The 71,938-nt window shown below is 43.9% G+C and overlaps 2 protein-coding genes and 1 non-coding gene across 3 annotated transcripts in view; all 3 read left to right on the top strand.

Moving 5' to 3' along the window:
- The window catches only part of Npvf (neuropeptide VF precursor), a 3,774-nt gene extending 1,463 nt beyond the window's left edge, over positions 1-2,311 (top strand). The window contains exons 2-3 of the mRNA XM_006982191.4: positions 129-505; positions 2,069-2,311. Coding sequence (XP_006982253.1) covers positions 129-505; positions 2,069-2,120 — 429 coding nt within the window. The 3' untranslated portion in view covers positions 2,121-2,311. The remainder of the gene's footprint in view (positions 1-128; positions 506-2,068) is intronic.
- Positions 2,312-21,656: 19,345 nt separating this feature from the next.
- On the top strand, positions 21,657-60,056 carry Spmip4 (sperm microtubule inner protein 4). The gene is made up of 11 exons (XM_006982190.4): positions 21,657-21,692; positions 22,131-22,495; positions 23,304-23,461; positions 29,888-30,064; positions 36,647-36,718; positions 38,794-38,823; positions 42,100-42,281; positions 42,562-42,650; positions 55,189-55,363; positions 55,664-55,755; positions 58,825-60,056. Exons 3-11 carry the CDS (start codon positions 23,328-23,330, stop codon positions 59,638-59,640), a joined length of 1,767 nt encoding a protein of 588 aa, XP_006982252.2. The 5' UTR covers positions 21,657-21,692; positions 22,131-22,495; positions 23,304-23,327; the 3' UTR covers positions 59,641-60,056.
- Positions 44,464-44,571, top strand: LOC121828389 (U6 spliceosomal RNA). Its single transcript, XR_006070873.1, has one exon. It is a non-coding gene; the product is annotated as a U6 spliceosomal RNA (small nuclear RNA).
- Positions 60,057-71,938: the final 11,882 nt, after the last annotated feature.

The raw sequence follows: 71,938 nt of genomic DNA, 5'->3' as shown, positions 1-71,938 counted from the left end.
TAGGAACACAAACTTTGTTTATAGCTAGAGCAAGTCTGCAGATTAAAGTCTGGATTTAAGTTAATTTAAGATTTAATCTATGGCTTGTAATAATAATAAATTATTTTAATTGCCATTTCTAATTATAGCCTAGAGGAATCCCAGAAGGGGAAAAGGAAAGAAGTGTCAGTTTTCAAGAACTAAAAGATTGGGGGGCAAAGAATGTTATTAAGATGAGTCCAGCCCCTGCCAACAAAGTACCCCACTCAGCAGCCAACCTGCCCCTGAGATTTGGGAGGACCACAGAAGAAAGAAGTCCCAGAGCATGGGCCAACATGGAGGCAGGGACCCTGAGCCATGTCCCCAGCCTGCCCCAAAGGTTTGGGAGAACAACAGCCAGAAGCATCCCCAAGACCCTGAGTCGTTTGCTACAGAGATCCTTGCACTCACTGGGCGCCAGTGAGCTGCTCTACGCCATGACTTGCCAGCATCAAGAAATCCAGAGTCATGGAGGAAAGCAACCATGGTAAGTGTAGGAAAGCTGGTCAGCTGCATAGTCAGAGATGTATGTGTATCCCATGCTGTCAAAAGGGACTGCTAAGAAAGCTAGCTTCTCAGAAGGACAAGGACAACATCCCAAGTAAATAAACACCTGTACATCCTGAGCTCTTCAAGGACCAGTGTCATAATGCCAAGCCACATGTGACCATCAGGCTGACAATTCTGTAAGCCACACACTAGGTCCATGCAATGACAAGCTTGCAGATTTAAGTTAGGACCTATTGTTCAATGTTCCATCTCTCAAAAATAAAAGTCCCACGTGAGAGAATTGTTTCCCAATCCAGAAGACACCACCATCTCAATCAGATGGCAAACGCAGGAATTTTTTTCCCCCAGTAACATTCTTTGGGATGGTGTGGGAGATGGAATGCCGGCCTTATGCATGCTAGGCAGGGGCTCTGCCACGGAGCTACCACCATTCTTGTCCAACTTTTAACCAAACTTTTCTTCGTTTTCTGCATCTTGTTTTATACATGAATCCTCCTACCACCATTCCTTGTATTAATTAACAAACATTTGTTATCCACCACACATAAATCAGAGTGTCAGGTACTATATAAGATTAGAAAGTGTTATTTCTAATAGAGACTATATTTTTTAAAAAGTCTTTTTGATATGAAGTAAAATTCAAGACTTTCATTAAGGACTGAAGGGAGTGGGGTGGCAGACTCCATCACCTAATCCGGGGAGCTGGCTCAGAATACACCTCGTTTACTGTTTCCAAGAAACTGACCACCTTCTGACTTGTGTGTTTAGGCTCATCTGCCTTTCACAGACTTTCATTTCTAGAAATCCCATTTTATCTACTGCCATATTCCTAGGGCCTAGACCTGTGACTGCCCCCTACTAAGTCCTGGGTATTCGAGAGAATGAGTGAATGTTATAAGAGAGACACTATGGAGGGTGCATCTGTGGGTGGGAATCCAGAGGGCGGCTGGACTCTGAACACGCAGAGACTGTGGGAGGAGAGGAGTCATTTCCAGACTGAAGGCTGAGGATGAGCAAAGGCACTGAAGCAAGGCAAGCCATGGAGAGCTGAGAGTCCTTTGGCAGGCCCAGGACCAAGTGAAGAGGTTGGAACAAGGGCGAAGGGCAAACAAGATGCAGACATGGGGCCCAGACATGGGTGGGGACCTCAGTCATCCGGAGATGGAGAACTGCTGTCATTTTTGCTGAGGCCCTGGGTTATAAAACGAGATAGACTTGGGCAACCAAGTCAATGGTAAGTGCCCACCACAAATTCAAAATCCACCAGCATCTCCTTCATTTCAACTACAGCCCAATACAGCTAAAGTATAACTAAGCAATCACAGGATGATTTTTTTTTTTGAGACATCATCTCACTGTGTATGACCGGCCTGGAATTGACTGTAGACCAAGATGGGCTTAAACACACAGAGCTCCTCCTGTCTCTGCCTCCCGAGTGCTGAGACTAGCGTGGCTCCACACCCAGCATGGGTTGTGTCCTTATGTGCTTTGCCTGCTAGTGTGCTGATAGATGAGAATACTCTGTCCTGTTCCATTAAAGGAGACAAGCACTCACGGAAGCGGATGATGCAGAAGGGAAACAAGAAGAATAGGAAACCTGGATCCCGTCCTTCAAGATGCTGAGAAGCTGCGACCTGTTGTCTAAGCAGATCTGTGGTGTTGACAAGGAAGAGCACCAGTTTTTCCTGTCACTACAGGTTATGTTGACGGTTATTAAAAGTCAAGAATACTTGTAAAATTGAAGTAACTTTTATCAGAATAAAACACTATTGTAAATAAACAAGCCTCTGTCTAATGAGAGGGAGGGAGGAGAAGAGAGAGGGAGGGAAGGAGGAAGGAAGAGAGGGAGGAAGGCAGGGAGGGAGGGAGGAAAGCAGGGAGGGGAAGAGAGTGAGGGAGAGAAAGAGAAAGACTGAAGCTACATGACTACACATTGTAAAATCATGAACACGCCCCTTCCTCCCCAGGACTCCTCCTCCCCAGACCCCTTCCTCCCATCCCCCCTCCTCCCCAGACCCCTTCCTCCCCAGGACCTTCCTCCCATCCCCCCTCCTCCCCAGGACCCTCCTCCCATGCCCCCTCCTCCCCAGCTCCCCCATCCAGCATTGAGCACTTCCTGCTTCCATCTCTCTAGGTCTGTGGGAGTGGCTGAGCCCAGCCCAGCACTTATTCTCCACCTCGACCTCCACCTCCAGCTCAGTCATCCAGCTGTTGAGAAAATGGGTTTGGAGCTGGGGGTTGGGGGGGTCTTTTCTATATCTATCTGAAGAACCTCCCGCCACCAAGGGTGCAGAGATGCAGTCAGCCTTGGCTCCCAGCCAGCTCCTGTTTTCCCAGGAAGCTAAGAGGACTGGCTAGGACACACCTGGGCAGAGCCCCTGCCCAGCTCCTTGGGTCTGTTTCTGCATCCGCCTCCTTCCAGCATAATACTCTCAGGTCTGCAGAGCCCCATCAGACCGTCTGGTGCCCTCTGAGGTCAGCCCTGGGCTGCATTTCCAGCGATGCCGATGAGAGGAGGTTGGGTCTTCCTTCGCTGCTCTCACACATGGAGAAAATTGTATTGTTAAGAAAAAAAAGGAAAAAAAATCACAAAAAGTCTGTATAAAGACATATCTCTGTACTACATGGGGATTCTCGCATGTTACAAAGAAATTTCCTAATTAGACACACACACACCAAAAAAAAAAAAAAAACATGTGCACAATTACACTTGTTAAAAAAATTAAATAGAGCTGGGCGGTGGTGGCGCATGCCTTTAATCTCAGCACTGGGGAAGCAGAGCCAGATGGATCTCTGTGAGTTCGAGGCCAGCCTGGTCTACAGAGTGAGATCCAGGAAAGGTGCAAAACTACACAGAGAAACCCTGTCTCGAAAAACCAAAAAAATAAAAAAATAAAAATAATAAAAGTAAATAAATAAAAGGGCCCCCTGACAGGCAATATGGTGAAAGCTGATGATTGACAAGTAAGTGGACCGAGGTAACAAGTCACTTGTGAAGATGTTTTAAAATGATTTCTCTTCTCTGTGTCACTGTTAGTGAATCTGTGACAGACTGGAATTTAAAGCCAGACACCTATCTGTGTAATTTCACAAGACGGAGGAAACCCTGAGATCCCAGCAGGGTAAAAGAGAGACCACGAGAGTTGACGCACTTAATGTCCTTGTTCCTATATTCAGAAACTCCCCTCTGATGCATCCCTTTACTCATCTAAAACGTGAAGCCTTTGATTCGATGGAAAACCATCTGGCCACTCCTCAGCTAACAACTTAGAAACACAGTGGAACCAAACCCAGATGCACAGGGATCCAACCTTAGTCCTAAGACTATGAAGCCCTTCATCAGCTGTAACAGGCTTCCTGAACAGCCTCAGCTCCACGGGGGACCCACAGGAAGTGATTTTCTTCTTCCCCCATCAGCCTCAGCTGGGCCTTGAGACTCTCCCTCTCCTGCTGGGTAGAGATCCATTAACGACACCCTGGGCAGACGCCATAACTTCCTCGGTCACTTCTTGATATTAAAAAACTCTGTCAAGTCTGGGTGCACTCGCCAACCTCATATCCAAGGCAAACTGTTCCCTCTCTCATCACTGGCTGACCTGTGGGCCAGGAAGATGCTCAGGGAGAATGGTCCACCTTCCCTCAGCACCAGTGTGGCGGGAGGGGAAATGGTGATCTACGCCCCCTTCTCCAGAGTGTCCGGGTGGAGAGAGCGTGAAGGGAACTCAGGCTATGAGATGCTTGTACAGTCTGTGAAGCTGCCGCCTCTCCGGTGAACTATCCAAGCAGCTGGACCAGGCTTTCCCACTGCCTAAGTCGTTGACCTGGGGGCCTAGATGCTGCTGCCTTTCTTCCTTCTAACTCTCATTTGTTCTCCCCGGACCCTCCTGTTGCCAGAAAGAAAGGCTCTGTCACCTTTCCAGTAAAAACGTGGCGCAAAGACAAGACCGGATACACCAGTCAAGAGAGAACAGGAAAGGCCACTGTGGAGCTTATGTGTCCCAGAGAGCTACCCAGAAGTCACTCTCTCTCTCTCTCTCTCTCTCTCTCTCTCTCTCTCTCTCTCTCTCTCTCTCTCTCTCTCTCTCTCTTACACACACACACACACCAGAACCCCAGGAACCTGAGGCTGAAGAGATCAAAGGTCACCGTTCTCCTGTCTGCTACACAGCACCACGTGAAATCTGAGAGCCAGGTGATCCGAGACCTTTACCTTTTAATCCATTGGGCCAGCAGTTCCCTCCAGATGTGTTCTCTTTACCTCCTCTTTCCTGCGTTTAACTTCTGCTCTCGCATGTGTCTCAGGACGACTTTACTTGTTTGCATATCACACCTCTCAGGGCAGGTCTTAGGGGCAGGTCTCCTCGAATTCATTGAATTCTTCCCAACAGCCATGCTCTCCTGTGCCCGCACCGCTATGGCGCCATCTTCCTTGAGGCCTCACCAGTGCTGAGCAGATTACAGCATTGTGCTCCTGAACCTCCAAAACTGTGGGTTAAATCATCTCTTTTTAAAATAAGGCACCATGGGGTTGGGGATTTTTAGCTCAGTGGTAGAGCGCTTGCCTAGCAAGGGCAAGGCCCTGGGTTCGGTCCTCAGATCCGATAAATAAATACATACATACATACATACATACATACATAAAATAAGGCACCTAGTTTGAAGTATTTTGTTACAACAATAGGAAATGAGACCCGCCCCTTCCAAAGGTCATGACCCCTGTTATCTTCTACAACAATCCAAAACCAGTGCCAAATATCCAGCCCATAAACAAGCCACGGCACTTGGCTTCCAGGCAAAGGGAGCTACAGCAGGGACCCTCCAGGTGCCTCATCTGCTGGCCTTTGTTGCTCACCCCAGAGTGGCTTCACAGACCTGTGACCTGTGCAGTCTCACAGGGCCCCAGGCTTGATGCTAAAGTTTGGAAATGATTTGAACGTGACCCTCAAGGGTTCATGTGTTGGAGGCTTGGTCCCCATTGTGAGTGTGTGGAGATGTAAGGGGGAGGGTCATAGGTCACTGAAGTACCACATTCAAAGGGCATTCATGGAACTCCTGGATGAGTTTTCGTGACTTTAGGTCACACAGACCCAAGACTTCCTATTGCCTCTTTGGCTTTCTGTCTCATAATTCGATCACTCCTGCACTGACAGGTTCCCACCATTGTATGTCCTTATGATTTTATATGAAATGTGCCCCCAAAACTCACGTTTGAGCAGTGACTGGATCATGGGGGTACTAATGTCATCAGTGAATTAATCCATTGTGCTGGATAGTTTTGTGTCAACTTGACACAAGCTAGAGTTACCTGAGAGGAGGAAACCTCAGTTAAGAAAATGCCTCCATAAGATCTGTCTGTAAGGCATTTTCTTAACTAGTGATTGTTGTGGAACGAGCCAGTCCATGGTGGGTATTGCCATGCCTGGGATGCTGTCACCACCTGGATTCTACAAGAAAGCAGGCTGAGCAAGCCTTGAGGAGCAAGCCAGTAAGCAGCACCCCTCCATGGCCTCTGCATTAGCCTCCAGGTTCCTGCCCTGTTTGAGTTCCTGTTCCGATTTCCTTTGATGATGAACAGTGATATGGAGGCATAAGCCAAATAAACCTTTTCCTCCTCAACTCGCTTTTTGGTCATGATGTTTCCTCACAGCAATAGTAACCCTAACTAAGACATCCGTTAATGGGTTCATAGCCTGGGGGCCATTAGGAAGTGAGGCCCAGTTTATCACGGTGCTGCGTCTTTGAAGGTGTGTCTCACTTCCAGCCCCTTCCTCCCACTGTGTTTCCCAGCCCCCAGGTGGTGGGACCGAAATGAACGGAGCCAGCTCTGAACCAGCTAAACCCTCTGAATCCATGAGCCAAAATAAAGTCTCTCCTCCCTTTACACTATTACTCCCAGCTAATTCTGTCACAGAGACCGAAGGCTGACTAACGCATATGTTATCCACCATGTGGTCCTCACCAGAGCCGAGCTTACAATAGTTAACCTCCAGAACTGTGGCCACTTCTACTTATGAAGTAGCCAGCCTCGGAGATTCATTACGGCAACAGGAAACGGCTTAATACAGAAACTTGGTGCTGAGGAACAGAGTCATTCCTATAACTGTACCTGAAAATATGGAGGCAGACTTAGAATCAAAACCAAGTGAAGGACTCTGCTGAAAAAAAAAACGTAACAAACCCAAATGTTCTCCTTTCTGTCTCTGAGTGAGGAAGGGATCCAGACTCGGTATAAACTAACTTCCAACCATGTCTTACAGTTGGTTATCTATGCTGGGAATTTTTGCAACTATTAGATTTTGGTGTTTCAGCAAAGGCTTTGCTTCTGACCTCCTGCAGCACAGAAGGATTTCTCCTTGGAAGAACCACTGAGAGTTGCTGGGAGGGTATTTGCTCTGAAGCCTTAGCCAGGCCGAGATTTTCCCGGAGAGTTTGGAGTTCTGGGGAAGACTCATAGAGATCTTTTTATTTTAGGCATGAGTGTTTTGGTTGTGTGATGTGTGTGTGCCATGCACATCCCTGGTGCCCAATGGAGGTCAGAGGAACCCAGACCTTCTGCAAGAACAACTGCTCGTAGCCACTGCACCATCTCTCCAGCCCTGTCAGGAGAGATTTTGATACCAAAAAGAATCGTGGAAACAGATTTCTTCTAGAATAATTTTAAGTGAGCATCCAATTCAATTTATAGATGATTGATGTTTGGGAAGACAATTCCTAAATAATCATAAACTCTCAAGTGATTCATCCTGGATTTCCTCAAAACATTGGCTTTTTATAGCAGAAAAAACATAGAAAGGTCTCTTCTCTCTCTCTCTCTCTCTCTCTCTCTCTCTCTCTCTCTCTCTCTCTCTCTCTCTCTCTCTCACACACACACACACACACACACACACACACACACACACACACCTCTCCCAGCACTTCCCTTCCCCAGGGAACCTACCTGGATTGGTGCCACCCTACGTCCCAGCCAGCCTGGGAAGGGGCAGAGTCTTCAGGGAAATCTGGAATTAGACTGGTCTGATATAGCAACGATCTTCATGGAAGTGATTTCTGCGTGGTCTCAACACCACATTCCATACATCATGCTATGACAATGACCTTGGAAAATACAGAAAAAAAAAAGGAAAAGGTATCCTGACTCTGGGGCAATTTCTCATGAGAGAAACGAAAGGCCAGTGCTCACCTAACTGTGACCAAGGAAATGGAATAGACCAGAAGATGAGTGTACTAGCTTCTGTGTCCTGTGCTCTTTTTTTCCTTCTTAAAGATCTGCTTGGGACATCCCATAGTACCCCTCCTTTAGAAGTCAGAAAGTTATCACACTGCATAATGAGTGAACCAAGCTGTGTGCTCTTTTCTGAACACCTGGCTTCTGTACCTGTGTCTACATAAATTCCTTCTCAGGAAAGCCTGTTTCCCACCAATCAAAATTCCTGGAGACGGGTCAAATTTGGATGCAGGGGCATGCAACAGAAAACCTAAATAATACTGTTGTGACCAAGAAAGACTTATTTCTTCTCACATAAAAATGTTTGGGAAAAAAAGGGAGTTCTGAGGCGGTGTGAGAACTCCAATCAACAGGGAACCCAATCCCGGCCATCTTTCCCCACACTGGGCCTCAGAAAGCTACTATGCTGCTTTCTGAGGAGCACAAACAGAGCCAAGGCAAAGGAATTCTCTATTTCAGAGAAACTTTTCTTCAAGCACTACCCAGTGATTTCCTCTTTTGTGCAAACTACAATTCTCACCTGCAAATAGGAAACAATGAGGTCCTTCCACTCCGGGATGGGGCCCCAACCATTATTACTGTAAAACCAAAAGGCCAGAGTGTGGCTAGTGGATGGGCAACCTCTACAAGCTCACTTCCTTGCTGTATAAAACACGTATCACATTCTAATTGTCTCATTCACTAGACAGCAGTGAGCCGTTGAGTTTGGGCTGGGGACTATTTGAGCATCACGGGCTGTTGGGCATACCTATGGTTTCTATCTATAGTGTCACCTATTAGGTGCCAATGGGACCACTCTACAACTGTGACAACCCAAAATGTCTCTAGACACTGCCAAATGTTCCCTGGAGGTCCGAATAATCCTTATTAGGAACCACTTAATTAAATTGTTCCTTCCTAAAACTTGTGACTATTTACTGTGATAGTGATTAGTCTGTTCTAACACTGAGTGCTGTTCCGTTAACACTGACTTCTATACATGAAAACGGGCCTTAGAGAGAATTGTCTGATGAAACAGGAGGCAACAAATTGCTTCGACTGCTATCGACCTGCCTTAAAGGTCACACTCTTTCCTCCATGCACTGCCCTGTCCACCAGCATGCCACAGCATGCCCTCCAGCTCGCTAACATATTAAGCATGCAGAAAACATCTGCTGAATTAAGTTCAATGAGAAAAAAATACAGGAGCCCAGGGCTAAATCCTCAGTCATTTGTTGGTTTGGGTTTTTTTTAATTCATTTATTATGTACAGTGTTCCACCTGCATGTATGTGTCTGCAGGCCAAAAGAGGGCACCAGATCTCATTATAGATGGTTGTGAGCCATCATGTGGTTGCTGAGAACTGAACTCAGGACCTCTGGAAGCTCAGCCAGTGTTCTTAACTGCTGAGCCATCTCTCCAGCCCCATCCTTGGTGTTTTAAACCACCACACACAGATGTGGAAGGGAGGAAGAGGTGGGAGAGAGGAAGGAAAAGAAGGAGCGGAGGAGGAGGAGGGAGGAAGGGAGAGGATGGACTACAGATTCTGGGAAAGCACTGCTTTATCTCTTCCCTGAGGCATCTAACTGTAGAGCAGAGAAGGAGTACCCTCCTCATCAAGAACAAGAGGCAAGGGGTGCAGCATCACAGAAGCAAGAGGGTACCACTGTCATCTTAGGCCATCAAGGAATAAATAATACTTTTTTCCTCTCCAGCAGACCAAGTGTTTGGGGGTGCATGTCTATCTGTACTCACTCACTCACATGTGTGCATGTACAGGTATGCATGCATGCGTACATGCACATATACATGTAAAGGCCTCAGGTGCTGTTTTTTGTTTGTTTTTTTTTTCTTTTCTCTTTTCTTTCTTAAGAAACTCATCCAGTAGGTTAAGCCCCAGGGATCCACCTGTTTCTCCATCCTCGGCACCAAGATGACAAGTGGGCCACCATAAAACTCAAGTCCTGCAAGGCAAGCACTTTACCAACTAAAGCTATCTCCTCAGCTCCCAAAGAGCTCTTGTTGATGAAGTCCAACTTCCCAGAGAGGTACAGGAAATCTCAGTGATGACTGATGGGTGGAACTGGGGAGCGGTGACTGACAGGTGGAACTGGGAAGCGGCGACTGACAGGTGGGATTGGGGAGCAGAGACTGACAGGTGGAATCGGGGAGCAGAAACTGACTGACAGGTGGAATCAGGGGGTAGAGACTGACTGACAGGTGGGATTGGGGAGCAATGGCCAGAGGCGCATTCTTCTTACAGAGGTCTCATGCTCCTCAGGTGATTTGCAGTCTGTTACAGATCTTATTCAGGAAATAGAATGAGACATTAAAGCAATTCAAATAAACCAGCCGTGTGCCCTGACCCACCAGCAGGAAGGGAAGTAGACGCCCCCACACTGTCCCGTAGACAGCCGGCTGTAGCTCTATGCTCAGTAGGATTCAGTTAGGAAATATTACCCAGAAAGCATCAGTCCCTCTTCACTATTCCCAGTCCATGTAAACTTCCCATTTATTAATGGACTCGGTATCTGAAATGTTTATCAGATGATGCATATGTCGTTCACTGTTGTCTTTAAATTGGGGGCATTTTGCTTGCCTTTTGAAATAAATCCATCTAACATAATATTTATCATTTTAAATCACCTCCCATAAGTTTACAACTCAACAGATTAAGTACATTTCACTAATCTTTTTCTGGAGTCTGATTCTATTCTTTATATGCATGCTGATATAATGTAAGCATATGCAAAAAAAAAACCACAAAACCAACAAAAATCCCATGCAAACAACAAAGCTGATGGTTTTCGAGAGGCCTGGACTCTATTGCCTCCCACCATCCAGAAATGTTAAAACTGTTTGCCGAGACATTTTTCTTCTATACTGTCTTTAAGCATGTCTCAAAGGAGGCTGTGCTGCCAATCATTGTCTTCTCCCCCTTCATTCACCCATGGCTCTGGACATACTGGGCTGACCTGGGTCCCAGGTTCATTGATGGCCTGGAAATACCCGGGAGAGGCCAGCTTTCTGTGAGCAGTCGGATATGAGGAGACATTTCAGAATGGTTATGAAAAGGAGGCATCTGATTAGTTTAATTCTCTTAAGAAATGAAAAGCCGTGATTGCCCCTGTGCTATTTTGCAACACTGTCCCTTGAACTTGAGAAGTCACTCACATTCTTCCCAATAGCTCATTACGTTACTTCCCATCTGTTTTGTATTAAAGTCAATTAAAAGGAACAACTTAGCACTTGATGTCTCAGAATCTACATTAGCAACTAGCACAAAATATGTCCAAAGATAACTAATGAAAAGGTTCTTATAGAACGCATCATGGCATTTTCCTCTCACAACACAAGATTAATGGGATGCATGTAACCCTAAATGAAGCTAAGGAAATAACAAGAATTATTACCCATATCCTCATCCTCAATCTAGAAACTAAAATACGAAAGGAGCCAAACAGTAAAATCACTATTAGAATCAGGAATGGAAGTAAATTATAAGTAGATTGATGTCAAATTAACATTCTCTTTGTGGAAATAGAAAAATATTATTTTAATCCTGAAGGAAAAATACCACAAAATTGATTTTACTTCTTGCCCAGATTTCTAGGCACTGGTATATTGTGGTTAATAAAGCAGAATTTATTGTTCCTCTTTTGTAAAATATGCAATAAAAGTAATTAGCTATGGCAAAGCATCACATAATTTTCACACTTTCAAAAATAATTGTGTCTTTTCCCTTTGTAATTTAAAACGTAAAGTGGAGCCAACATTGCAAAATTACTTTTAACCACTGGGGGGCAGAAAATGTTTCACATCTGTATGTTACCAACTTTAAATTCTGACGTTAAAAGGACAGGCTCCACTACAACAAGAGGTCATTAGGTCTTTCTGTGTGCTGTATAGCACACTGCACACATAATGCTCAGCTGACAGCCTTAAGGGTTTGAAAACTTTAAACTATAGATGGTCCCTCCACTCCACAGCTCACAGGAGGTGAAAGTAAACACCCCTTTGAGTCTAGCATATCCTCCAGAAAAGCCAGGGTGCTTGAAGCCAGCTAGCTCTCCCCTGAGCACAAGCAAGGTTTTTTCTACGTTAAAATAGCTGCAGTGTGCTAGACTATGGTAGCCTTTGATCCCAGCACTCATGAGGCGGAGGCAGGTGGATCTCTTTGAGTTCGAGGCCAGCCTGGTCTACAGAGTAAATTCGAGGACAGTCAGGGCTGCAAAGAGAAACCCTGTCTCAAACAAACAAATAAACAAGAAAAAAAAATCTGCAATACAAGGCGAAGATGGTATTTATCCTAGAACTGGATTGTCCCTGAATTCAGAGCTATAAATGCTCAGTGGTTGATACTGGAGTCATTGTTATGTGAACTTTCTTTACCACAAGCTAACAATAACTCTAATGTGGTAAACGCGTTCTTAGTTTCTTCTTAATGTATCTTGGTGACCTAATTAACATTTGTTTCCCTCCCAATGAAGCCATTTGCATTTTAGTAACGAACCCATTACTTTGATTACCAAGCACAACCTCTTCACTTTCTCTCTCTCTCCTTAACTAAAACGTGTCATGCACGCACTAAATAAAGATATATTTTTCAAAAGAAGAGAAAGATATTATTTTGTATCAGGCTTTTTTGGGGGGGGCCACCAACCAGCTCCCAAGTCATGACATGGAGACTTCTTATTAGTTATGAATGCTCAGCCTAGCTTAGGCTCATTTCTGACTGGTTCTTTTAACTTAAATTAACCTGTTTCTCTTTATCTACCTTTTGCCTCGGGGCTTTTTACTTTTCTTCCCTTCTGTATAACTTACTTTCACTGCTTCTCCTGTCTGCCCGGCTGGAGGCTGCCCGACTGGAGGCTGCCCGGCTGGAGGCTGCCCAACTGGAGGCTGCCCGACTGGAGGCTTCCTGGCTGGAGGCTGCCTGGCTGGAGGCTGCCCGACTTCTTGCTCTGGGTGGTGTCCCTCTCTTTCTCCCTTGTTCTCTTTGTCTTCTCCTCCTTGAGCTTAGATTTCTTCTCCTATTTATTCTCTCTGCCTGCCACCCCGGCCTATCCTTTCTCTGCCTGGCTATTGGCCGTTCCGTTCTTTATTAGACCAATCAGGGGCCTTAGGCAGGCAAGGTGAAACAAATGCAACACATGATTAAACACACATCCTTACATCATTAAACAAATGCAGCATGAACAAAAGTAACACACCTTTACACAGTTAAAGTACTGTTCTGCAGCATGAATAAATGTAACACGTCTTTGCCTAGTTAAAGTAATATTCCACAACACTATTTGAATACTGATATCTAACTACTGATATCTAGTTTTCTAAGCACAGTTTCATAGGCACTATAGTCTCCTGGGGCAACCATAACACCTGTCACCAGAAACTGATGCTTTGAACAACAACAACAACAAAAAATGTACTTTCCACAGTTGGAGCAATAGGGAGTCTGAGATGAGGATGCCGGTTCTGCTGAGTTCTGGAAGGACTCTCGCTGGCTTGCAGAGAACCCACTTCTCTTCTTCCTGTATGTTCACACGTCCTTTCCTGAGTGCATGCGCATTGTGAGACAGCCCTTGCTCTCTCGCTCCCAACTCTCGATCTTGCTCTTTTCTGTAGGATTAGAACCCCCATCCATTTAACCCAACTTCTTCCCAAGACCCTGTCTCCAGGTATTAGCTGCACTGGGGGTCAGAACTTCACCATATGAAGTTGGAGAGAGATGAGCATTATTCAGTCCACAATTCGCACCTATTATCCAAAGACAATTACCAGTATCTCTGTTCACTCTATTAAGCATACCCTGTAAGTTGAAAAATTAGCATTCCATGATCTGACCACACCCACTTTTTGTTTCTATTCTCCAGCAGTGTCTACTTCCAACTTGTTTAGGACACCTTATGTTAGGCTCCAAACAGCTCAAAACAAACAAACAAAAATGATTGTACTACTTATATCACTTAAAAATTCCTTTAGAAACTAAGAAACCAAAATGAAAAAGATCATTGACTAGAGGAGAAAGGGTTGGAAAGTAAGATACCCAATGACTTAACTTTTCTGAAAAAGAATTTTCTCACTTCTAACTTTTCATGGAATGTTCTACCCATCCAACTGCTCACCAGAGTACAGAGATGGGGAAACCTGCATCATGATTGACACCAGGCCCTTAGGTCTCCCTTCAAGGCAGGGTTTGTTGGCCAAGCTGACAGTCCTGGCACAGACTGCCCATACCACACCTAGCTCCATGGCCTCTCTACAACTAACACAGGATCAAGGCAGGAGTATGAAGGTCATCTCCACCCAACCTGGGATTGCTCTGACAGACTATGCCTGCTCCCCAGATCCAGTGTTAAACCTGCTTTCTATCTGGTCCTCAACACAGAGAGACTTGAACATCTGCCCAATCCTTCACCCTTCCTTTCTCCACAGGTGCTGATTTTGCTGTTGCTTGAGGTAGCATCTCCCATAGCTCCCATAGCTGGCTTTGAACTCTGATCCTCTCTCTACCTCCTTAGTGTTGACATTACAAGAATGAGCCACTTGTGAGTACTTACCTTATTCTCTCCTCTGTTGTTGTGAGATAAGCAACTGGAGGGAAAGGGGGCTTATTTTGATTCACAGTTTGTGGCATTTTGAATGAGAATGGTCCATACAGGTTCATAGACTCCACCCCCACCCCCCGACACACACACACACACACACACACACACACACACACACACACACACACACTGGTAGAACTGTTTGGGAAGGATTAAGAGGTGTGGTCTTCTTGGAAGACATATATAAACTCTCAGGTTTCAAAAGTCCATGCCATTCTCAGTCAGTGCATTCTCTCTCTCTCTCTCTCTCTCTCTCTCTCTCTCTCTCTCTCTCTCTTTCTCTCTCATTCCTTGCAGCTTGTAGAGCAGATATAAGCTCTCAGCACTGTTCCAGTGTCACACCTTCCTGCCTGCCTGCCGTCCCTGCCATGATGGTCACAGACTCTCACCCTCTGGAACTGAAATTCCCTTCTAAACCCTTTCTCCTTTAAGTTGCCTTGGCCATGGTATTTCTTCAAAACAACAGAAAAATAACTAAGACACAGATCAAGGATACGGTCGTTTTGGCAGAGGAATCAAGGCAGCAAGAGCTAAAGCAGCTGGTTGCATTGCATTCACAGTCGGAAGCAGGGAGGGGATGCACGCTACTTCTTACTTCCCTTCCTCCGCTATACAGCCAGGACCCCAACCAGGGAACAATGGGGCCACCATGGTTTGCAGGCCCCACATACCCACTGTGTCCCCTTGATGCCCCAGTAACCATCAATTGACCACATACTTTGGATCTGTCTCTGGTTCCCTATTTCATTCCACCGGTACGTGTCTATTACAACTCCGTGACACAATGCTAAGTCAAGGAGTGTGATGGTCACAGCTCTTTTGTTCTCAGAATTACTTTAGCTTTTAGGAGTCTTTAGGATTCCATATTTAATTTTGAGATTGATTTTTTTATTTGTATAAAATCTGATTAAAAAGTGGGGAGAGAGGCACTGCAGAGAGACTCAGTAGGTAAGAGTGCTTGCTGGTGCCGGCGGTGGTGGTGCACGCCTTTAATCCCAGCACTTGGGAGGCAGAGCCAGGTGGGTCTCTGTGAGTTCGAGGCCAGCCTGGTCTACAGAGTGAGATCAAGGACAGGCACCAAAACTATATGGAGAAACCCTGTCTTGAAAAAACAAAACAAAACAAAAAAAATGCTTGCTGATCAAGTTCTGATCCCAGCACCCAAGCAGGAAGTTGGTGTCACCACATATTATGCCTGTAAGATGCCGTGGGTGGGTAGGGACAGCCTAGCTCCCAGTCCATCCAGACACTCTGTCTCAAAGGACTAAGGTGGAGAGTGATAGAGGAGGAACCTGATGTCCTCCTCTTCCCTCTGGGAGCACTCACACTCAGGCGCAAGAAACCCATACACACATGTACATACCACACACACACATACAACACACACATATGCATATGCCACATATACCACACACGTGTGCATATACCATACACACATATACCACACTCACAAATACATATATACTACACATACATACACATGTACATACATCACATGCATACATCTGACACACACAAACACACACAAGCGAGCAAATATGTGAATGGGCATGACTTCAAAGATGCCACAAAAAATAGCCAATGGCAATATAAAAAGGTACCCAACGACATTAATTATCCAGTAGATACACATCAAAACAACTCGGAGATACCACCTCACTGCTGTTGGGATGGCTTTCACCCAAAAGTGAAAGAGAACACAGGCCGGCACAGGTGTGGGAAAAGTGAACATGTGTACGCTACGGGGGGATGTAGAACGCTGTAGCCAGTCTGTTAAACAGGATGGAGATTTCTGAAGAAGCACAGCTGCCCTGTGACCCAGCAATCCATCTCTGGGCATTATTCAAAGTAAATAAAATCACCATCCCTTAAGGATATCTATATTCCTATGTTCACTGCATGTATTCTATATATACGATATATATATTGAATTGTATATATCACAGTTGATTAACTTATATTATCGATATAAATATATGCATGGCGCCGGGCGGCGGCGGCGGCGGCGGCGGCGGCGGCGGCGGCGGCGGCGGCGCACGCCTTTAATCCCAGCACTCAGGAGGCAGAGCCAGGCGGATCTCTGTGAGTTCGAGGCCAGCCTGGGCTACCAAGTGAGTTCCAGGAAAGGTGCAAAGCTACACAGAGAAACCCTATCTCGAAGAAAAACAAACAAACAAACAAACAAAAAAGAATGACTTTAAATATATGCATGGCTTGTGTTATATGTGTGAATGTGGGATATATATATTGTATTGTGCATGTGCATATATATACATATATATTTATATACTCATTCCTAAAAAAAATCATTCCTAAAAAATTATTCATTCCTAAAAAGAGAGAGAGAGATCTTCTTACAAACTAAAATATGGATAAGCATCAAAGATACTGTGGTAAATAAAACCAGCCAGACACAGAAAAAAATATTGCATGATCTCTTACATACGGAATCTAAATTGGGTTCTTTCTGTTCTTTAAATATTATCCAGTCAGCTGGGCATAGTGGCACCCCTTTAATCCCAGCACTCAGAAGGCAAAGGCAGGTGTACCTCTGTGAGTCTGAGGCCAGTCTGCTCTACATGGAGAGCTCCAGGACAGCCAAGACTGCAAAGAGAGACCATGTCTCAAAACTAAATGAACAAATAAACAGAAGCTAGCCAGTCTGTTATATTCAGATACAATAACAGAAAACGGACTAAGACAACTACTTAATTATTGACAACTACTCAATTATTAAGTCATTCAAAGGGGCCCGTGAGGCCACACTACTCCCCGAGAGACTGCTGGCAGTGGGTGGTTGCTGGGAGAGGGGGTGCCACTTTCTTCAGTGGTCTGGGCACTGACAGTTGCCCATGCTCCAGTAAATGACTTCCGGGTCACGATCATGCAGACAGCTCTAATTAAACTCAGTGGGTCACACACAGAAAGAGGATGTGAAAGCAGGAGGAAGGCTTGGTGGGGAGAAGCATGGAGTGGATGAGAGAAAGGGATGGAGGTGAGGATAACAAAAATTCAGAGAACAGCAAACGGAGGGAAAGTCATCTAACCCGATGCCAGGGAGATTTTCAAAGCAGAATGTGCGTGCACACTAGTTGCCTTCCTGGTGAGTAGATACACACCCTGAGACCAGCGAGGGATAAACTTCCATGTTTTTAAATGTAAATTTTTAAAAAGCACTGACAGGGACTTTCCATCTTGTAGGCAAGGCGTAAGATCCAGTTTTTCTTCATTTAAGCAATATTCTTCCCTGCCAAGAAGTTCCCTCAAAAACTTAATTCATTTCTCAAATGCCACTTTGTTAAAGGTCTCTATAAGATTTAAAAGAAAGGTTATAGACTATAATTCAATCTTTAAATTATTATATATGTCCTGCAAATTCTTTAAGTGAAAATAAATGGTCTCATCATGATCTGGAATTTTTGCCAACCCAGATACGATATTCTAGGCATATTTCTTTTCATTCCTAAATTTTACTTTCCATGTGTGAAGAACTGCCAGGATAGGGAAATTAGCAAGGCTCAAACTGCCCGACGTAGAAAGGTGATGTGAGAGTGTTAAGGACATACATCCATGAGCATGTCACCTGTGTTGTGTAGGACACACACACACACACATTACCTGTTGGCTGAAGCACATGAGTTCAACCCTGGGGATCAAGTGTGCTGGTCAAACACATAGACTGAATCCTGAGATTGTCTGTGAGAGCTTTGCAGAGGAGAGGCATTTCCAAAGAACGGCTGTTTTGAAAAGATAAGTCTGTGTTGCTCTCCTCTATATTTTAGCTGAAAAACTCAATGGTAAAAATAATTACATTTCTCTACCCTTTACACTCACTTGAATTAAAATAAAATGTAAATACACTACAGCTTGGAGGTTATGTCCATATTGCTAGAGGTCTGCCCTAAAGAGGACAGATCTCTCAGCCCGGGGGTGGAAAGTGGGGGAGGGGTAAGGGGGGCATGTGAGGGTGGTGGTGGATCAGATCGTGACCCCCTGCCATTCTACCCCTGAACAGAGAGTAAAGAGCTGTCCTGTGTGGTGTTTTTACAGCTCATAATTTATGGTCCTAACCCGTATCTGGCTATCCCGTGCTCACTGTCACGTGTGTGGTGTTGAACTAAGTCACATGATATAAAACACCCAGCTACCCTGAAAAGTTGTAGAAGTTGGGAATCTCCTTTGCTGGGATTTCTCTAGAGACTGCTCTGGCCTGGGCCTGTCCACTCACACCCACACAGTCCTCTTCTGACTGGTTGCTTTCTTACCTCCTGTCTTTTGTTCTCACCAATGAAGCTTCCCTCCAGCTTTTAAAGAGAAAGAAGTTTCTCCTTCCATTTAAGACCCTGATAGATTCTTTCTAATGTTCTCCCAGGCAATGATAGGCCAGCTTCCTTTCGTGAACCAACTATGCATTATTTTCCCCTTTCAAAATTATATTTAACATACATTCAACCTACAGTTGCCACAGCCTCCCTAGTGTTTTCGCTGTCCACAGACACAGACCAACGGTGAATCTTCATCAAATATATCTCATTCATCTATCAGGTTCAGTTTCTTCCCAGGAACACTCAAGTCATGACTAAACAAGACCAAAGCCCAACACAGAGAAACTTAGTATAGAAAGTACTAGAAGGCTGGAGTTAGGATGTAAATGTGCAATGACCCCCAACAGGCCATGTTTCTGAATGTTTGATCCTCAGCTGGGGGTACTGTTTGGGGACATTCTGTAACCTTTGGGACATGGGGCCTAGCTGGTAAATGCAGACCATCGAGGGCAGGCCTTGATGGTTGATACGCTCAGCCTTGCGCTGGGTTCTGTTCCTCGCTTGCTGATCCACCGGAGATGTGGACAAGCTGCCCACAAGCTCTTACCACCTCCAACAGAGCATCCAGCCACTGTCTTCCCCTGGGCAAGCTTCCCTCTGAAACCAGCAGGCATTTTATCATAGCAATGAAGAAGAGTAATCCAGAAGGGGACGCGGAATGAGCTGGTCAGACAGGGAGTTACATGGGAGGTCCTACACAGAGGAGCCGCAGAATGCCAAAAGATTAGGATGGACTTCAATCAGAAACTGGAAAACCTAAGCGATGGGTACCTGTCAAAGCCACCTTTCCTTCACCAGCAGGGTCTAGTCTTCAGGCTCGGGGTGGCCACACACTACCATTCTATTGTTGTGAAGAGACATCATGACCAAGGCAACTTAAGAAAGAAAGCATTTAATTGGGGGCTTGCTTACAGTCTCAGAGGAATTCATTCTCGCCTCATTTTTCATTCCTGCTGCCCAAAGGGCACCTTTCTGCATCTAGTTTCTTTCAGGTTGTTCTTCAATGGCACAAACTCAGAAACCAAAGTCTGGTTGGCATCTTTATTCTGACCTCCCCCTTCTCTTTCATTAATAAGACAGGGTCTTCATTTCATAATTGCTACATAATTACTACAGCTAGCACAGTGGAAACCCTAGCAGCAAAAGTAGCTACCACAGTTAGTTAATCTTTCATTCTATTGGGCATGATAAATTTAATTCAATAGTTATATACAATTCGGTTGGCTTTGAAAATTATAAATGTATAAACTCAAGTTCCATTTGCTTTTGGGATACCATCTTACAAGGACTCCAATTTGTAGTAAGGCTCATTAAGGAAGGGAATGGCTAAGTTGCCTTTAGCCTACTGGCTATGGTTGGGATAGGACCTCTGTTGGTCTTTTCTGTGTCGATCACACAGATTGCAAGCCCAGTACCACTTTGAGATCTTTGGCAGCAATTAACTCTGCAGCTCACACACGATTGAGCCTGTATGATGAGTATTCAGAGACGGGTAATGCCTGGGGGGCGCTCACCAACCTAAGACAGAGCACCTGTGTGGCCTGGGCAGGTGCCTCCATGGCGGGTAAGGTGACCTGCTGATGTCCCATGCAACCTAAGTCAGAAGCTCACTTTTTAGTAAAAGGGGAACCTGCAGGGCCCTGGCCCCTGTTTTGGGTAACTGTTGCCTTGCTTGATGACCTTGACCTTGATATCCTTCCTATGCTAATTCCCTGCCGGGTTCCACCCTCCTGAATGCTTAAGGAAACTTCTTTGTCTGTGTATCCTGCATAATGAGCATTAACAGCTTAGATGCAAGATTTTAAAACATCTGTAGCGATCTTCTGCCCTCTGGAGTTCTCCCATGGTGCTGTAAGCCTGTATTTAAGACCTCTTTCCTCCTTCAATAAACAGCATTCCAATTTAAATAAATTAAAAAATAATAATAAAATAAAAATAAATAAGATAAATAAAAATTAAAAAACAAATAAATAAATAAAAAATAAGACAGGGTTTTATTAATGTAGTCCTGGTCAGCTTCAGCGCCACTGTAGCTGAGGATGACCTTGAACTTTCTGAGACTTGGGGTCCATCTTCTAAGTGCCGGGATTACAGGAGTGCACCACCTCTCCAGTTTTTGTTTGTTTTAGTTCCTGTCAAGGTTGCAGCCAGAACTGAGGAAATGCGAGAGGGACCAGGCTTTTGGGACAGACGATAAACTGTTTCCATACTCCACAGTCCCATTTGTCCCAAGGTCAGGGAAAGAGAAGAGGCTCAAAATGAGCTTGTAGAATCCCACGGACCCCACCTTGGAGCTCAGCAGCGCTGGAAATAAAAATAAATTCAAGACTTGTGAAAACAAAGGACTTTTTAATACTCAATTCTGTGGAAAGTAACACCAGCACTGAGAAAAGCCAAACAAGGCTGGCGTACTAAATTGAAGCAAGACAGCGACTTTTAAATTCCTCTGATGTCGAGAAATTCCATCCACTCTTCCATCGGCCAGAACTTGCCCCCTCCCCAAATTCCCCATCCTGTTGGTTTAGGACAAGAGCTTTATCCATAACTTGGGCCTTGAGACTGCCTGCCCCATTCTCTGATCTGGTGCTCAGCAGGCTACCAGGAGCTCTCCAATTCCTGAGATAGGCTGGGGGAGCCGCCCACTAGGAGAGGGGTATCTAGCGCCTCGGGCTTCTCTGTCACTCTGACGAACTTAAAGCGCACCTCATACTGCAAACGGACTAGAGCAATGTTTCTTACACCAAGACCTTCCGGCTCTCCTCCCCCAGGGCCAGAGCTTTTGCTCAGCTCAGACCTTGAGAAAGCATACTACTCAGCACTAGGGCAACCATACCCATACCAGGGTCCAGGAAGGAAAGGAGGATTGCCAGGCAGGCGCCACCAGAGGGCGCCTGAAGTCAGCCTAAGGCCGGGCGAGAGGGAGACAGGGCGGGGCGGGGCCTAGGGCCGGGTTGGTGCCCGTAGGAGGCGATGAGAGGCGGGGCCTTGGAGGCAGAAGAAGGGAGAGGATGAGGCCTGAAGGAGGCAAGGCCCAGGGGCGGTGGCGTGACAGGAGTGTAGGGAGGGACCTGGCTGAAGCCCGTAAAGGGCGACGCGCCAGGGTCGTGTCGGGACCAGAGGGTGCGAGGCCCCAGGCCCCAGCAGAGAGGGAGGGGCTGGGGCGGAGCCTGAGGCTGGGGCGGGGCCTGAGGCTTAGGGGCAGGGCCTGAGGCTTGGGGCGGGGCCTGAGGCTGGGGCGGGACCTGAGGCTTAGGGGAAGGGCCTGAGGTTGGGGGCGGAGCCTGAGGCTTAGGGGCAGGGCTTGAGGCTGGGGCGGGACCTGAGGTTGGGGGCGGGGCCTGAGGCTTAGGGGCGGGGCCTGAGGCTGGAGGCGGGGCCTGGGCTTGAAGGCTAGGACCCGGGGGCGGAGGGTGGGGTCGAGGGCGGAAAAGCCCTTGTTCCACCTTCTCCCTCGCCGCCAAGCCCTCGCGCCGCACTTCCGGCCCCGCTCCCAATCCTTGGTGGCCCGGGATCTCCTGAGGGTCTCCCTAGACAACCTGAGTGAGCTTCCCGCCGCGCATTGGCCTGCGCTCTGGGCCCGCCACCGGCTGCCCCACCCTCAGGATGTGTTACCTAAGTGCGCGGTCACCGTCGCCGTCACAGGCAGCCTCAACCCCACCCCCGGCCAGCTCGTGTCCCTCCGGCCTTCCTCCCCCGCACCTGCCCGCACGCTCCCGGGGCCCGCAGGTGCGGAAGACCGCGAAATTTCACGCCCCGCGGAGACCCGCCAGCTCCTGTGACCAGAAGGGGAGGCGCGGTCGGGCGGAGCTCCCGGGCAGATGTGCCAGGTGCGTGCGACCCCTGGTGGCAGTGGGCGGGCGCCACGGCCCTGCGGTCTCCGAGTCCTCCCACCAGAGGGCGTCTCTCCAGTGCAGTGGGGAACCCAGTGTCCCCAACTGGGGCCAGAGGGGCCGGACCACCTAGTTTAGCTGTCTGCAAAAGAGCCCTTGTCCCAAATCCGAAAACCTTTAGAGCAGTGGTTCTCAACCTTCCTGATGCTGCGACCCTTTAACACAGCCCCTCGTGTTGTGGTGACCCCTGACCATAACAGTGTTTTTTGTTGCTACTTCATAACTGTAATTTTGCTACTGTTATGAGTCGTAATGTAAACATCTGTTTTCTGATAGTCTTAGGCGACCCCTGTGAAAGGGTTGTTCAACCCCAACAGGTTTAGAACTGCCGCTTTAGAGGAAGGCTCTTGACCTGTTCATGAGTCAGTCTCCCTGCTTCTTGAAGCCAGCTGATTGTTCTTGGATAGTGTTAAATTGGAGGCAAGACGTAATTGCAGGAGGGGGCTTGTTCGTTACAGGTGCTCCATGAGTTCGTTTCAACTTCTCGGGTTTGCTTCAGCTGAAGTGGTTCCCACAGAAGTGTGCTTTTATTACAGACGTTGCTGCTTATTACAGGGTTGGCAGGGTCCACAGACCCTCACAGGCAGTAAGAAAGTAACCTCTGATTTTTGTGCATCGATGAGTTGAATTCTGGCAGCAGAAAATGTTTCCTTTCCTACCTAAGGCAAGGTCATTGTAATACTAACCAAGACAGTTTCCAAACCCAGATGCGCCTTCACCTTTCATTTATCTGTTTACTCTCCAGGCTGCCCGCACCTAGGCAAGAAGCATGGAGGTAATCCACGGCAGGCCCTGCTGCTGCAGGGAGCTTGAAGGGGCCGACCTCCTGTCCAACACCTTTTACTCAAATCAGGTGCACACGCCGTTCGAAACAGCTACTCGCCCAACTGCTTCAGAAGATAGGTAAAAGAAAAATTAGAAAAATGCAAAATGCAAAAAAAAAAAAAAGGTTTCATGACGTTAGTGGCTTTCTCTATAACACACACTTCAGCTCTCTTGTGACTAAACTTCGTGTGGTTGATCTGTTAACGCTGGAAAAGAACATTGCTGTATCCTGTAAAAAAGCAGACATCAAATTCTACTACATTCTAGAAGTGTGTGTGTGTGTGTGTATGTGTGTGTGTGTGTGTGTTTTGTGGGGATTGAACCCAGACCTTGTGCCTGCTAGGCAAACACTGCACCACCAAACTACACCTGCAGCTCTGTTCTAGAACTCTAGAATGACCCCGTCTTTGGCTTGGAGATCCATCCATTTATTGTGGTATTCACTAATAGCGTATTCACCAACACCTCTGCCCAGAAATACTCCCGGAATCTGTTGCTAACACTGTTGCTGGGTCAGACCTGCCCTGATGTGTGGATGTGACGCTTTCACTGTTCCTAACAGCCCTGTCAGTGAGCACTGTTACCCTCTGTGATGTATAGGGCACAGGCAAATACTTTGCCAAAATCTCTGCCTCAGCTTTTTTCTGCTTGAGCCATTTTGAGAGGAAGAATAAGTTTGTTTTTAAGTACCCTGTGTAGTTATGTTCTTCTTTGTGCGTTTCTAACTTCACTTGACCAAATCCCTGAAAGTACTCTGTAAGAGGACAGGAGACCGCTCAGCTGGTAAAGTCCTCACCACACAAGCAGGAAGATGAGTTTGATCCCCAGTATCTATATAAAAAGCCATGTGTGGCGGTGTGAACCTGTCATCCCAGTGCTGAGGAGGCAGAGACAGGAGGATCCCCGAGGCTCAATAACCAGACAGTTTAGTAAAATCAGTAAGCACCAGGTTCAGTGAGAAACCCTGTCTCCACAAGAAAGTGGAGAGTGATGGAAGAAGGCAGTCACTTATGTCACTTTCTGGTCTCACACATCTATATAGAAACACATACACAAACATTTCTTAAAAATTAATTTTAGGGAATTAAAGAGGAAGCCACCTTACCTCAGTTTAAACACTTCCAGGGTGGTGCTGGGAAGACAGCTCCGCAGTTCAGAGCACTTGCTGCTCCTCCAGAGGACCTAAGCTTGGTTCTAAGAAGCCAGGTTTGGCTCTCATCTCTTCAACAGACAGCTCACAACCCCCAGTAACTCTAGTTCCTGAAGATCCAGCGCCCTCTTCTGGCCTCCAAGGGCACATGCACACACATGGCATATACACACACTCATAAAGCAATAAATAAGTTGTCAAAACAAAAACCTTCCAAAGTGGTTCATTGCTCCATGCAGGCAGTCGATTCCACTTTTTGACTGCCCTTGCTTGCTGGATCATTTCCTTTGAGATGTTTCTAAAAACACTTTTCCTTCCTTGTAACTTCTGCCCGCTGGTGCTGGTCTTTAGTCTTAAAGTCTTAAGTCATTATTCCCAGGCCAGGAGCCCTTCAGGGTTGAAAGTGCCCTCAGTCTCCCTTAGGGTATCTTTCTCTACCCCAACACTGGTTCTTCCAGACTCCACTCTTACATCTAGGCTCTTGCTTGCTGTCTGATCCACCTTCATGGGTCTTTTTCAATTTACAAATGTGTAGCTAGAGTTTTTCTGCCTTGCCCACAGTCAGGACAAATCTTTGTCACCCACCAGTCCCACAGCCGCTCAGACCCAACCAAGTAAACACAGAGACTTATATTGTTTACAAACTGTATGGCCATGGCAGGCTTCTTGCTAACTGTTCTGATAGCTTAAATTAATCCATTTCTATAAATCTATACCTTGCCATGAGGCTCGTGGCTTACCAGCATCTTCACATCCTGCTTGTCCTGGCAGTGGCTGGCAGTGACTCCTTCTGCCTTCCTGTTCTTTCTTTTCTCCTCTCTGTTAGTCCCGCCTATACTTCCTGCCTAGCCATGGGCCAATCAGTGTTTTATTTACTAACCAATCAGAGCAACACATTTGACATACAGAACATCCCACAGCAAACATGCACTTTGCAAAAGAAAAACATTGGGAGCAGGGACTGGAGAGAGGGCTTGGGGTTAAGAGTATTTGCAGCTCTTACAGAAGACACAGGTTCAGTTACTAGCTCACAGCCTTATGTAACTCTGGTTGCCTGGAGTCTGGTGCCCTCTTCTGATCTCTTCAAGCACCAGGCACACTTGTGGTGCACATACATGCAGGCAAATGTACTCTTATTTCTAGTGAATATGTAAATAAACGTTTGACGTTATCAGTGTTCTCTAAAGCACACACATTTGAGAAAATTAAGTGTCCATATGGTCAGCTATCCATAAAATTTAAGAGGCCATTTAAGCATTGTCTAGGAACAACCATCCTTGGCTTCTAACACTAAACCTCGCTTTCCCTTTTATTTCGTGTGAGCTTTTTTGTGGTAGTCTCCAGACAGAAAGCCAGGATGACCATGTGTACTTACAGCCCTTGCTGTCGACTCCTTCATAAGACGCCCCAGGCAGCTTAGAGAAGATTTTCTTTCCCTCGCTGTTCTGAGATGCTCTGGAAGGTGTCACCAGGACAACAGCAGCATCTCCATTCTGTCATCCCTGAAGCTTTCTTCCAAACAAGTGCTGGGTCGGTGGCTCTCAACTCAAACCCAAAGCAAAGCAATAGGAAGCAGAAAGCCCCCGCATTCCAGGGAACCACTCTTCTTGATGATAAAGACGAATCAAAATCCTTGACATATCCTCGCTTTCAGAAGCTTAGTTTTCTAAGCACAGAGACAGGTACACCCTTGCCAAGTGGAGCAGATTTTGAGTTAATGTGGCAATTTTAATGACAGTATACAATTACTTCCTTACACCAGCCTACTTTGTTCTTCTCATGGTGGGCAGGGCAGTCAGACAGAATACATTAAAATCACCTGGGCTGGAGGGATGGCTCAGTGGTTAAGTGCACTGACTGCTCTTCCAGAGGACCTGAATTCAATTCCCAGCAACCACATGGTGGCTCACTACCACCTGTATTGAGATCTGGTGCCCTCTTCTGGCCTGCAGGCATACATGCAGGCAGAACGCTGTATACACAATAAATAAATAAATCTTGCAAAAAGAAAAAGATTTATAAAAAAAAAAAAATCACCTAAGGATGATCATATCAGCTTATCCCTGTAATTCAAGCACTTAGGAGGCTAAGACAGAAGAACTATTCAACTAAGAACTATTGCCATGAGTTTAAGGGCATCCTGGGCTATATAGTTAGTTCCAAGCCAACCTGGGCTACCAAGTAAGATCTGCCTAAAAAAAAAAAAAATCACCTGAGAGCTTAATAAAACTATACATTTCCAGGCTTACCCTGTTCATATCTGGCACACTAACTTGGAGGAGGGGCAGAAGAACCTGGGGGAGACTGGGTTAGCGGAAAGCACTGTAAAGAGAAAGAGAACCAGAAATAGGGTTCCGGCTTACCCAGTGATCAAAGAACAAGCTGATCTTTGTTTGTACTTCAACTGCTTTATTCACTTGTGTGTTTTAGAACAATTATAGTAGCCGCTATTTTTTTTTTTTGTAGCTGCTATTTTATAACAGTCTCGTTTGTTCTCCTTTGAGAATGTTAAGTAAATTAGTAGGCACTGTACTCTTTTGTATTTTTTCCCATTGGAAGTTTAGAAACTAAGAATAGTTAAGTGGCAGAGTTCTTGCCAGCCTTTAACAGGCTCTAGGTTCACACACACACACACACACACACACACAGAGAGAGAGAGAGAGAGAGAGAGAGAGAGAGAGAGAGAGAGAGAGAGAGAGAGATCTTAGTTCTCTGCCAGCTTAAAAAAAAATGAGCGATTTGTGTGAGCTTTCTTCTGACCATGCCTCCTAATCATTACTAGTCAAATTGAGCCCTCTAATTTTGGGATTGATACCCAAGATTCTACAGTGATTTAATAGGTTTGGGTCCGTCCATAACCTTCCCTAAATCAAAGTAAACAGTTTTCTGTGTCTATAGATTGAAGCGCCAATAATTTCATGATTATTCTCTTTGTTAAGGAGAAGCGTTCTATTTGAAATAATTATTTCATCCTCAAACCTCAACTTACATTTTAAGCAGTTCCTTCTATACAATGAGTATTAATACTACAGGAGAAGGGCTGAATAGACTTGGGTATTTAAAATAAAAAGAAACGTGCTGAGTGTGGTAGTTCACACCCATTAATCCCAGCATTGAGTAAACTGAGGCAGTTGAATTGCCATGAGTTTGCCTCTAGCAGGGGCAGAAAGATTGCAAGGGGGGTCGAGAGGGTCAAGGGTGATTTAGGCATTACCTCTTATTTTAATTTTTTTTTTCAATTTTGCAGCTTTACTAGGTGCCAGTACACATGATTGATTAACATTTTTTTTTGGCTCATCTTCTGGGACAATGTAATTTACCGGGGTCAGATATTGAGAAATTGACTCATTTATTATTTATATATAACTTTACAAACTTAAAAGTTAAAGCTTAGCTTGTCATTAATCACAAATGTTTAATATTTTTCACTTGTCATATCTACTAAACCGTGTGTGTTTATCATGGTCAGAACTTGGAGAGGGGAAAAGATCTGAAAGCTGTTTGCCAGGACCCCGAAGCAACAGTCACCAAGCTTCCCTAAGCTGGCCAGTGCAGAGCTTGGAACATGTTCTCTCTCTTTTTTTTTTTTTTTTTCCGAGACAGGGTTTCACTGTGTAGCTTTGCGCCTCTCCTGGAACTCACTTGGTAGCCCAGGCTGGCCTCGAACTCACAGAGATCCGCCTGGCTCTGCCTCCCGAGTGCTGGGATTAAAGGCGTGCACCACCAACGCCCCGCGGACATGTTCTCTTTAATGAGACAGAGAAAATTTTTTGTGTTGTAAAGTTTAATCATAAATACTCAATTCTGCTGTTATAGGGTGAAGAGAGCCACAGACTAGTCATACGTAAATGAAAGGCAGTATTCCAGTAAAATACTACTTGCAGAACAGGTAGTAGGTCGATGGCTTAGTAATTGTTTATCTAGCAATTTCATATGATATTCAGTTCCATTTGTAAGACAGTCTTGAGTGTTAGTTCTCCATTGTACTTAGGAGATACTGTTGGGGAGGGGTCCTCTAAGGCACGGGCTATACTGACAGAAGACAGAAGTACCCAGCAGCTCGTGCCTCTGACTCAGTTTCCCTGACTCTGACTGCCTCCCCTCCACTCACAGGACAGTGCACAGGGCGCAGGAGCCCAGAGAGGATGGTCCTACCTTCTCCCATACTTTACTTCTCACCATGGCCCTCTTCCACTGTACCCACAAATTCCTGACCTTTACACCAGCTCTAAAAATAGAGATGTAAAACCATTTTTATGGTCCATGGAGTCAACTAAGTTCTTCTCGAGTCTTTACCAATTTCCCAAATATATCCAGATACCCAAGTTAGAATGGGGTGACACTTTAAGCCTCTGACTTGGGACTTAGGCTGTGTCTGTTCATCAGCATGTAGACCCACATAGAGAATTCAGTTCCAGTTCCTCTGGTCATTCCTCACTCAGTTCCCTCCAGAGGCTACACAGTGTTTGTTAACCTAGAGAACCTCACTGAATTGTTGGGAAGCAAGTAACGCCTTAACAGTATTGGTACTATTCCTTTACATTGGTCCAGTCTCTTAAACAGATGATACCAGGAAGATCCAAATACAAAGGAGCAAGTTTGACCCTTACCTTATAGCATACATAAAATTTACTCATAATGATTCAGAGACACAGGTGTAAAAGCAAGAACTAGCCGGGTGGTGGTGGCGCACGCCTTTAATCCCAGCACTCGGGAGGCAGAGGCAGGCGGATCTCTGTGAGTTCGAAGCCAGCCTGGTCTACAGAGTGAGTTCTAGGAAAGGTGCAGAGCTACACAGGGAAACCCTGTCTTGAAAAAAAAAAAAAGCCAAGTATCTTCTCACCTGATGAATGGTTATATCCACTGGTAGACTGTTCTGCAGCCATTAGGGGAGTGAATTCCTGGTTCATGGCACACCATGCATCAACTTTGAAAGCATTATGTTAATGGTAGACGCCAACACAAAGACTACATAGTATATGGTTCTGTTTATATGAAGTGTCCACACAGACCAGTCTATAAAGAAGGTGGGTTCCTTCATAGAGCACTAGCCAGAGAACACGGGGCTTCTTTTTGAGGTCAGGAAATTATTATAAAATTGACTCTGGTGGCTGCTGTACACACTTGTGGGTCAACTAAAACTGTTGAATTCTATGGCATGTGAATTTATATCTCGATTAAGCTGTTCTTACAAAATAAACACAAATTTGTGGGTGATGGCTAACCTCATCCCTTTAGCAGAATGTACCATAATCTTAGAATTCTGTATTCTGAAAAACATGACCTAAACTCTAATAAGTGAAAGGGATTCAAGGTACAGCGGGGCAGTGTCAGCAGCCTGTCATTTCCCACAGGTATCAGGAGCTGAGGGCATCCATGCCACAATGCAGGCTTCCCTGGGGTGCCGAAAGGGAGTATGGTGGCATCATTCCAGTTGCTCTTCCTGAAGAACACAGGCCAAAATGCGAGCCTCCCCGCGTCATGGGCAAAGGACACCAGCATTATGGATTTGGTGGAGAGATCTGGCCAAAGTAAGAGACGTTCCCAATGCCCATAAGGTCCTCATTAACCGTTTCTTGTTTTTAAGTGTTAGTTCTTATTAACGTATCTGCTTCTGGACTTCTTTTACTGTTTATGAAAAGACAGAAAAGCTAATTCTGTGCTTCCCACTTGTGAAGTCAATGGTAAGTCTGTACGTTTTGTTTTATATTGCTGCCATTTGAGATCTTAAAGTATTGTGATTAGAAATCATGATTAATCCCTTGCTTATATAAAACCAAATGAGGGTTGGAGCAGTGTCTCAGAGGTTAAGAGCACTGGCTGCTCTTCCAGAGGACCTGGGTTCGGTTCCCAGCACCACATGACAGCTCACAACCATCTGTAACTCCAGTTCTGGGAGATATGACTCCCTCTTCTGGACTACACAGGTACTATGCATGCATGATGTGTGACAGACGTGCAGGCACATACAGCCATACACATAAAAATTAACCTAAGTTAGACTAAGTTAAAAATGTTCTTGCTTGAGCAAACAGCTCACCCCAATTTGTACAGATGTTCAGGTCTGCTACCGTTTTCTAGTTCATTCTTAAGTATTTGAACCTGCAGGGCACTATTTCCAGGCTGATTGTTTTTTTCCCATAAGTGTCTGGGATGGGGTGCATGGAGGTCAGAGGACAAGGAAAGTTGGTTCTCTTCTTCTCCTATGCTATTGTGTGGGTTCCAGGAATTTGTCAGGCTTGGCAGCAGGCACCTTTACCCACAGATAACTGGCTAGCCCATATTTTCAAGTAAGAAACTATAAAGTTATTCCTTCAGCAAGAATATTCAAAACACCAAACTAAAGGATCCCGGGCCTGGTGGCAGGGCATGTAAATCAAACTGACTAAGAGGCCGAGGCAGGAGGATCGGAAATCCAAGGCCTGGGCAACTTGGTAAGAAAGACCTGTTTCAAAACAGAACATAAAAGAAAGAAAAAAAAAAGGATTCAGGATATAGTTCAGTGTTCAGTGGTGAAAAACTTACCTAGCATGCACAAGGCTCTAGGTTTAAAAAAAAGGTGGGGGCAAGCAGCAAATTAAATTAAATGCCTCCTTATTTGCTAAAGGTTATTATATTTACCCAGAATGGAGTCCATAAAACCATGGTACAGAGCCCACTTTCTTTCCTACCTTATCTAACCCTCCCAGTTGCCTGGTTTACTAACAGTCTAGGTAACTAGTCTCATGGTATTCTAAAGCATGTACAAGAAATACATTAGGAAAGATAAGCCACAGCTAGACAATGAACTGTTAATAAAGGGCCATGTGCAGCCAGTGACCTTCTCTAAGCATCAGCAGATAACAAGGCCCAGCAGAGACCACGTGGGAAGATCCAGATATCAACACACATTGCAGACAGTGAGGCCCTCAAGTGGGAACACTGTTCACCAGACTTTCTTTACGACTCCACTCTCCAGTGGACCCTCTTAACTCTGCTGTAGGTGTGGTCGGTTAACCCTGCTGTAGCTGTGGTTGGTTAACCCTGCTGTAGCTGTGGTCGGTTAACCCTGCTGTAGCTGTGGTCGGTTAACCCTGCTGTAGCTGTGGTTGGTTAACCCTGCTGTAGCTGTGGTTGGTTAACCCTGCTGTAGCTGTGGTTGGTTAACTCTGCTGTAGCTGTGGTTGGTTAACCCTGCTGTAGCTGTGGTTGGTTAACCCTGCTGTACTTGTACTTGGTTAACCCTGCTGTACTTGTACTTGGTTATGCCTTTATAATCTCCAGCTGTCCTTCTTCCCTTGAGCTAGACAAATCTGCAGAAAGGGGGTTGACCCCAGGTCTGTTTGGTGCTAAAGCCCCAAGTACTTCTGCCTGTTCATTTTATTGATTCACCCATTTAGTCCCTGTCTGTTCCATAACTTGAACATAGCAAGCTTTGGCTCAACAACCAGATTATAACTCTTTGAGGAATGCACAGCTGTGACCCCCAACATTTGTACGTTAGAAGTGCACAATTATGCCTGGCATAGTGGTGCACACCTTTAATCCCAGCACTCAGGAGGCAGAGGCAGACAGATCTCTGTGAGTTCGAGGCCAGACTGGTCTACAAAGTGAGTTCCAGGACAGCAAGGGCTGTCACACAGAGAAACCCTATCTCAAAAAAAAAAAAAAAAGTATACAATATTCTAAGAGAATTAGGGGCATTCACACAGAACTCTAGGGTGTAAAGGAGAGCCAGAAAGACTAGTTTTAAACATCCAGAGAAGTCTAGCTTCAATGACGAGGTTCCCTGTTGTGACTGGACATAGCCCCAACACCCTGGAAATGGAGCACTCTCCATTAGTAACGCCACTCTTCCTGACCCAGAGTCTGGGTTAATGCATCTGTTTTCTCGTGCCCTTTTATGTCAACGTTTGTCATTTTAGCATACTTTTCTCTTGAAAACATCTTGCTGAGCCTTCTAGCATACTGCAAATAGCTTGGCAAACAACTGTCGAATATGATTTATCTTCTTCCTGTCTTTTCTTACCATACTTTTCTTTCTCTCCAGAAGAGCCTTTCGTACAAAATATTTTCCAGCTCTTTGATGGGTCAAGCCTTGACTATTTCATAAAAAGATTGCTCTTGAAAACACATATCACCTTCCCTGGGTGAGGAGGGCATTTCACTGGGGTTCTGTGGTGCCACAGTTCACCCACTCCTTATGGGGATGTGTGCTGGTTGTTCTTTGTCAACTTAACATCTGTGAGAAGGGAACTCCAGTTAAGGAACTGTTTCTATGCAGCTGGCCTGTGGGTATGGGGGGGGGGCATTGTTTTAATGAGTGATTGATGTGGGATGGCCCAACCCACTGGGCAGGGTCACCCTAGGCAGGCTGTCCTGGGTTGTATAAGAAAGCAAGGTGAGCGTGAGTCGGGGGAGCAAGCCAGTGAGCAGCACCCCCTGAGTGCTCTCTGCTTCAGTTCCTCCCTCTAGGCTCTTGCTTGAGTCCCCCCTGATCTCCCCCAATGGTGGACTCTCACCTGTGAGATGTACTAAATAAACCCTTCTTCCCTAAGCAGGATGTGGTCAGTGTTTATCCCAGCCCCAGACAGCAGACTAGGCCAGGGTAGGCCCCTTCTTTCCTCACTAACTCCACATACCTGCCTCTCAGGGAAAGGGCATGGTGAGGTTATCTGAAGCGAAGAAACAAAAAGAGCAGAGCTAAAGGAAGGTAACTGTCTACAGCGCAGGTCATGTGTGGGAGACACCTTTGCTCTCCCAGCCCTCCTGACACGATTCCATCTAAGGAACAATATTCTCAGCCATAGTGTGTAAGCTTCAGAAATTCTACGTGGGGTCAGTTATCTCCCATTTCATCCATTTGCTAAAGGAATAAAATCAACAGAGTAATGAAAAAGGTATGGCCATGTTTTCACTCTCTTATATGAGTTTATTTATTTGTAAGTGTAGACAAGTAGCAAAATTGTTGATTTCTCTATAAAAAAGTAAGATTCTTCACTAAACTACTGTCAAATGATAAGAAGCTATTAAGTGGACCTATAGTACTCTGTGAAAGAAAGGATTTGTGAACTTTTTCTTGATGGTCTTTCTTTAATGGTAATGGTGGTGGTACTTAAAAGTAAATGTGACTACATGAAGCAAAGCTTCTAAAGTCTAAAAGATAAAACAGATGCAAAATTTATCACCAGACAAGAACAAAACAATAAGAATAATTAAAAAAAAAAACCTTATGCTATTAATAGGAGTCAACCAAGGAAAGAAAATTGTGTGTCATTTATTCCAGGCTCTAACTTAATGTCTTCCAGGAAGCATTTGGAGCCAAGTAGTTCTTTGTCCCACAGATGGCAAGATGCTTAGCTTCCCTGGCTCTTCACCTCTAAAGAACCATTAGCTGTGACACACGGAATAAAGCCACCACATTCACTCCCAAGCTTTTCCTGAAAGAGTGGGAGACCAAGGGGGGGGGGGGAGACAAATATTGGATGAGTCATAGCTAATCCCAACCCCACATTCCAGATACACCTGAGGCAAGGTGAGCCCACAAAAGCTGCAGTTCTCCAGTCTAAAGAGACGAGAGCAGAATTCATATTAGTAAGGGGAAAAAAAAAACCTAGAGAGGTCAAAGGGCTAACAGTCAGTGACTCCTGTCGAGTCCAGCAGACATCTGAACAGATCTGGTGCTCACGAAACCCTTTCAGTCCTCCCCTCTCGGAAAGAGGGCTCTGCACCATGGGTAGCATGAGGATGGTGTGGAGGTGTGTGAGCTACAGGACCTTCATTTCGCTTACTTCCCGCTCTGGAACTTGCCCTGTGGCAAGATAAAATGCAGGGTGCCAATGTGTATCCTGAGTCCACCAGTCACCCACTTCCGCACTAGACTTTGATTCGCCAGGTGAGTAACTATCGTTGGTGACGAGATGACTGGAGAAATAAGGGGTGGGTTCAGAAGATACAGGGTGACTACAGTGAGCACTGAGCTCATAGAAAAACATTCCCCAGGAGGCCCAGACTCCCTTGACCACACCCCTACAGCCCACTCCCCTTCTTAGAGGGAAGCACCACCTCCACATGAGAGCCTCCTTCCACAACTTTTCCTCCTTGGTTCCTAATAACAATTCTTTTTTTTTTTTTTGGTTTTTCGAAACAGGGTTTCTCTGTGTAGCTTTGCGCCTTTCCTGGAACTCGCTTTGGAGACCAGGCTGGCCTCGAACTCACAGAGATCCGCCTGGCTCTGCCTCCTGAGTGCTGGGATTAAAGGCCTGCGCCACCACCGCCCGCACCCGGCCCTAATAACAATTCTTTGTGTGCCCATGAAGATACATGGTAGGTTTTTGTTAATGCATGGACCCATATGGTCACAGTATTAAACAACTGGGTTTTTTTCTTCTTTACAATGCAGATAGTAAACATCTACTTTATTTTAATCTCAATATCCACAACTCATATGAGTCAGAGATGAGACACTCACATATTTTACTTTAACTGTACCATAATGAGCTAACTGCCTTACACAGGGCTTTGTCAGCTCATCATGAATGTTTCCCTAGAACAAATACTAAGTGCAAGTTCTGGGTCGTGACATCTAAGTGTTTTTAATTTAGCATGTGTGACCCAAATGATTTATATTCTTGTAATAGTGTCTGAAAGCATCCATTTTTTGGTGCCTCTGCCTCTGTACTATGTTTTCCAGCTAAACACTTTTGTCCGTTCAATGAGTCAACCCATTCTCACCATTCTGAGAACATATTTCTTTGATTACTAGTTATTTGGATATGTTTTTGTTTGTTTTATGTAACAGCTTTTGTATTTCTTTTTCAGCTCTTATCCTTTATTTGGTTTTTATTTCACTTGTATATTCTTTTTGTTCTTTATAGTCAAAATTTCGAATATCAAAACTCTATGGTAGGGACACGCCTCAGTAGTTAAAGCACTTGCCACCCAGGTAAGAGGCCGTGAGTTCCATCTCCCGAAGCAGACACAGTGGTGTGCATCTGACCTCCTAGCACTACTGTGGCAAGGGAGGAGGCGGAAAGAGGAGGATCCCTGGATGCTCGTGGCCAGCTAGCCTGCTGTTCTCAGCAGTGAAGAGACCTGTCTCAAACATACATGAACATGCACACACAAACCCTCCAAAATAAAACCTATTTACTGATGGAAATTTTTAAACATTTGTATAGATTTGCCCCCTTTTTGGGTGTTTAGGGGGAGGGTATTTTCCTCTTTTTTATTTTTTATTTTCATTTATTTTAGTTTTTTGAAAAAAGGTTTCTCTGTGTAGCTCTGGCTGTCCTGGAATTCACTCTGTAGACCAAGCTGGCCTCGAACACACAGAGATCTGCCTGCCTCTGCCCCCGAGTGCAGAGATTAAAGGCGTGCACCACCACCGCCCAGCTGGTATTTTCCTTTTTTTTTTTTTTTTTTTTTTTTGGTTTTTCGAGACAGGGTTTCTCTGTGTAGCTTTGCGCCTTTCCTGGAACTCACTTTGGAGACCAGGCTGGCCTTGAACTCACAGAGATCCGCCTGGCTCTGCCTCCCGAGTGCTGGGATTAAAGGCGTGCGCCACCACCGCCCGGCTATTTTCCTTTTTAAATTATGAATATGGTGCATGTCTGTTTGTAGATGTGTGCACATGAACACAGCTGTGCACATGAACACAGCTGTTCACAGAGGTCAAAGGTGGTGTGAGCCACCTTGGGTGCTGGGGACTAAGTGCTGGTCCATTGCAAGAGCAGTACACATTCCTAACTGTTGATCCATATCCCTATCCCTCTTTCTTATTTTTAGTTTTTTAAACAAGGACTGTTTGTGTAACCCAAGGTGACCTTGCTGTCTTCCAGCTCAGCATTCTGCTGGTGAACTTACAGGCAGGCATCTGCCACCATTGCTTTGCTGTTTAGGTGTTACTATAACTGAAAGTATCTCCTCTGGAGTGCTAAGTTGAGATGGTTCAGTTTTCTCATCCTGTTTACTGAAATTGTCTTACTTTTCAACTAATTTAAAGCACCATCTTTTACATATTCTATATAGAATTTCTATATAATCATGTCTATATTCATCTATTTGTCCTTTGCTATCTCATGGATATGCTGTATTGTGCAAAATATGTTCAATTTAATTTGCTCTCTCTTCAGAAAGCTTCCTATTGAACAGTTCTACTATTTGACACCAACCAAGAAAAGTGATGTCTATGGAAACGATTCTTTGTAAGTCCTGGGCAGGGGCTGTTTTGTGTGAGATCACAGTATTTTAAGTAAAAATGAATTATGTGAGAAATGTAGAAGCCCTTTTATAGAAACAAGGCTTCCCTTCATATTAAAGATCACCCACACCAGAAATCAGCAGTAAGGAAATGGAAGCAAATGACTCAAACAGGTATGTGTGGTCTTTAAACAAACCCGTGAAAACTAAGGACTACTGGAAAGCAGGGCAGGTCACCTTGGACCACGTCCCTGCCTTCGCCTACTCAGTCTAGTAAGGGTCTGTTAGATGCTTTTAAAGAGTCACTGAAAATGTCAAGGGCTCTCAACAAAATTGGGATTTTGTGAGGACAGAGGTTATTATAATCGCCTACTCTTGATAAAAATCACTGTCTCTTTATGGATAAAGGGTATTTGTTAACTCACCATCATTTAAGGTAATGTCTTACATCATATTAAATTGTTGTTTTAAAGTGGTTTCTTATGTACATGGAAAAAGCATGCCTTTATTTTCAAATAAAAATAAAATGCCATGATCTTAGCTCCATATACAATGAACATACAGCAAATTACAGAAACCCTGAAGGAACACTGAACCCTTAAGATTCGTTCTAAGAAGCTAATGCAATATAGGATTGAGCCACTAGAGGGAGCCAAAATTTGAGTTTGCCCAAGCTTTTCCCACTTGCATTTCATTAACTCAGCTCAAACATGGCAAAATTAATGGATTGATGTCAAGAAAATAGTGTCTCTGGACATCTGGTAACTTGATTTGTATCTTTTTAAGTTTTTAAAAATATTTCCTTTCATCTTTTTTTTTCATTTTGAATCACGGCCATTTTAGTCATGAAATATAGCAAATTTTGTGACATGAGACATTTTAGATGCCAATTTGTGTTTTATTTATATATTATAGTCAGTCTAGCAACACTAAATCCTCTGGATTCACATATTCACCACTTCCCGAACGCCCATATTTCTGCCTCAGCAGCATGGCTCAGACAGGAAGTGAGTTCTTTTTTCAGTTCACACCCACAGAACCCACATAAAGATTTTTAAAAAGTTATGGTTCATGTGAATTGTGTGTTTATAAAACACTACAGAGTAATACAATTATATGGTTTGCTGCTTTCTTGTGAATATATCCAGCATGGAAGATATCTAAAACAGTATATTAAAATTTTCTAATTTATTGTGAAATGATAACATTCTGATTATTTTCCACACCTGAACTCTTTAGAGTCGTATGAGCACAGGCTGAAATAATTGCTGGTACCAAATGTCAATGGATAACTATCCCTCTGCAGAGGGTTTGTTTCCAGGACTACGGTATTACCTCTTGGCCTGTGGGTTCTGAGTAGTTTGTAAGTGCACCCCATCAGAATGAACTGGTTCAGAAAAGCCATGCCTCTGGGAAGTTGCCCAGTTTTATTCTTTACCCTCTGATGATTGCACAATATTACTGTCATGAGAGACCAGCAGCTGTGGGCAAAGGGACAAAACACACCCAGTATTTATATATCCTCCCAGCCAGGCCACACGGGTCGCTTTAGGACACATAATTGCATCACACGTGATGTCAGGCTCTCAGGACTCTCTGGCTACATGCCAGAGGAGGTAAGAACAGGAGCCTCAGCCCTTGAACCTCCCCTGCAAATAGAAAATGCAAAGGTTTGCTGACCAGGGCTAAGTTAGAATCAATGGGAAAATTGATCAGTAGACAACTGAGATTTGAAAATACTATGTCTGTGTCTTTTTTTTTTTTTTTTTTTTTTTTTTTTTTTTTTTTTTTTTTTTTTTTTTTTAAGACAGGGTTTCTCTGTGTAGCTTTGCGCCTTTCCTGGAACTCTCTCTGTAAACCAGGCTGGCCTTGAACTCTGCCCCCCAAGTGCTGGGATTAAAGGCATGCGCCACCACTGCTCAGCCGTATGTCTGTGTCTTATCATTGTGCAAGGCAATAAAAAATTTGCCTACATGTCAAAAACACAGAATGCATCTTAATATTCTTAAGTTTCTAATAGGAATTGAAGCCTTTAAAAGCCCCAGCTGAAGTTAGGACTTTTGTCCTGTTTTTATTCTAGGTTACCCAAACCACCTAACTCAGCAGTAGGGTAAGTACGTGCTTTATATTTTCCTCTCCATTAGAATGAAAAAATGATGCCATTGCTTATGACTTAGATGGGATAAGCACAGGTGAAACTTTTCTGAAAGCTGCATTTTAACTGTTGGAGGACAGTCCGGTGCAAGTCCAAGGCACTGATACATTTATTTCCCTTCATTTATATCCAGCCAGTCTTTTAAAATGCAATTTTATTTTAGGATAGTTTTAGGCTTACATATGTATTCGAAGTTAAAGCAGCCATTTCCTCACATACCCCCTGCTCTCCCTACTATGAGCCTCTGACGTTCATGCAGCATGCTTTTTATCGCAAATGAACCAAGAACGATGCACCGTAGTAAGTCCACACTCCAGGTCTGTTCCAGGACTGCATCTAGAACACCATATTGCATTTAGTGGCATGTCTCTTCGGGTGCCTCTCAGCTAGGATAGCTCCTTAGCCTTTGCTTGTCTTGATATTCTTAACAGTTTTGAGGTTTGTAGAATACTTGTAGAATAGCCCCAAATGGAATTGGGCTGGTTTTATTTTTTTTTTGTGGTAAGACTAGAGTGGTGTGTTTTGGGAAGACCACAGAGAGCAGGGCTGTTTATCTGCTACCCCCACTCCACTCGGTTTATTGTGATGTGACCCTTGATCACTGGGCTCAGGAATGTTTACGGACGTCCCCTCTGCAGTGACTCTTCCTGTCCTTCCTTCCACTGTGTGCTCTAGGAAGAAAGCAGGTGTGTGCAGAAGGCATCTGGAATTCTGTACCGCCTTCTAAGAGCAAAGCCCCTTCACACACTATTTAGGGCTGGGATGGAGTTCAGATGGTAGAGCACTTGCCTAGCATGCTCAAGGACCGGGTTTGATTCCCAGCACATGCCTATAAGCCCGGAACTCTGGAGGCAGAGGCAGGAAGATCATGAGTTTAAGGTCATCCTCAGCTATATAATGAGTTTGAGGCCAGCCTGGGCTACTTTAGTCTCTGTATAAAAAAATTTTTTCGGCCGGGCAGTGGTGGTGCATGCCTTTAATCCCAGCACTCGGGAGGCAGAAGCAGGAGGATCTCTGTGAGTTCGAGGCCAGCCTGGTCTACAGAAAGAGATCCAGGACAGGCACCAAAGCTACACAGAGAAACCCTGTCTCGGGGGAAAAAAAATACCCAGTATTCTACATAGGAGTTTTACATACTCTTTTTTTTTGGGCGAGGGGAGGGAGTGTCGAGACAGGGTTTCTCTGTGTAGCTTTGGAGCCTGTCCTGGAACTCACTCTGTAGACCAGGCTGGCCTTGAACTCAAAGGGATCCTGAGTTCTGGGATTAAAGGCATGCGCCACCACCACCTGGCTTGGTGGTTTTTCTTTAATCACTTATTTCACCCTTGTGGGTGTTTGATTTAGTTTAGGAACTCATGAAGTAATCCCAGGCCACTTATTTTTGCATCTTGCATTGGCCATCAGCCACTCTTTGAATCTGTTCCTGCATTCTTTTAACATTGCCTACACTGCCATGGGGATATGGAGAGGGTTTTTGCCTTTATGATTCACTTACTTTCTGGCACTATAAGATATCTCTGGATCATCTTATTTCCTGTCCACTCCTAGAATCAGCCAGAACCTCAAGAAACATGAGTTTCTTCTATTAGGAACTGGCATAAGAAACCAGATCTGAGGGGCTAGAGAGATGGCTCAGCAGTTAAGAGCACTGGCTGCTCTTCCAGAGGATCCAGGTTCAATTCCCAGCACCCACGTGTCAGTTCACAACTGTCTGTAACTCCAGTTTCAGGGAATCTGACACCCTTACAGACATACATGCAGGCCAAACACGAATGTACATGAAATAAAAGTAAAAATAAAGTAAATAAGTTATTTTGAAAAGGAGAGAAAAGAAACCAGAGCTGAGCAGTAGGTATTCCTGGACAACCGGAGTTCTCTTACACCTGAGACTGTTAAGCTAACCTTTTAAAATTGTGTTTCAGTTAAAGCAAGAGCTACTCAAAAAGCTGTCCGAATCCAGGTTAAGGTTGGGGGTGGGTATTAAAAACAGCCTGTGAAGAATCCTTGTTTGGGGAGTTCCATTTCTTAGGTTCATCTTTCTTGAGTGTGAGCCTCTAAGTGGCAGGCTAGAGGTACAACATCATGGTGTAGGAGGGTCCGGTCCTTCTGGGAGCTGGGCGGGGAATCTGCTCTGGGCTAGCCCCTGGGTCTGCTGCTGGCCGTCTTTAGCAGATAGATGTGTCTTCTCCGTTCTGTCCTCACATGGCATTCTCAGTGTATGTCTCCCTGTGTACAAGTTTAGCTTTCTTTAAGCACACAGCCTTCAAATTAGGGGCCCACCCTACTTTACTGTGACCCCCCCCCCCGCCTAATTACATGTACAAGGGTCCTATTTCCAAATTAGTTTGCAATATAAGGCCTTTGGGGTTAGGATTTTTAACCCACAGATTTTGAGAGGAAACACAATTCCACCTCTAACCCTGGTCTTGTTTTCTTGAATTCTAATTATATACACCATTCTCTAGTCTATGGCCCTCTGGATCTCACATTTCTGCTTGTCCACACAGCTCTTGCACTTGGCCTTAGTCCGTGCCGGTTCTCCAGCAAGAGCAAAACTGGATCCCTCTGTCTTTTGAACCCTTTCCTTCCATGTGCTAGCAATTTTGTTTAATTTCTAAATAGTGTGTGTATATGTTTGATTGATTGCTCAAAGAAACAAGCAGCCTGGGGTGGAAGTCCAGTCCAGGATGTTGCATTACTAGGTCAGATGCACAAAATGATTCCATAAAATAAAACATATGCAGCACTCGGGAGGCAGAGGCAGGTGGATCTTTGTGAGTTCGAGGCCAGCCTGGTCTACAGAGTGAGATCCAGGAAAGGCACAAAGCGACACAGAGAAACCCTGTCTCAAAAAACCAAAAAAATAAAAAATAAAAAATAAAAATAAATAAAATATATGGATCTTCTTAAACATAAAGTGGAAGTTAAAAGCACCGAAAGTCTTCCTATACTTCCTACAAACTGTAAAATTAAAACATTGTCTGCTTTATATTAGCCATTTAGGAAAACTACTCACTGATAATTAGGAATGATTATCTTTTAAATTCAATTAGTTTTGATTTACCTGGCAAAATTAAGATTCTACAGAATGTTAGCTGTATGAGTAGAGGAATGGTCTGGACCATCCCCACAGCGAACAGCGGCATCCGCCACAGCAGAGGATCCCAGTAAATATTGGATGGCTTTTCATTGTACTTATTTCTCCGTTTTTGTTTACTCAATAAATCTTAGAGAAATCTGCTCAGTGTATCCAGTTGAACATCCCTACCATACGCACATAAGCCGCGGCGCCATGTTTCCGACCTTCACATCACCTAAGGACCTCTACACCGGCGTCAAAGCCCGCAGCCAGCAGCCTTTTCCTCCTACGGCGCCAACCAAGGCCTACGATACAACGGTTCTGAAGACAAGAGGTACACTGTGACTTGAAGTCAAAACTGTCTGACTTCTTATTGGCATGAATTCAGTAGTAAAAATCAAAGAAGGCACGGAGAGCAGAGGATGTAGTGACCTCCTATCGGCACTCTTAGGAAAGGTGCTCCGCCTGCCGGCAGCGGAGAGCGCACTGGACCACTTCAGTCATTCTTTGCAGACACTTACGGCTGCACCTCTACTGGTCTTACGTCGTACTCTACCCATAGGTCTGGATTGCTCTGATCTCCTCAGAATAACTACTCTTGCTTCAACTTTCAGGTCACCCTTACAGATATGAACTGCTTGATTTTCCCATGGATTCAAAGAAAAAAGCATTGACTTGGCCAGGTCAGGGTGTATATTATGATGTAAGTATCTTTCAAAATGAATATATGTTTACCTACTACACTTGTAAATACACACGGTGGGGGCTGGGGAGAGGGCTGGGGTGTGAAGTGTTTACTGTGCAAGCGTGGGGACCTGAGTTCGGATCCCCGTGCCTGCACGGGAAAATGTGGGGTGATGCAAGGTGAACCTGGCCAGCCAGCCTAGCTGAACCAGTGAGCTCCAAACTTAGTGAGAGACTCTAGCCTCCAGTTCTAACGTGGACAATGATAGAGGAAGAAGCCACCCAGTGTTAACCTCGGCCTCCACAGGGATGCATGCACACGCCCCTTCACATACCCGTGCCCACCGCCACACACGTGTACATACACAACGCGTATGTCAAACATATAAAAGTGCACATGGTGGACTGTTTATATTTAGATGAAAAGTGTGCAATTTTAACTTTCACATTTTTTAATTTTATTAGCTGATTTTGTATACTTGTGATAGATATGGCACATTTCCAGAGCTATAAGGCAAAAACAGTTATATGAGTGTCTTTCAAACTATGGTGAAGGACTGCATTTCACATACTTTGCATTATCTAACTCCATCCTCATGATTCATAATATATTAAGTAATTTAAGTAATTCCACCTATGCATAGAAGAAATAGGAGATTTTTGGGTTTTTTTTTTTTGTTTTTTTTTTTTTTTTTGGTTTTTCGAGACAGGGTTTCTCTGTGTAGCTTTGCGCCTTTCCTGGAGCTCACTTGGTAGCCCAGGCTGGCCTCGAACTCACAGAGATCCGCCTGGCTCTGCCTCCCGAGTGCTGGGATTAAAGGCGTGCACCACCACTGCCCGGCGAAATAGGAGATTTTTTTAAAAGTTCGTAAGCCATTTTCATTCTAGTCATTATTAATACATTTGTATCAAAGTCTAAAAGAAAATATGATAGGTGAAATTGTTGCACACAAACCACTTTGAGATACATTATTTAACTCTTAATTTTCCACTATTACTACCACCACGCCCAGTTTATGACTATGCAATGGTTAGGGTTCAGGTTTGTGAGGCTTGTCTCTGTTCTTCACCTCTGTACCAGAATTCCACATAGATAAAAAGGAAATTTTCAATCATGAGAGAACATATCTAGGCATTTGAAAATAATAGTAGCTGCCATGTATTGGCCAAATGGTTTCTAAGAGGCAGTACCAGGTCCTTCCATATAGTAGCTCTTGCACCCAAGAAGTTGCACCAAGAAGTGAGCTAGGTAACCAATTAATAATGGAAGGTTGGAAACATCTGAGTTTTACCTGGAAAACCACTGTGGCAGGCCATCTGTAGTCACAACAGTGACATACAACTGTCAATAAAGTAAACAATTTCTGATGTGTTTTGAAGTATGTCTAATAGTTGGAGTGTCTACCATGTGCTTGCTTCTTCATGTCGCTCCTCTGGGTTCCTCTTGGCCCAAGTGGAAATGTAATGAGTTAGGAAGGTCTTCGGGAAGCAACCTTACTTCTTCCCCTCATCCGCTGTTCCCTGAGTAGATTCAAGCCTTTCTTCCTCTCTTTTTAAGATGCATTTATTTATTTTATGTATATGAGTGCTCTATTCTGCATGTGCAGAAGGGGGCATCAGAGCTGGCTATAGATGGTTGTGAGCCACCATGTGATTGCTGGGAATTGAACTCAGGACCTCTAGGAGAACAGCCAGTGCTCTTAACCTCTGAGCCATCTCTCCAGCCCTGCTTCCATGGCCTTTCTGCCTGTCTAAAGTTTGCTCATTTTCCAGGCCTCAGCTAAACAATTTGTTTCTATTGAAATATAGCTAGGATCTAAGTCAGGAGACCGGTGCTCACTTCGGCAGCACATATACTAAAACTGGAACGCTACAGAGAAAATTGGCATGGCCCCTGCACAAGGGTGACCCAAGTCAGGAGAGCATTGTTCTAGTTAGTAGTTGTCCTTTGTTGGCATCTGCTGTCTTGATGATACGGGAGGCATACTGGTTTTTTTGTTTGTTTGTTTGTTTGTTTTGTTTTTTTTTACCTTTGATTAATTATCTGTATGATTTCAGTAAAGCTGGCTTACAAATGTGGAAAGTTTGGGAAATAATATAAATTCTGGAAAATACTAGATAAGACATTATTGTTGGTCCAGCAGGAATTGTTTTCTTCTCTGCTAACACCTACCATACTCTATAGTCAATATCTTTCCATGCTGATTTTACAGCCCATCAACTAAATGACAACTTCTTTGAGAAGAGAGTATTTTGTATTTATAGCTTCTACAATGTTTGTGGGGGTAGGGTAGGGTGGGTGGCATTGTTTGTTTGTAACAGGATCTCCTAAAGCCCAGACTGGCATTGCACTTGGCATGTAGCCAAGAATGACCTGAAACTCATGATCCTCCTGCCTCCCTCCCAAGTGCTAGGATTACAGGTATTACACACTGGTTTTATGTAGTGCTGGGGTTGGAACCCAGGGCAATGTTCATACATTTACACTAGCAACTGAACTACATCCCTCATACACAGTGCTTTACACATACATTTTCCACTGATTTTAGTCTTTTTCATGTCTCCAATGTTTAATCTCACTTTTGTGATCTGTTCTAACTAGTCTCATTTTCAACTTTTTGGTCAGTCTTCAGGCTCATTCCTAACTTGAATCCACTTTGGCACTGGCAAAAATAAAACTGATACTGAGTTAGCTGAGGGGTACTAAAGGAGACCAGCACACACACACACACACAGCAGGGGCTCCCTCCCGGACCCCGGATTAGGCACAAACCACACCCAAACACCTGTTTGCACAGAGATCCTTTACTAAGCGGGGAAGAAAAGTTCAAGTGGCTGCTTTGTGACTCAGGCAGAGAAACAGCAGCCAGTGACCTTGCATGCGTCCTTCTTAAGAGGAAGAGGGGAGGTCTGTGTTAGGATGGGCCAGGATATGGGGGTGGAAGAGACAGAGGATGAGAGGGAAGGGGAAGGGGGCAGGGGTGTTTGTCCCCGAGGGACCAAGGACTGCCTCTGCACAGAGAGGAGACAGACGTGGCCCATAGGGAAGTGGCGGTTTATAAAAGGTAAAGAGGGAACCCTATGTTAGGATGAGGTATTTAATTTTAATTGGCCATGTTAATTAAGTCCAAAGGGAGCTTCTTCTTTTTTTTTTTCTATTATCAGCTTGATATAGTATACATTCTTATCCTAATAGTGAAATGTTTCACTGAGGCTTGCCCAGGAATTGAGTAAAACCAAGACTTATTATAAGCCACAGTCATCCTAGGGTCCCCCCTGCTATATAGCCTCCCTGGTTCTGTGGGTTGCAGTCTGATTGTTCTTTGCTTTATATCTAGTATCCACTTATGAGTGAGTATATACCATGTTTGTTCTTCTGGGTTTGGGTTACCTCACTCAGGCTGATATTTTCTAGTTCCATCCATTTGCCTGCAAATTTCATGCTGTCATTGTTTTTCTCTGCTGAGTAGTACTCCATTGTGTATATGTACCACATTTTCTTAATCCATTCTTCAGTTGATGGGCATCTAGGTTGTTTCCAGGTCTGACTATTACAAATAGTGCTGCTATGAACATAGTTGAGCATGGATCTTTGTGGTATGATTGAGCATTCCTTGGGTATATGCCCAAGAGTGGTATGGCTGGGTCTTGAGGTAGTTTGATTCCCAATTTTCTGAGAAACCGCCATACTGATTTCCACAGCAGTTGTACAAGTTTACATTCCCACCAACAGTGGAGGAGTGTTCCCTTTGCTCCGCATCCTCTCCAACATTGACTGTCATTAGTGTTTTTGATCTTAGCCATTCTGACAGGTGTAAGGTGGTATCTCAGAGTCGTTTTGATTTGCATTTCTCTGATGATTAAGGATGTTGAGCATTTCTTTAAATGTCTTTCAGCCATTTGTGATTCTTGTTTTGTGAATTCTCTGTTTAGCTCTTTAGCCCATTTTTTAATTGGACTGTTCAGTATTTTGATGTCTAGTTTCTTGAGTTCTTTATATACTTTGGAGATCAGTCCTCTGTCAGATGTGGGGTTGGTGAAGGTCTTTTCCCATTCTATAGGCTTTCTTTTTGTCTTATTGACCATGTCTTTTGCTCTACAAAAGCTTCTCAGTTTCAAGAGGTCCCATTTATTAATTGTTGTGCTCAGTGTCTGTGCTACTGGTGTTATATTTAGGAAGTGATCTCCTGTGCCAATCCATTCAAGAGTGCTTCCTACTTTCTCTTCTATTAAGTTTAGTGTAACTGGGTTTATGTTGAGGTCTTTGATCCACTTGGACTTGAGTTTTGTGCGTGGTGACAGATATGGATCTATTTGTAATCTTTTACATATTGACATCCAGTTATGTCAGCACCATTTGTTGAAGATACTTTCTTTTTTCCATTGTATAGTTTTGGCTTCTTTGTCAAAAATCAGGTGTTCACATGAACTATGAACCAATAGCTGAGGAACCCCCAACTGGATCAGGTCCTCTGGATAAGTGAGACAGTTGATTAGCTTGAACAGTTTGGGAGGCCCCCAGGCAGTGGGACCAGGACCTGTCCTTAGTGCATGAGCTGGCTGTTTGGAACCTGGGGCCTATACAGGAACACTTTGCTCAGCCTGGGTGAAGGGAGGAGGGAACTGGACCTGCCTGGACTGAATCTACCAGGCTGAGCTGAATCCCCAGGGGAGTCCTTGCCCTGGAGGAGATGGGAATGGGGGATGGGCTGAGGGAGGGAAGGGGAGGATGGGAGGAGGGAGGACAGGGGAATCCGTGGCTGATATGTAAAATTAAATTAAATTATAAAATAAAAAAATAAAAAATAAATCAGGTGTTCATATGTGTGTGGATTAATGTCAGGGTCTTCAGTTCAATTCCATTGGTCTGTATGTTGGTTTTTATACCAGTACCAAGCTGTTTTTATTACTATAGCTCTATAGTAGAGCTTGAGGTCAGGGATGGTGATGCTTTATTATACAGGATTCTTTTAGCTATCCTGGGTCTTTTATTTTTCCATATGAAGTTGAGTATTTTTCTTTCCAAGTCTGTGAAGAATTGTGTTGGGATTTTGATGGGGACTGCATTGAATCTGTAGATTGCTTTTGGTAAGACTGCCATTTTTACTATGTTAATCCTACCTATCCATGAGCATGGGAGATCCTTCCATTTTCTGATATCTTCTTCAATTTCTTTCTTTGGAGATTTAAAGTTCTTATCAAAAAGGTCAAAGGGGGCTTCTTATTGCTGGACTTCAATACTTCAATAGCTGGACCTTGGTGGTCAGCCTCAGGCGGAAAGGCGTGGTCAATAAGGGACTAGACCTTGATGACTAGCTTTAGGAATGTAACCTAACAGTTTTTAGCAAGGCAGAGGGAATCAGGCAGAAGGGCAAGACCTGCCAGAGCCATGCTCGTCAAGCTCAAGCTGGCCAGAGTCCCTTCCGGTACACCATGGCTTATCTTTTGTTTATTTTTGGTTTTATATGTATGCATGTTTGCCTGCATACATGTGTGCCATGTGCTGATGACTGTGGAGGTCAGAAAAGTGCATTGTATATCCTGGAACTGGAGTACAGATGGCTGTGAGCCGCCATCTGAGTGCTGGGAACGAAACCCTGGTCCTCTGCAAGAGCAGCTGGTGATTCTAACCTCTGCGCCACCTCTCTGGTCCTCATCTTTTACTTTCCGTGAACTCAGGGTAACTAGTCCTCTCCCATTTCCCTCCCCTGGCCACTTGACTAGGGGAGGTCAAAGGTCTTCATTTTTTCTTCCCAGATCTTACTTGCATTAAAGAGTTTGTGCAGCACCAGCCAGCCCTTCCTATCACTGGTGCCGTGGCTCTCACCCTCTCCTGCACACTTGAAACACTTCATCTTTCTCTGGGCGTGGCTCCAAGCAGGAAGGCCTGCCTGCTCAAGGACTCGTGACTCACACATACCATAGAATGTCCAAGCAGATGCCAGAAAAATCTGCCACTTTCTTTGTTCCCGTCTGTGTCTTTTTCATTCCATATGTAAATAATCAAAGTTCACAGTCATATTTATTAGCGTGATAGTGTAATTAAATGGAATAGGATGCAATAAAGAACTAGTGTTGGAAAATGCTAAAGTCCTTCCAGAGGATGACGTAGTATCTACAGTAAGCCCCGTCTTTCTCCCTTGTTAAACCTGAGTGAGCCCTGTCATCCCACACTAAAGCACAACCAAAGGAAAAGGTTTACAATTTCCTTTAATATATCACCACTGTATGATTTACTAATGTTTTGATGGAGATTTATGGAGTTTGGGTGCCCAGGACAGAGCCCTCAGAACTGTGCACATAATTCTATATTTAATAAGTAGCGACTTAATACGTGTTTATTATACATTACTGAGCTGTGGTGCTGGGAAGATGGCTCAGCGGACAAGAGCACTTGCTGCCCAGGCACGAGGACTTGAGTTCCCGTCCCAGCGCTCACATCAAGAGCCAGACGTGGTACGTGCAAGCCTGTGTCCCTGTGCAGAGAATGCGACAGGGTAGGAAGGTTGGTTACTGAGGCTCTAGCTGCTGCTCTAGCTCCAGGCTCAGTGAGAGGCCCTGTCTGGAGGGCGACAGTAGGGCACCTGACCTCCACTGGTCACACACAAATTACTAAGCTACATATATTGCGTGGACTGAAATACATGAAAACTGAAAACATAACATCACTCTTGTAAACTGGAGCGTCTTCCTAGAAAGAAATGTGCCAGCACCTGGAAGTCCTTGCTGCCTGTGCGCACTTTTGTTGGGCACATGTTCCATGCCGCAGGTGTCCTTCCCCAGTGAACACCTGTCATGACTGCCATCAGCTCCTCCCTCACTAGCCCCTCGGAACAGCATCACCTCAACAGCCTCCCCACTCAAGTGTTTCCTGGTTATTAACCCCCTGCCAATTCGCCACAGATGACACTAAGGCTTGCATTTCCTGTTTAATTTCTTGTGTCCCAGACTGCATTTCAGCAGGCGATGATTAGTTCAGCCAGTATAAAGTACATTCGCCTAGCCTCTTAGGACAGTATTTGAAGACAAAAACACCGAGGGCTTTGTTTCCGAGCATCTGCAAATGCCCATAACTCTAGTTCCAGGTGATCCAACACCCCCTTCTGGCTTCTGTGGGCTCCTACACAGAGGTGGTATACATAAATTCACACAAGCACACACATATGCTGTTTATATACACACAAATAAAATTTAATAATTAAATAAATACTTAAAAATATTTTAAAGGGGCTTTCTTGACCCCCTGAGTAAGCAAGCCATAGATTAATTAATGGTATATTAAGGTACTTATTTAATATTTCTTTTTTTAAACATTTATTTATTATGTATACAGTGTTCTAGCTGCATGTTTCCTGCATGCCAGAAGAGGGCACCAGATCCCATTACAGATGGTTGTGAGCCACCGTGTGGTTGCTGGGAATCGAACTCAGGTCCTCTGGAAGAACAGCCAGTGCTCTTAACCTCTGAGCCACCTCTCCAGCCCCTATTTAATATTTCTTTTTTTGTTTGTTTGTTGTTTGTTTGTTTGTTTTGAGGCCTGTCCTGGATCTCACTCTATAGACCAAGCTGGCCTTGAACTCACAGAGATCCGTATGGCTCTGCCTCCCAAGTGCTGGGATTAAAGGCATGCACCACCACTGCCCAGCTTACAAGTGCTTTTTACATGAGTTCTCCACTTACCTAAAATGAGAATGTTGTGGAATATTAGTTTAAGGTATGTTACATTTGTTTATGTTGTGGGATATTTGTTTAATGATGCAAAAATGTGTTGTTTTCTTTAATGTTGCATTTCTTTAACTCTGTAAAGCTATGCTACTTTGCCTGCCTCAAACACCTAATTGGTGTATAATTAAAGAGGCCAATAGCTCGGCAAGAAAGGGATAGGCGGGGCTGTCAGGCAGAGAGAATAAATAGGAGGAGAAATCTAGGCATGAAAGAAGAAAAGGAGGACGCCAGGATCAGACACACAGACACACAGATAGCCACAAAGTAAGAAGGGAAGAAAGATAAATAGAATAAAGAAAGGTAAAAAGCCCAGAGGCAAAGGGTAGACCAGATAATTTAAGAAAAGTTGGCTAGAAACAAGCCAAGCTAAGGCCAGGCATTCATAGGTGAGAATAAGCCTCTATGTATTTATTTGGGAGCTGGGTGGCAGGCCCCCAAACAGTTTAAAAAAAAAAAAAACCAACATTTTGGCATACCAACATGAGGATCAAATATCTACTTAGGGCCTGAGAAAGCTGAAAGCAAAAAAAAAAGAAAGAAAGAAAAAGGTCACAGCTCCTTTAAGAGGCACTGCTGTTCAGCAGGCAGTGCTAAATAGGAACAGTAAACTAAATAAAAACACCTGCCACAGTGCAGGGCACTGGGTTTCCAAAGCTAGGGAGTTGAAGGCAGTGCTCAGTTACCTCCCTCCTACCAGCCTGCAAGCTTTAGGCTTGGCTCCCAAAGACCTGAGAAGCAGGCAGAGCCAGCTGCCAAAGCTGCAGTGGGGGTCCTAGCCAAGCCACTTAGCAGTTTAAAGGCTCTTGAAATCAGAAAAGGGTACAAAGGATAGAGATACACAGTAATGACAGATCCAGACAGAAAAAACTCTAAACAGGTTAGCCTGTGTTTAACAATGTGTGTAGGCTTAAGAAAGGAAAGAAAGGGGTATAGACAGTCATAGAAAGAAATAGTTCAAAAATAATAAAGCAAAGTCTTTAAAGAGAGAAGCAAAGCAATTAAAAAAAAAAAAAAAAAGAAGCCACCATGTAGAGATGGGAAAGACACAGGGAATCTGGATCCTGTATGTTGTTATATTAATTTTGATTTTTGGATTGCTGATAAGCAAAGGACAGCTGCTAAGAGACATGGGATTGAAAGAGGGACAGCTGAAATAAACCAGCCTAGATATTTTTAAGAATGCCTTAACTTTAAAATGGAAGTAAAAAAATGTATTTGTCAAATGGAAGTAAAAAATGCTTTGGTGATGATGTGGATTTATTCCAGATTAAGATGGATCAGGTTTGATCGGGGGAGACCTCCTGAATCTTTTTGTTGGTTTGGTTGGTTGGTTGGTTGGTTTTGTTTTGTTGGTTTTTCAAGACAGGGTTTCTCTGTGTAGTTTTGGTGCCTGTCCTGGATCTTGCTCTGTAGACCAGGCTGGCCTGGAACTCACAGAGATCCTCCTGGCTCTGCCTCCCCAGTGCTGGGATTAAAGGCGTGTGCCACCACCTGGCCCTCCTGAATCTTGACAGGTGATATATATGAACAAAGTTTTCAGTTGTTCTTCCCAGGACTTGACCATTATCTCAATTTTCTCAAGAACCCCTAACAATGCCTTTGCCTACAGACAATAGGAAGCAGTCTAGAGAAGACAACGCCCACATTCCCAAAAGGTGGGGTGGGTGGTTGTTGGTTAGTTAATGGGTTATGGGCGTTTGTTATCATTTAGGGGAATATAGGAATATAGGATAAAAAGACAAGTATTAATCTCAAATATTTTACATTGGTATGGATCTTGGTATATTGATACAAATTTAAAGTTATTTTTGTTATACTGTATGTATGGAGTTTTTTTTTGTTTTCTTTTTGGTTTCTGGGGTTTTTGTTTTGTTTTGTTTTGTTTTGTTTTTTCTGTTTTTTTTTTTTTTCTTTTTCTTCGAGACAGGGTTTCTCTGTGTAGCTTTGCACCTTTCCTGGATCTCACTCTGTAGCCCAGGCTGGCCTCGAACTCACAGAGATCCGCTGTCTCTGCCTCCTGAGTGCTGGGATTAAAGGCGTGCACCACCACTGCCTGGCTATATGTATGTTTCTATACTTGTTTGGTGTATCCTACGTGCTTATGCAGCTCATTTAAAAATGCAATGTATAATTAAGAAATGAGTTTAGTAGTTAATCTATAATAATCAAACCTGTAGTCATATTAGGCTTACTTTCAAAGTTAAGCAGGTATATTTTTAAACAGATGATTTTCAAAAACTTCAAAGGCCTACAGAATATGGCATTTAAGGTGTTTAATAACACAAGGTTTTTCATGACAATGAGATACATCTATCTGCTTTTGGCAGCACCAATTTACTTCATCAAAAGATGATGGGCAACAAAGAAACTCCATGTGGAGTTTTCTTTCAATGTGGCAAGGCTAGCCACATTGGGAAAGAAACTGCACTTGCCTTGACTGCTGACAGTATGCTGTACCAAGTGGGACACAGGAAAATGACTGTTGACATTTACCAAGACAAGGCAGGACAGTCCTTCAATTTCCTGCTCCACTGAAAAGTCTGCCAGACATTCTAGACCTTTAGGCCAAAGATGGATGCCCCAACATTGCAGAGGAACTTTGGATGACTATCCAGATGTCTCTGTTAGGTAATATTACATCCTTCTGGGGTCTTTGATGGAGTTAAAGACTAAATGTAGTTATAGTTTTTCTTAGCTTTGATAGAAAGTAAATTAGATATACAACTTTGGAATCATTAAGATAAGATAGATAGTGGAATATTTTCCCTGAATTTGCTAAATACAAATGGACTGAATATTTTAAATGTAATTCTTACCTGATAACTGTTTTGTTGTATATATTTCACTATGTTAAAGTTAAAAACTTTCATTTTTATTTAGACAAAAAGGGAGAGATGTTGTGAATCTTAGTTTAAGGCCTGTTGCATTTGTCTGTGCTGTGGAATATTTGTTTAATGATGCAAAGGTGTGTTGCATTCTTTTATGTTGCATTTAACTCTGTAAAGCTGTGTTACCTTGCCTGCCTAAAACACTTAATTGATATAATAAAGAGCTGAAAGTCCAATAGCTAGGCAGGAGAAAGGATAGGCGGCTAGCAGTCAGAGAGAATAAATAGGAGAAGAAATCTAAGCTTAAAAGAAGAATGAGGAACGAGAAAAAGAGAAGAGGAGGACACCAGGCGCCAGCAACACAGCCAGCTATGGAGTAAGAAGTAAAGAAAGTTATATAGAATGAAGAAAGGTAAAAAGCCCACAGGCAAAACGGAAATGGGATAGTTAAAGGAAATGGGATAATTTAAATTAGGAAAGCTGGCTAGAAACAAGCCAAGCTAAAACTGGGCATTCATAAGTAATATGAATGCATCTCTGTGTATTTATTTGGGAGCTGAGTGGCAGGCCTCCAAACAGAGGAAAAAAAAAACATGAGAGTTGCTTCAACATTACAAGAATGCTAGCAACAGTATCACTCTGGGCCTAGAACTTGCCCTTCCTCTTGCTGTGGTCCATCCTTCCTGTGGGGCTGGGACTTTCCAGAGTAAGGAGGCTGTATCCATCTGCAACCCCTGTTCTTGTTTCTCACTCCACACCAGTCTAGTCTTTGTATCCATCTTTAAAAGTTAATATATCCCCAGCTGTATACAGCTCTAGGGGAAAGGGCTAGCCCCAGATGACTATTGGAGGGATTGGGAATGATGGGAGGATGGAGCAAGGAGAAGGGAGCACTACAAGGACCTAAGGCTAAGTGCAGCATCTGGATCTTCCTGAGCCACCACCATGTCTTGATGCAAAACAAGTCTTAATTTGGAACTGCTTCTCCAGGTTGTTAAAATGGCACCTCAAAGTAGATAGCAGTTTATTTACTGATTTCCACTGAACTGTTTAGACAATTTGTAGGTTTCTAGCTGTACTTTAAGCCCCAGGCCCTGCAAACATTAAAGGTGGGCTTGGCTTGCAGGCAACAAGTGGCATAATGTTCATAATGTTCCATACTGTCCACCTCCACCCTACCTCTGCTTCTGCAGGGTTTTGTCTCCATCTCTCTGCCTAGTTGCCGTGGCATGACATAATATGACCTCTCTCTCACCTGCCTCCTTCCCACCCTGTTCCTGGCCGCACTTCTCCATTCAACTAGAACCTCCAGTGAACTTCCAAGCAGTTTTGTCTTAACCTTTTTAAAACAGCTGTCTATAGTCATTTGCCTTTACCCCTTCTTTCTTGTACTGGCCAGTGTGCTCCTGGACCATGTTTGCCTTTGGTGATCCTTCCTTCTTGTACCGGCCAGTGTGCTCCTGGGCCATGTTTGCCTTTGGTGATCTTTCTTTCCTGCCACAAATATGTATATCCAAGCACTGACTAAACAGAGCCACATGAAAACGCATCCAGCCACATTTACATGCACATCCCTTTAGAGAATACAAAATAAAACTACAGTTATATATAAAGAATGACCATTCTAGTTGAATTTGAGTGTCTTAAGCCTTTGTGAGAAAGCTGGAGCCAACATCATGCAGTTTTCTTTGAAGGACAGAAGACAGAAGCAGCCACTTTGGGTCAAATCAACCAGCAGCGCACAGAACCCTCTGTAGGTCTAATGAAATCGTACTGGAAGTAGAATATTCAGGGACAACCTCCAATCTAACTTCTCAGAGACTTTTAGAAGAGATGTTAGCATCCCCTTGATAAAATGTGGTTACAGTTACAGCCACCATCCCTGGCTCGAATATGGTAATTAATAAAGGAAGTGACCTCAACTGCCTGCCAGCTGGGACAGTGAACCAGCCCTTATTCGGGTAGATACAATTAATAACAACAACCTTTATGTTCATATTCTAGTTTCCTAAATGTGTTGAGAAAAACAAGCCAGTATTCTACCCAAAACCTCCTAAGACCTTTGCTCCTAACACGTCTTTGAATCCATGGGATGCTGTGAACTCTGCAAAGGAAGCCAATATACAAAGAAATCTTGAGAGGTCCCACTGGATCACTTCATATACTAATGATTTTACAGGTATGAGTTCACACTAGTACAAGTAATGAGGACAAGAAAGAAACACTCAACAAATGTTATCTATCACAGTCTTCCATCTTCTGGTGTTCTGCCCTGTTACTCATTATAAAAACTAATCCAAATTAGTGGGAGAGCTCAGTTTCTCCTCTTAAGTGGGTAGCAGGGAGGTAGGGCTGGTTTCTATTTTATTGGTTTTAATTTGATGATAAAGAGAACTGGTAGGTTTTCCTACTTAAAGTGTAGTTTAATAACCATTCTTCATTCACTCTACCAAAATAATAAGACAATGTTTCCATTAAGGTCTAGGGCCCATGAGCCCCCTTGAGCTGGATGATTACCATGAAAAGGAGGTAGCAGAGCTAACTGGACAGATAGGATTTGACCCACAGCCTGTAAGTCAACTCTCAGTTATTTGGAGGAGAATACCCAGCCCTTGTCTCCTTGCTTTTCACATGTTATGTGTCTTGAATATTGGTGGCCACCTAAACAAAAAGAAAATCTGATTGATTTTGAAAGATAACTCTGAATTTATTGGAATTGATTTGGGTACCCTTGTCACTATTTGGAAAAATTAAACTTCACAGTAATTTTTTAAAATATTTTTCCTATCATGTTACTGTTGGTAAAATAATTCATGAAAGAATTTGCTTATTATGAGTAAAGCTTAACTAGTAATTTCATGATTTCTAATAAATTTTGGATCTTTGCAGATTAGTGTATCTTACACATTCTATTACTTTTGAAGAAATTAATGACTTCTTCCTGGTAGTCATAATAATTGAGAGTTGGCTGAATTACAATAAAAAGCCAATAAGTTTTTTGACTATATTAATAGAGAATTGATTAAATAAATGGCTTGAAAGAAATTATCAATCCCTTTAACAAAATATATAATCTGTTAGATCAATTATATAAAGAACATGAAATGACTTAATATTCATGTGTTGGTTTATCCTGTATAAATATAAATTTTGAAAACATAATTTTCAAAGCTATAAATTGTGAAAGAATATATAAAAAATATATAATATATATTGGTTTTAGATCACACCGAGAACTTTAATTTCATATTTGTTTAAGCATTTGTGAAGAGGATAGCAAATCAAATACCTGAACTGTGTCCATAATCTGTGCTTTATCAGCCACCATAGGGCTTTTAATTGTTTTCATTTTGCACTTGCAATGGGCACTCTCTGTTGGATTAGATATATGCTCTGACACTGAGGGGTGCTCAACATACACGACCAACTCCAGGAAAGCATATTTTAGTGGTGATAAAAATCCCTGTGGATCTTTTTTTCTGAATGAAATACAAGTACTAGAGCTAGAGATGTTGTTCAGTTGGTAGTGTCCTACCTTAGCATGCACAAAATCCTGGTTAGATTTCTCAGCACCTCATAATCTAGGCATGGTAGCACATACCTATAATTCCAGAACTTGAAAAGTAGAGGTGATAGGTTCAGGAGTTGAAGGTCATGGTCAGTTGCATACCAAGTTGAAAGGTAGCCTGTGATACATCAAAAGAAAAAAGTACTCAAGGCCGTTGCTCACATAGCAGACACTATTAAAAATCTGCTCTCCTTTTCTTTAATGACAGATATAGTAAACCTATCAGAAAGTTGGGGTCTTTCTTTGCCTCATAGTATATTTACTAGAATTTGATTAGCTAAAGGTTATAACTATTATCTGGTATAGAAATTCCTCCACCTAGGATAATCCAAAGGGACGGTCCAAAGTCCCTTATTCTTTAAGTCCATTATACTCTTACTATTTTTCTTTCTTTTTTTATTTATTTTATTTTTGTTTTTTGGGGGTTTTTTTGAGACAGGGTTTTTTTTTCTCTGTATAGCTTTGGAGCCTGTCCTGGAACTCACTTTGTAGACCAGGCTGGCCTCAAACTCACAGAGATCTACCTGCCTCTGCCCGGGATACTGTTACTCTTTTAACCACACTTTTCTTCTTAAACATTGGCTGTCATGTAGCCCAGGCTGGCCTCAGACTTTCTATGTAGCCTAAGATGACCTTGAACTCCCAATCTTGTGTCTATTTCCCTAATGGTTGAGATACAGACTCTTGTCACTATGTCCAATTTTAAGAGGTACTACAGACTGAACCCAAGATTCTAAGGAAGTATTCAACCAACTGAACTACATTCCTGCCCCTTCCCCCCCACACACACACTCATCATCATTACTTTTCTCCTGATATTGAAATGTATATACTGCTTTTTGGTGTTCTCTTTAGCATATTATTTTAAAAATTTTCAAACATACAGAAATAATTTTCATTTAAGACCTGTATACTCAGCAGTTGTAGTTTATCATCAACACTTTATTATACTTAATCTTTTGTGTAATCTATTCCTTCTAACCATCCACCAATGTTTTTATTATTTTTATTCATTTTAGAGTGAAGTACAGACCTTAGTATAACCTTATCCCTTAAGATTTGATATGCATACCATTTACCAGAGTTAAAATTTTTTCCTGTTTTTCGCTCAATGTAAAGTATACATTCAATCAAATTGTACAAATCATAAATGTATATTTGTCAAAACAAATGCATCATTCAAGCCTCTGCCACAATATAGGACACATGTCACCATCCATGCCCTTACAGGCCACCTCTTCCTTCTCCTACTCACATAGCTCCAGCAATAGTATCTTGAATATGCTTCCTATTTTTGCAGTTTCCAAGCCTGATTGAATACATACTTTAAAAACAGCTCAAAAGGAAACACAGATGGGGCAGTGGGCACAGCTCAGTGGCAGAGCATGTGCTTGGCATGTGCAAGGCCCTGTGCTCAGGCCCTAAAACCAGTAAGCAGACCAGTAAGACTGAACACCTCAGACAGTGCTTCTCAAAGCATTTAGCATGCCACCAGCCTTAGCAGCACCCGAGACACTTGTTATATTGAATCTTCCTGAGCTGGGAGGATAACTCAGAGTGCACAGGTTTGTTCCCTCTTACACACCCTCCCAAAACAAGAAGATCCCAGAGCCCCACTGTAGACTTTGAAAGTCCTAGTCTTAGAACTAACGCTTAAGAACTCCACTTTCTGCCAGCTCTGAAGGTGATTCCAATTCAGCCTAGACTTAAGAATGCTTGCCTTGCCTACATGATGTAAATAACTGCACAGGACAGTTACTGCAATCCTGATCTCATAAGTTTTAGTGAGTCCTTTTGTATCTTTGAAATTTTGAAAGCTGAGAATTCCTACACAAGAAAGCTTGCCTATAGCCAAATAAAACATATATACTTTCCATTTTACCAAAAGCCAGTAAAAGAGAAAAATGTATTTATTTGGACCCAAATTTCAATGTATTCAAATAAATACCAAAGAATCTTACTGTATAAACTTCTACCTGTCTCCTACTTACTGATAGTGAAAATGGGTATGAAATTGGCCTGCTATTTATTAATTATTGATTTTTTTTCTCCCCTTTATTCCACTGGTACAGCAAGAAAAATTCCATCCTGCCTTAAAACCTCCCAGACCTTTGGAAGGTCGGATTGCCCGACTTATTCAGAACCAACGACCTCTGGAGGCTATGGTGCAAGGCCCACCTTCCTGTCCAGATTGTACCCCTAGAGCTCTGTGTGCTTTCCATACATTCATACCCAGTTCTACAGAAATGATGGCAATGAATGATAACCTCCTGCCTGGAATTACCCATAAAAACCAGGATATCGAAGAGAAGATTAAGGAAGAACAAGGCTTGATGTCTACCTATACACTCCCAACGTGTTATCCAACAAAAGATCTGACTAATCTTTATGACCTAAAATCATTTCCAAAGATCACAGACACCAAAAAGACAGACGAATTGTACTGGAGACAGCTGGCGCTGAAAAGCTTACCCATAACCTGCTCTAAGTCAAACCATTACATTGACTACGAACCACTTAAATCTGCCTTCCGTGACCCATATTCCATGTGCCAGAACCCTGTTCGCCTCAGTAAGTCTAATATTCTACATAACAGAACAGATATGGATGATTTCACTTTTGACCACTTTTTAAGTAAACCAGAATTTTTGGACATGGACATGGAAAGCAATGAAGAAACAAGACCTATTTGGGCGTGGATTCCTAGAGCTGGAGTGCCTAAGCCTCAGACCAACCTGCTAGACCTTAGGAACTCCTTTTCAAAGTCCATGGCACAGAAGCGTTTGCATGATTCCATCCAAGAAGAACAGAAGGACCTCAGGGATAAGATACACTCCGGGATGAGACATCAGTTCTATGGCCACAATAGCCATTATTTCTATAATTGAGATATTCCCTCCTCCCTTCAAAACCAAGCCTCTTGCAAGACAATAAACTATGTCACAGAGTGCCCTGCATTTGGCTGGATTCTGTTTCTGTATTGAGCCATAATGACATTAATGAGGTTTGTGTTTTTAAGAATTTAAGTTAGGATCTGGTCAGAGGGACCAAAATAATGTCCTGACTTTTCAAATCTTTTAACAGTTTGTCAACAAAATATCAGAGCCAGAAAAAAAATTAGTCTTTAGTCTCATCTTCAAATTATACTCTGAAGAAGTTTTCCAAAATCAGGAAGGTCAATGTGTAGACAAAATTTACATCATCATTTTGCGAGAAATGAAAAGCTGAAAAAAATTCAAATATTGAAGATTTGACAGACAACTATAGAATGTATCATGCCTTAATAAAATTAATATGTCAACAATCTCTTTTTGTAAATGTTTTCACAAAATAATGGGTAAAATTCATCTCTGCAAGTTCAAGGCCAGACTGGTATACATAGTGAATTCCAGGAGAGCCAGGTCTATGTAGAGAGACCCAGTCTCAAAAAAAGGGGAGGCGGAGTAGAATTTAAATCCACAGTGAGTTAAAGGTAGAGTGGCTCTCCAAACTACAGAACTTCAATAAAAAGTATGTCAAGTCAGTGGGAAGATGAATCCTGAATGTTCTGGGTGCACACATTATAGGTTACATGTGTTTCCTTCCCCTTAGCCTTCTGATAGAAAACATATTTTATACAGGTAAAATTATTTTGTTACAATCCAGACAACATACTAGGTTTCCAATTTTGGAAAGATAATGTGTGGCTTGCTGCCGATTATTCTAGAGCCCAACATCTTCATTTTTGAAGTGTTTGCCCACTCTGTCTGTAACTCCCATATGCATGTCAACACGTAAGTGTACCAAGAGGTACATTTTTAAAGTTTTCTTTTACTCTGTGTGATTGTGTGGCCATCGCAGCCCCAGTAGCCGGGGGGGGGGGGGGGGGGGGGGGGGGGGGGGGGGGGGGGACACGACACGTCAGAGAGCAACCTTCATGAGTCTTCTTCCACTGTGGGTTCCAGGGATCCAGCTCAGGTTAAGCTTGCATGGCAAGTGGTTTAATCTGCTGAGGCATCTCACCAGCCCAAAAGGTACGTTGTAAAAATAATTTACCATGGTAAGTTGAGTACCATGAAGAAATCATGAGTTGAGAAAAGCTGAGTTGCTTACGAGGGGCTCGGAGGAGGCCAGCTGCCCCAGAGAAAACAGACCAGCCAAGCTACATAAAAAGGGGGGGATCAGTTGAGCTGCCTAGAAGAAGGTCAAGCCACCTGAGCTGCCTGAAAGAGCCTCCAGCGTGAGGAGTTACATCAAGTTGTGCAAGCCCCAAGTTACCAGCCTTTGTGAACTGTCCCCCCATGCTGGGACAGGCTGTGAAGAACCTGTCTGAGTCCCTTCTGTCCCTGTGAGCAACCCTTCACCTATATTCCTAAAAGTAATACCAGTAAAACTCATTGGTTCACACAATATAGTTATGTGTTTTGAATTATTTCTGTCCTTATAACTAACAAGTATATTTCTTAAATTTATTCTGAGCTAAAATTGTTTTCCAATTTTTATTTTCTATAGTACTCGTAGGTAGGTTTTAAAGAAAGCAAAAATTTCCATATTGAAATACTGTCATGTGTATCACAATCACATGACAATTCCTAAATCATAGTCTCTATAGAATACTTGGCTGGAGTGTAGCTCAGTGGTAGAGACCTTTGCTAGTTTGCCTGTTTAGTCTCTAACACTAGAAAGTTTAGTCTAGTTTAGTCTCTAACACTAGAAAGTTTATAATACAGGTTCTGGAGAGAGAACCCAACCAGGAAAAGCACTTGCTCTCCAACCATAGGGACCCATGTAAGCCATCCAGGGTCCCAGCCATGCCTGTAAACAGGAGAGCTCAGTGGGGCAGATGCACCCAGGAATCCTAAAAGTCTTACCAATAAAAACCCACAGCCAGACATTGAGGGGAAAAGCTGAAAGATCAGAGAAGCAGAACAGCAGCCACCAGAGACTTCTTACCTCTGCGAATCCTCTCACCAACCAAATGGGGGGCGGGGGCTGAGATCCTGTCTCCACCTGCCTTATACACCTGTCTCCACCTCCCTAGTGCTGGGATTAAAGGTGTGTACCAATACCGCTAGGCTCTGTTTCTCTTTTAGACTGGTTCAGTCTCATGTAGCCCAGGGTGGCCTTGAACTCCTGATCTTCCTGCTTCCTCTCCCCAAGTGCCAGGATTAAAAGTGTATGCCACCACTGCCCAGCCCCTATGATTGATTAGTGGCTAGCTCCACCCTCTGATCTCCAGGCAAGCTTTATTTGTCAGAACACAAACAAAATATCACACAACACACACACACACACACACACACACACACACACACACACACACACACACACACACACACCACAGGCCTGATGACAGTGGCATTTCCACACCTACACTTACACAAAATAGAAAAAATTAAAGATGCTTAAATGCCTTTTAAAAAGTCCCTGGTATGTCGAAGTTGATGGGCAATACAGTGAATATATTAAAGTAATTCGATCCTTTTATTATCTAGTCCTAGAACATGCCATGGGACTGGACTTCTAAAGAATAAATGTTGGAAGACACAACTCCATGGTATAGGAACTCAGAGTTTCACCTTTTTTCTTTTTACAGTTGTGTGACACACACAAACATAGCATAGCGTACGTGTGGAAGTCAGAGGACAACTTCCATCGTGGATCCCATGGATCGAACTCAGGCTATCAGACTTTGCAGCAAGCACCTTTACCCACTGAGCCATCTCACAGGCCTAGGAACTTGAAGTTTTGTTTTTTGTTTTGTTTTGTAACTTCCTTTTTTTATTATTCTTTGTGTCTTTCACATCATGCATCTCGATTTTATCCATATCCCCTCCCTGTGTATCCTCCCTCTGCCCTTGCAACCCCCACCCCATAAAATTGAAGAGAAAAAGGAAAAAGAAAAGAGGGGGAATCTGGTCATGGAAGCTGCAGTGTGACACAGTGAGTCACGCAGTAAACCCCTTTGTCCATATGTCTGTACTTGCAAGTGTTCATTGCAAAGAGTCATTGGTCTGGTTCGAGGCCTTTGGTTTCTGCTGTACTATGGATGCCGGGTCCTCACTGGGACTCCTCTTGGATGTCCTGCTGTTGCCCTGTGTTGTGGAGATCCTGCAGCTTTGGGTCTACAGAACTGGTCCCTTCACATGCTCCAGCGGATCACAGATGGGGTGAATATTGGGGTGGGCTGACCCATAACCTGGTTCTGAGCCCATTCTGCTATGGCTGAAATGAAAGACTCTGATCTTTAGTGAGAGAATACCTATATTCCACAAAGATAATTTAAAAGTTCAATGGTGACAGTTTGTAATGGGGGATTCCAGGTTGAAGGAACTATCTATCCAATTTCACTTACTCTTTAAAATGATCAAAAACATCTATTGAGATGATCATGTGGTTTTCTTTTTTTCAATTTGTTTATATGGTGTATTACATTGACAGACTTTTATATGTTGAACCACCCTTGCATCCCTGGGATGAAGCCTACTTGATCATGGTGGATAATTGTTCTGATGTGTTCTTGGAGTCTGTTTGCCAGTATTTTATTGAGTATTTTTGCGTCGCTGTTCATGAGGAAGATTGGTCTGTAGTTCTCTTTCTTTGTTGCATCTTTGTTTGGCTTGGGAATCAGGGTAATTGTAGCCTCAAAGAAGGAGTTTGGTAATGTTCCTTCTGTTTCTACTGTGTGGAACAATTTAAAGAGTATTGGTATTATCTCTTCTTTGAAGATCTGGTAGAATTCCACACTGAAACCATCTGGTCCTGGACTTTTTTTGGTTGGGAGACTTTTAATGACTGTTTCTATTTCCTTAGAGGTTATTGGTATATTTAAATAGTTTATCTGGTCTTGATTTAACTTGGGTATGTGGTACCTATCAAGAAAATTATCCATTTGTTTTAGATTTTCCAGTTATGTGGAGTACAGGTTTTTGAAGTATGACCTGATGGTTCTCTAGTTGTTATGTTTCCCTTTTCATTTCTGATTTTGCTAATTTGGATGCTCTCTGCCTTTTGGTTAGTTTGGATAAGGGCTTGTCTATCTTGTTTTCTCAAAGAACCAACTCTTTGTTTCATTGATTCTTTGTATTATTCTCTTTGTTTCTATTTTATTGATTTCAGCTCTCAATTTGATTATTTCCTGGCATCTATTCCTCCTGGGTAACTTTGCTTCTTTTTGTTCTCGGGCTTTCAGGTGTGCTGTTAAGTCACTAGTGTGAGATTTCTCCAACTTCTTTACATGGGCATTTAGTGCTATGAATTTTCCTCTTAACACCGCTTTCATAGCATCCCTTAAGTTTGGGTATGTGGTATATTCATTTTCATTGATCTCTAGGAAGCCTTTAATTTCTTTCTTTATTTCTTCCTTGACCCATTGGTGATTCAACTGAGCATTATTAAGTTTCCATGAGATTGTAGGCTTTCTGTAATTTTTGTTGTTATTGAAATCTAACTTTATACCATGGTGGTCTGATAGAACACAGGAGGTTATTCCAATTTTTTTTTTTTTTTGTATCTGTTGAGATTTGCTTTGTGGCCAAGTATGTGGTCGATTTTAGAGAAGGTTCCATGGGGTGCTGAGAAGAAGGTATATTCTTTTTTGTTAGGATGGAATGTTCTGTAGATATCAATTAAGTCCATTTGAGTCAGAACACCAATTAAGTCCCCTATTTCTCTGTTAAGTTTCGATCTCTGTTAAGATCTGTCCAGTGGTGAAAGTGGGGTGTTGAAGTCTCCCACTATTAATGTGTGGGGTTTTATGTGTGATTAAAGCTTTAGTAATGTTTCTTTTACATATGTGGGTGTCGTTGTGTTTGGCACATAAATGTTCAGAACTGAAACTTCATCTTGGTGGATCTTTGCTGTGATTAGTATGTAATGTCCTTCTTGATCTCTTTTGATTGATTTCAGTTTGAAGTCTATTTTGTTGGATATTAGAATGGCTACATCAGCTTGCTTCTTAAGACCATTTGATTAGAAAGACTTTTCCCAGCCTTTTATCCTGAGGTAGTGTCTATCTTTGAATTTGAGGTGTGTTTCTTGTATGAAGCAGAAACATAGGTCCTGCTTTCGTATCCATTCTGTTAGCCTGTGTCTTTTTATAGGTGAATTAAGTCCATTGATATTAAGGGACATTAGTGACCAATGATTGTTAGTTCCTGTTAACTTTTGGTGGTAGTGATTTCTCTTCTTTGGGGTTTACTGTTGTGGGAGTTATCTGTTTGCCTGTGGGTGTATTTGACTTCCTTAGGTTGGAATTTTCCTTCTAGTGTTTTCTGTAGGGCTGGATTTGTGGATAGGTATTGTTTAAATCTGGTTTTGTCTTGGAATGTCTTGTTCACTCCGTCCATGATGATTGAAAGTTTTGCTGGGTATATTAGGTCTCTTAGTGTCTGCATTACATCTGTCCAGGTCCTTCTGGCTTTCAAAGTCTCCATTGAGAAGTGAGACAGTTGATTAGCTTGAACTGTTTGGGAGGCCCCCAGGCAGTGGAGCCAGGACCTGTCCTTGGTGTATGAGCTGACTTTTTGGAGCCTGGGGCCTATGCTGAGATACTTTGCTCAGTCTTGGTGTAGGGAGGAGGGGACTGGACCTGTCTTGGCTGAGTCTGCCAGGCTGGACTGACTCCCCAGGGGAGACCTTGCCTTGGAGGAAGTGGGGGTGGGGTGGGTTGGGGGGAGGGATAGGGGGTGGGAGGAGGGAGGATGGGGGAATCCATGGCTGATATGTGAAATTAAGTTAATTATAAAATAAAAATACTATAAATAAAATAATAAAAAACGCTGCCTGGTGGTAGTGGTGCACACCTTTGATCCCAGCATTCAGGAGGCAGAGGCAGGCAGATCTCAGAGTTCAAGGCCAGCCTGGTCAGCAGAATAAGTTTCAGGACAGCCAAGGGTACATGAAGAAACCCTGTAAAGATCAAAGACACATTAAAACTTTTTATTTTGGTTGTTAGATTGTGTCTTATGCTACAAGCATATAACGCACACACCCAAAGGCATAAATCAGCCAAGTCAATGGGGAGAATTAAAACATCAGAACATCTTAGAAATAAGAGTGAAGAGGATGCTTTCTAACCATCCAAACACATAACATGGAAGGTGGAGGAAACAGCCAATACTGCCCAGCAGAATCCTCAAAAGGCTCAGACAGCACCATCAGCCTTTGGGTCTGGCAGCCAGCGGGTGGGGGGCTGGAGTAACCGAGGGCAGGAAGCAGGCCCTCAGTTGCCTAGGTGCTCTCTTCTCACCATCCACTTCACAGAGCAGGACAAGTGAGGAGAACAGAATTTCTGTCATGAAACAGACATGGCTGAGGACTGGATACTGTCCTGAAAATGGGAAACCCAGTCTACTCACGAAGGTCCTAGAAAACAGACCTCCAAAGGACCTTATGGAAGGAAGTGTAGCTGAGAGCTCTTCACAGAGATATGGGGAGAGGTAAGAGAACTGCCAGGGGCTAGTGAGGCTCCAGGGGACTTAGAACAGCAGGAAGCATTATCCTAGACCTTCAGAAGTTTCCAGTGCCTTCCACTTGTTGGTTAAACAGTGCGCTGCTCGTGGCTGGCCACCGCCCGCAGTGGTCATGCTGGCGGAGGAGAGTGCTGATTGGAAGAATCAGAGGCCATGGTTACCTTTTTAGAGCTTTATTGGGAGAGGCGGGGAGACAGGGAGAGAGAGGGAGGGAGAGAGAGAGAGAGAGAGAGAGAGAGACAGAGAGAGAGACAGAGAGACAGAGAGAGACAGAGGACAGACAGAAGGAAGGAGCAGAAAGGAAAGAGAGGGACGCACAGAGGGCCCACCTGCTTTTTAGGCTGGGATGCCATCGTAGGCTGATGACGTAATTAAGGACAGAATCCTCACATCCCAGACTTTCGCTTATTATAAAAAAGCAGGTAGATGAGAATAGGGGCGTTGTTCCTCTCAGAAACTGCTTCCAGCTGACTTTTGGACATCGGTTGGCTCTGGGGGGAATGGAGAAGGGGAGTTTTCCAAGGCAGACAGGCATTGTGGGATGCTGTCTGTTATCCGTTTGCTCTGGAGACATGTATCCCTCTTGGCTGTGGCTGGGAACTTTCTGTTTGACAAGATGCTGGTGACACAGAAAAAAGGTGATGATCTCTGGACTCTGGTTCTGTGGTGGTCCTGTGTCATGGGCTGAACAGTGAGAACAGGGAACTGGGAAGAGAAAAGCTTGTGGTGCATGAGAACTTATTTTTTTTTTTTTTTTTTTTTTTTTTTTTTTTGGAATTAGGAACAAGGCAGAGATCAGGGCCCTGTCTGTATGCACGAGAGAGTGAGTGGGTGGAGTTAAGGTGAGTTAGGGCGAGTCGTAGAAACTGCCCAAGCCCGCCCATTTGAGCCCGCCCACTGCCAGCAGAAGTCAGACAGAAAAGGTTGCACGTGGCAGACGCAGAAGTTGGGAAGGAGAAGGGTTTACTTAGAACTTTAGTAGAAAGCTTGGGGATAAAGTAAGTCTTATTTGCCCATTCGCTGGCAGAAGTTCCCGCTACACTGTTATGCGGCCAGGTTTACGTGATTATGCAGCCAGGTTTACGCTGTTATGTGGCCAAGTTTACCCATGCCCGCCCCTATCCACCAATATAGGTGGTAAATATATTGTATTCACCCCTTTGTCTCATGGCTGTAGCCAAGAGAAAAATAAAAAATTAAAATAACAAACTGGGATCAGACTACAATCTCAGGCATCCCTGAGAGTGGAGAGAGATCTATGAATCAGCTCAAGTCACGAGTCCTCTTCGTCAAGTGATCATGAGGGCTGCGGCTGTACTGCAGTTGGTCCACCACTGAACCCTAGACACCACTTACCTCCTCCTCAGGAGCGAAAATGTGCCTGCCGTTGCCAGTACAGCCCGGGGAAAACCTCGAAGACAACCCCCGGGGTGTCCATCACAAAGAATATAGCTCAGACTACAGCCGTGAGAATGGCAGATTCACTCTGCTCCAGACTGAGTGAATGCATTCCCCAAAAAAACACATATGGGAAATGATTAGGTCATGAGGGTGGAGCCCTTTTGGTAGGATTAGCGTCCTCTTAAGGATAACAGGAGAGGCATTGCTTACATTCCCTCTGCTTTCTTCCTGTGAGGTCACAGCCAGGAGCTGGCCATCTGCAAGCCAAGAAGAGGAACCTTGCCAGAGCCAATCCAGCAGCTGGCATCCAGAGCTCAGCCTTCCAACTTCTAGGAATCATTCAACACAAAAAGGCTGTGGTGATGGCAGCGGTAGCTGTGTGTGGGTCCAACGGAGGCGGCGAGGGACGTGCGTGCTCATGGTCTTGCGGTCTCTCTGTCTCACTGGATGGGGAAGGAGGCGGCAGGCAGCAGCGGTCACAGCAGGTCCTCCGTGCTCAGTGGTGTATCCGAGTCACGGCACCAATGTTGGTTAAACGGCACGCTGCTCCTGGCTGGCCACTGCCTGCGGCGGCCATGCCAGTGGAGGAGAGTGCTGGTCGGAAGAATCACAGCCATGGTTACCTTTTTAGAGCTTTATTGGGAGAGGGGGGAAGAGAGAGAGGGAGAGAGAGAGAGGGAAAGAGAGGACAGATGGAAGGAAGGAGCGGAAAGGAAAGAGAGGGACACACAGAGGGCCCACCTGCTTTTAGGCTGGGACGCCATCGCAGGCTGATGATGTAATTAAGCACAGAATCCTTACACCACTGGCCTAACCCAAGCAAAAGCTGGGGAGTCAGTGGCATCAGGGGTAAGGAATGCCAAGAGATCACCAGATTAAGGCAAAGAAAGGCCGGTAGGGAGTGGGTCGTCATAGACAGTAAGTGCTACTAGCATGAAATTGAATTATCTTCTCTAGGTCTTCTAGATAACTGGCTGCAGATTTAAACCAGCACTGGCTGCCTCTCCTTGCAAGTTTCTATTAATAAAGACGTCTTCCCCTAAATTCATGAAGCACCTCTGCTAGCTTGAGACTAGCCTGAAGCTCCCTCACCTCTCAGTACTCATAAACTCGAAGAGTTATGAGCTACAGTGGATTAGGCTTGGCTTAAGAGAATTGCTCCAGCTCACTAAACTGCCTCGGTGGCAGGGGTAAGGTGTTTCACTTCCTTGTATTTGCTGGAGAATTGTTTTTAGTTTCTTTCCTTCAGTAGTGTTCCCTTTCCATTCTCAGCCTCACTGTTTGTCACAGAAAGCCTGACCGTTGGTCCTTCTTCATGGTCAACATGCCTTGCTGAGTATGCTCAATCATTTCTGGGCTTTAATTTTAAGTGAAGAGATGTGCTTCTCTGCCTCTCATTTGAACACTCAAAGGCCACTGCGGAGTTATGAACTGGCCTAGATGTCATTTTATTGTGTCTCAGTGGAAAGCAGAGAGATAGGGGAAGTGTGAGTCAGTGTGGTGGTGAGAACACACAATTGTGCCATATTGCATGCATGCATTTCCTGGTTCTCTAAAACAACTATAATAGCACCATCAAAGACCATCTATTACAGATCACCCTAACAAATATATACTAGTAAAGACTGACATACTGTGAGACTACTAAAACGTACCATATAGATAGGAAATGAGCTGTATTAGTCAGGGTGCTCTAGGGTCACAGAATTTATGAAATGAATCTGTCTCCCTTTCTCTCCCTCTCCCTCTCCCTCTCCCTCTCCCTCTCCCTCTCCCTCTCCCTCTCCCTCTCCCTCTCCCTCTCCCTCTCCCTCTCTCTCTCTCTATATATATATATATTATATATATATATTATATATATATATATAATGAATTTATTGCAATGACTTACAAGCTGCAGTTCAACAATCGCTAGCTAGCTGTGAAGAGAAAGTCTAAGCATCTAGCAGTTGCTCAGTCCCATAAGGCTGGGTCTCAGCTGGTCTTCTGTATATGCCGGAATCCCCAAGAAGCATGCTCCAATGCCAGTGAAGAAATGGATGTGCTGACAAGGCGAGGCAAGCAGGGCAAGCAGGAGCACATCCATTGTCCTTCCAGCAGAAGGTGTGGCCCAGATGAAAGGTGTGCCTTCCAGCCTCAAGGTCTGGATTAAAGATCTGTGTGTTGTCTTCTTGCTTCAAGGTCCAAATCACAAGTATGCCCTCCATTTCTGGATTATAGTTCATTCCAGATATAGTTGACAACCAAGAACAGCCATCACATGAGCACATGCTTTAAAAAAAACAAACAAACAAACAAACAAGCAAACAAAACCCAGCATCTTCATATTTGTTCCACACAGGGTTGCCACCAACCTGTAATCTGAAAGAAAGAAGCAACGGGATGTACAAAGATGGGGAGAAAAGCAAATCGTAGTAACAGGAGGGGACTTGTACAGGTGTGAAATGGGATCGACAGGATTGTCCATGTGACTGTGGGTATGAGAAATTCTATGACAGGCCACCTGAAAGCTGGGAAGACCAGAGAAGTGAGTAGCATGGCTAACCCACACGCAGAGAGCCCCCGACCAGGGAATCCAATACTACAATTCTGCCTGAGAACTGAGGGTTCCTGGGGAAAGTTCCAAAGGCTAGAATGTTAATATTCTGATCCCACCCCTGGGAGCTGCCCTGAACCCTGATGTAGAGGCCTCTTCTTAAGGAAAAACTCTGCCCCTTTCTCTCTCTCTTCTACTTTCCCTCCCACTAGGTGAGCACCCCTCACTCTCCCCCCCCCCCCCCCGCCTCTCCCTTTCTATCTTTCTGCGTCTTCATCTCTCTAGTGTAATAAACTCTCCACATGGATGCATCGTCTGGGTTATGTATCACTGGCTGCCACCACCATGCCCCGCCTGGCATGCATCTGCCCAGCATGGTTTCCCTGCACATTGGGGATACCCATGCCCCACCCCCACCTCCCACCCCCGTAATAAATCATAACACAGAGAACCTAGAATACTTGTCCCATAGCCAACAAAGGAGCTCTGGCTCGTGGAGAGACAGCAGGAGTACTCTGCTTCTTTGTTTCTTCTGGACCCTCCACCATTGCACGTGCCCCCCGCCCCATTTTGGATGAAAGAGAATCTGCTTTACTTGATCCACTGACTGAAATGCCAGTCTCTTGGAATTACTTTACTGACACACCTAGAAATAGTACTGGCCACCTGGATATTGCAGAATCCAGTCAAGCTGACAAAGTTATCCAGGTTGGGAACAGGTTATGAAATTTCAGGTCTGCAAAATGAGAGAGTTCCATCCACAGATGTTGGTCAGCTGCATAATATGCTTATACTAAATACTGGAGAGGCCTAACTTAACATCAGTGCAGCCATGGCAGGCTGCAGACTAACAATCCTGGAAGCAGGCCTCACCCTTACAATAACCAGGAAAAGCCACAAACTATACCCCGTGGGGGACCAATCAGAAGTGAGACAAGTCCTAGACGCTCCAGAACATAAAGGATAGCTTACATCACTCACATATACGTTGCCCATTTCCTTGCAGCAACACCAGTACCAGTTCCTCTTTGACAAGACTTTTGTTGTTCCACCCTTGCCCAATCAGGAGTTCAATCCCCATCTGAATCTGGAATTCCCCTACCACCTCCATCCTTTACTCCTTAAAAACCCTGCCATTACTGAGCTCAGGGCTCTCCCTGATCCAACTGCTGTGTCAGAAAGGGCAGAGAGCCCAAGCTCGAGCTTGCAATAAAGGCTCTTTGCTTTTGCATACTAATTCAGACTCCTGATGGTCTCTGGGGGGCTCATGACATGGGCATAACAAATACCACCAAACAAAAATATAACAAACTATGTGATGTGTTTTACAATAAAAGGGGGAAATTAAACAACAGTAAATCTAATTAGCAAAACCTGTATCTATTTGACATTCTTCTTATTCCACTCTCTACTCTCTAGTCTGCTTTCAGAATTACAGCAGCTGGCATTTTGTCATTACTTTGTACATAGACCACACAGGCATAGACACACACACACACACACACACACACACACACACACACACACACACACCAGCTTCTGGTGTGAACCTCATTGCAAACAGTGTCATATGGTGGAGAGCACAAGAAAGAAGTCTCATGGCAAAGAAGGAAGCAAGAGGGATCAGGTTTGCTCCTTCATAATAACTGGCTCTCTCAGGAGCTAATCCACTCATGAGAGCAGGACAATCATACAATCAGACCAGGAATTTAAGAGATCACAAATAGAAGACTTAATTAGCAGGGACTTGACATAGGACTTACCTCTTAGCTAGGAACAGACAGGAACTGTTCTGAC

Source organism: Peromyscus maniculatus, chromosome 3, assembly GCF_049852395.1.
Source record: "Peromyscus maniculatus bairdii isolate BWxNUB_F1_BW_parent chromosome 3, HU_Pman_BW_mat_3.1, whole genome shotgun sequence".
Taxonomy (NCBI): Eukaryota; Metazoa; Chordata; class Mammalia; order Rodentia; family Cricetidae; genus Peromyscus; species Peromyscus maniculatus.
Note: the sequence above shows the minus strand (reverse complement) of the source record. Positions and strands in the feature narration are given on the sequence as shown.

Excerpts from the sequence above, each read along its gene's own strand:
- Spmip4 (XM_006982190.4), top strand. The coding sequence starts at position 23,328 with ATGGAGGTAATCCACGGCAGGCCCTGCTGCTGCAGGGAGCTTGAAGGG. Across the intron at positions 36,719-38,793 it reads GTCTATGGAAACGATTCTTT|GTTACCCAAACCACCTAACT; the intron begins GTAAGTCCTGGG and ends TTTTTATTCTAG. Across the intron at positions 55,364-55,663 it reads ATATACTAATGATTTTACAG|GTCTAGGGCCCATGAGCCCC; the intron begins GTATGAGTTCAC and ends GTTTCCATTAAG.